The 60,948-nt window shown below is 46.0% G+C and overlaps 1 protein-coding gene across 1 annotated transcript; it reads right to left on the bottom strand.

The window, feature by feature from the left end:
• Window positions 1-411: 411 nt before the first annotated feature.
• On the bottom strand, window positions 412-45,921 carry LOC138537156 (zinc finger protein 721-like). Its single transcript, XM_069641431.1, has 2 exons — window positions 45,805-45,921; window positions 412-3,942 (listed from the first exon to the last, which is right to left on the bottom strand). Exon 2 carries the CDS (start codon window positions 3,868-3,870, stop codon window positions 565-567), a length of 3,306 nt encoding a protein of 1,101 aa, XP_069497532.1. The 5' UTR covers window positions 3,871-3,942; window positions 45,805-45,921; the 3' UTR covers window positions 412-564.
• Window positions 45,922-60,948: the final 15,027 nt, after the last annotated feature.

Genomic DNA, 60,948 nt, shown 5'->3' with positions numbered 1-60,948 from the left:
CCATTTACTCCACTTTTCCGGCAGTGAGAGGGGGGCATCAGTCTCTGTGTCCTTATCTGCACCTTCAAGAGGGTTCAGTTGAATTGAGGTTCTCCCTATTAAAACCAGGACATCTTCGGCATCCCTTTTAGGATCCAACTCCATGCGCTCTCGGTAACGGCCACTTCTTGGTGAGAGAGAAAATTCCTGCGTCCAGGCACATTCAATTCATGGGCATGTCTGCTGGGAATACCAAGTGGAGTGAAAGTGTAGTTTAGTTTCTGCCTGTTCAGTTCCCACCCCCCTGCAATACACCGTGTCCATTATGTTGCGATTGTCAGGAAACATGTCAAATTAAATCCTCAAGTATGAAATCACTCCCCTGCTGAGTAAAAAGTAACATTTTGCAAAAAAAACGACTATAAAAATAGATACAGAAGAATGTCAGATTTAATTGCAAAATACATGCCAGAACTTTCATACTCATGGTGAGCTGGCCAGGCCAAGTGCATGTGTGTGTTCCTCTCGGGCCAGTATATTAGTGTTTTGTAGCCTCAAGTTACATGTGGATCCGGCAGGGCTATCTCAGCTGGGCTGAGTCTGCGATGGCCGCCTTGAAGGAAGGAGATCTGCAAAGCTGGGACCCCAATGCACCTTCCTGTGGGTGAACAGAGAGGTGGAGCGTGCAAAGGTTCGATTGCAGTCAGGGCATGCGTAGGGCTTCTCTCCTGTGTGGACGCGCTCATGGCGGCGCACCATGGAGGCCTGGCAAAAGCTCTTATCACAGAAAGAGCATTTGTATGGCCTCTCACCGGTGTGGACCCTCTGGTGCACTGTAAAGTCAGACTTTCGCAGAAATGTCTTCCCACACTCCCCACACATCAAGGACCGTTTCTGGTGAATCCTTTGATGCTTCGCCAGATGGAAGGAATGAGAAAAGACCTTGTCACACTCAGCACAGGCAAAGATTGGGACAATGGCGGAATTTGTGTTGATGGAAGAACATTCAGTGGCCTGGTACTCGGATTTTATTTTAATACAATGCAAGTCATTAGCCTCAGTGGTACACATGGAGTGATGGTTGTCAGAATTTCTGTATATAAAAGTTGGGTCTTTGATGGGTGCTTTCCTCTTAAAGGGGCTTTGAGAGGGTTGGATTCCAGATATTCTGGAGGAGTAATCCGGGTAACTGGTAAACTTGTTCGTCTTTGAACTGCACACAGAGGGCTGGTTTTCTGATTTTATGGAGACTAAAGTGGAGTGATTGTTAAGCGCTTTGCTCTTAGAGTTGCCCAGAACAGCATTTCGCTCAGAGTTTATGTAGTGACAAGCCTGGTCATCGAGAAGTGTTTCGTTTTTTGAACGGCATGAAAATTCCTGGTTCTCCGATTTTATGGAAGCACAAATTGGATCACTCTCGGAGGGGCACAAAGGGGGGTGGCTTTCAGACTTTATATAAAGAAATGTTGGGTCACTGAGGATTGCTCTGCTGCTGGCAGTGAGTCTAGCGGAGGAGCGCTCAGATTTTGCGCTGACTAAAGTAGAGTCATCAGAGGCATCTATGCTGGTGGAAATAAGCCTAGAAGGATGGACAATGGAATCTGTGCAGGTACGCCGTGGGTCACATGCTGGGATGGTGGAGGTGAGCCCAAAAGGATGGTTCTTAAAATCTGCAGAGTCATTACCTTTGTCATCAGTGCATCCTGAACAGTTGGAAGAGGGGGGGACAAAAGGATGGACCTTTGGGGTTGAGGAACCTTTATGTTCATCCTCGGTGGGTGCTGAGCTTTTGGAGAGGAATACAGATGGATGTACCTTAGAATCTGAGCAGACATACTCTGCATCACAGGTGGGCTCTGGACTGTTAGGTAGAGAATGATGGACATCAGGGTCTATGCCGACCTCATTTGAACTTCTGGGAGATGCTGTGCTGTTGGATATGATTGAAGATGAACAGTCCTTAGAGTCTATGCCAACATCTTCTGCAATGTCGTCGGTTGCTGTGCTGTTGGAGTTGCTCACAGAAGACAGACTGTCAAATATAACACTCACCCTGTCAGAACGTTTTAACCCAAAATGCCTCTTTTGGTGCTGACGAAGCGTGGAAGGGTCTGAGAAAGTGTCTTTGCAGAAGGGGCACGAGTAAGGGCGATTTCCAGTGTGTGTGTTGTGGTGAATCAGTAATAGCGAGTGACGGGAGAATCGCTGATCACAAGCAGCACAGCGGAATGGTCTCCGGACTCCATGGGTGCGATAGTGGAGGTTGTACTCTGATTTTGTGAAGAAGGTCTGTCCGCACTTGTTGCAGGGGATGACTAGTTCAATGTGACTCTGCTGGAGCTGTATTGGAACTGAGCACGTGCTATTGGTCGTAGTGTCATCGTAGCAGGAGAGAGGTTGATCTTCAGTCTCTGTTTCTATGACACTTGGTGTTATTTCCGTGAGGACTTTCTCTGGCTCACCTGGCAAAATGGAGTACGTCACATCATTGGAATGACGTCTATACATTCTCCCAGTAATATGTGTTTTCTTGTGGCTCATCAGTGAAAAAGAGCGTGCAAAGGTCTTGTCACAATCGGGGCACTGGTAGGGCTTCTCCCCAGTGTGAATACGCTCATGGCGGCGCACCATGGAAGCCTGGTAGAAGCCCTTGCCGCAAAAGGAGCACTTATACGGCCTCTCACCCGTGTGAATTCGCTGGTGCACAGTAAAGTCAGATTTCCTCACAAAGTTTTTCCCACATTCACCGCAGATCATGGATGACAGCTCATGTATTTTCTGGTGTCTCTGTAGGCGAGAGTAATAGGCAAAGCTCTTGTGGCAATCTTTGCAGTTAAAAGGAGGCTCATCGGTTGGATGGCTGTGTTGGGTGGGTTTTATCCCTATGTGCCTCTTCTGGTGTTGCCGAAGCACTGCTGGCGTCGTGAAGGATTTTTTACATTGAGTACAGGAGTAAGGACGGTTGCCAGTGTGCACATTCTGATGAATCAAAAGCAAGGCTTGTCGGGAAAAGCATCTGTCACATTCTGTGCAGCGGTAGGGCTTACTGCCCACATGTCCCATATAATGTACATTGTAGTTGGACCGCCTGTTAAAAATCTTTCCACATTCATCGCAAGGGAAGACCTTCTCAATGTGGCTCTGTTCATGCCTCGTCAAAGCTGAGGAAGTTTTGAAAACCTTATCACAGTCAAGACAGGCCATGTTCGGGGCTTCTGAAGAAGATGCCAATTCTGCCGTGACTTCAGGGGACATTCCTTTCTTGTCTGGTGTAGAAACAGTATCTTTGCTGGAAAATAATCTGGCTGGCGTCTCCTGGGCATGTGTCATTTTATGCTTGACCAGTGATATGGAACGTGCAAAGGATTTGTCACAAATGGTGCACTGGTAGGGCTTCTGACCAGTATGCGTCCGCTCATGGCGGCGCATCATAGAAGCCTGACAAAAGCCCTTGCTGCAATATGTGCATTCATACGGTCTCTCCCCTGTGTGGATTCGCTGGTGTACTGTGAAGTCAGACTTCCGCATGAAAGTCTTCCCACACTCGCTGCAGACAAGGACTGCACCTTTAGTCAGCTCACGCTCTTCAATAGTTGAGGCACTCACATTCAATTTGGGGGATGGGTTTCTTACCAATGCTGAACCTGAAACAGTAGTTAATGAAGGCTCCCCACGGCAATCGTCCAAGATGGCATCCACTTCTGGGAAAGAGTAATCTGGCTCTTCATTCTGAACCACACGCTCAGATTTCAGCAACGGCTCCTGCTTCATTCCAAGGCTCTTCGAGATTGACTGGCAATCTGGGAGGACGCCGACTTTGGAGCAATCATAGGCCTGTGTACGGTCTTCAATCTCCCCAATGCCAATTGTTTCTCGTTTTATCAGAGACATGACTGATGTCCTCCCCAGAGGGACTGCCCCGCCCAGCGTGACTAGAGTCCAGACCCTCTGAGGAGTCACTGCCTAGAAGAGATAATAAACAGCCAATCAGTAATTACTTTTCACTAACATTCGTTTCTTTAATTTAATCATTTCGGCCCATAAAACCATACTCTTTCTAGTTCACAGCATTTACTTCCCACACATAGCGGGGTTGGGCTTCAATTTTATTATCCAATAGTTCAGTCATCAGATCATTACATAACAGATTTTCATTTGGTTTTAGATCAAATGTAAAATAATGTTTCTACAAAGGAAGGGTATCAACTTCTGAAAATTCTCTTAATGACATGTTACCCTAGGGCAGTTTTGAAATATGTATTTGTCCACATTTGAATATGAAACGGTCTATAAAATTATAAAGAACCACAATGCTGAAGGAATATCTTGATATTTTACTATCCTATGGTACCCTGGGTTAAACTCACTGCCACGTGTGCCAGTTCACATAATTTACACGACAGGTGAAAACCAGTTGTTCAGTCGTTTTATGTGCGTTTTACAAACATACTTGTTGCTACATTCCACACCGTATATGGTTGTCATTTTGACTTAATTTATGCTGTGCTTATTACATTCACATGTGGTATTCTTTTCATATGAATGAATCTACACATCGCCACTAGGCCCAATTCTCTGGTTGTACACATGATGGGACAATGTTTGGCAGTATGTCACAGCTTGTGGTGGATTATGAGCAGAACATCTTGCACGATCAATGGAGACGACACCTTCTTAGACTATCAAATTGACTCATTGATCCAATGCCCCACAGGCTATGCAAGCACAGGCGGCATGCAAAGAATGTTTTTTGACCGTTTATTGCATTCGGTCACAACAAATGACTGCCATTTAAAACAAACTCATTACCGCAGATGATGCCCAACTCGTCTTCAAGATAACCTCAACCCAAGACCCAAGCAACACCCTTCAACAAATGCCTCGCGGACATACACCTGGATGACAAACAACAACCTCAAACTAAACCCGACCAAAATGCAAATAATGATCTCCCCACAGATGATAACGCAACAGAGACAACTAACTGGCCACCAGGAATGGGAACCCAACCTGAAGCATCCGCCGTGATAAAATACCTGAATACCCATGGCCAAGGGACTCTCACTAGAGTCACAAGTCAACACTATAGCAAATAAATGTATTTAATTAGAGGGATCCTACCCTACCTCTCCTTCCCACACAGAACCCTCGCAATCATTTCCTTAGTATTATCAAGAATCGACTAGGTGAACAGCCTGTACCTTGGAATGCCAGTCCAATGCATCAAAAATACTGCAGCAAGGATACTCCTGAGACTAAACAGAAGATGCCACATCACACCTGCCCCGAGAATCCTACACTGGCTCCCAGAAAACAAATAAAAAAAAAAAAAAAAAAACACACATTAACTTCAAAGCCCTCTGGATCAGCAACAAATCACTACATGGACAAGGAGCCAAATTCCTCCAAGCCAAAACCAACCACTACAAATCAGGAAGAAATCCAAGATCAAGTAACAACCTCCAAATTGAAATAAAACACTACGAAAAAAGAAATTCGGAGGAACGCACTCTCATGCCTAATAGCCAATTTATGGAACTCAATCACAAAGGAGTTAAGAATGACGGAAGACCCCCTCACCTTCCGAATACGACAGAAAACCTGGCTATTAAACTTGCCATGTTTAGCACAAAAAAAACAGGCACCTGCCACAATATCACCATGAACCTGAGACAAACAACTGACAGTACGGATCCTAGAACCAACAAAACAGCCAGACTGTACTAACCAATAACCACCCCTTCTCCTTGCTCCTCTCTAGCATACCCCACACAAACTAACGGGCCAGCCCTACCTCACACAAAAACACAACTCACACAGCCACCAAAAGACTAAGACTACTGCAAACAAACATTACAGACACTGGACGTTGCCCCTCCTGACACAATGACCTCAGTGCACACAATTCAAACCCACTCAGAAAGGAGACTAGCACAGACACCAATTTCTCCTGATTCTACAAGCACCAACAGAAGAGCAAAACCTCCTTCCTGTCCCTCTTCCCTCACTAACCTACCCAACCCACTTTCTTACAGAGCCATGTGAGCGCCTGGCGACTATGCAAATGGTAACGGTGCGTGGTACAAATTAACATAACATCAAAGAGGTGGTACCTCAGGTGCAGCCCCTTCCTTCACCTCAGGTGCCGCAACCCATGATACTGACGACACCTCCTCCAACGACACAAATGCCTCCTCAACCGCAAGCGCTTCAAACACTGGCTCCACTCTGACAGTCGCAAGAAAAGGATTTAACTCCCTCCAGCAGCACAAGGCCCCGAGACAATACTCCTGCAGAGCAGGATACTGACAATGCAGAGGAAAAGACTACTTCCTCAGCCAAGGCGTTTTCACGACCCCTTGGAAGGCCTAGCAGATTTTCTGGGAGTACAAGCACCTCAACATGCTCAGCCAGAAGGAAGCATTCTAGCAGAGGTCTTGTCGCTTAGGGTGGCTAGTCATTCTGGCATCGCTCTTAAAAAGACATCTTGTATGTTGTGGATTAAACTGCACTCTTCTCAGCCTATAAATAAGAGTCTGGATACTAGATTCAGACAGTTAGGTTAGATGGTGAAACTATTTTGTTGTCTTCACACCCTCAACCGCATTACTCTGTGGTGGCAGCAGCGTCTTTATATTTAAAGCCGTCTGCAACTTCCTCCGTAGCAACATCTGCAGTGGCTTGACTGTCCAAGGAGGACAAGCTTCTTGAATCCTTTGGGGAAAAAATGCAGGCCTGCAACTCAGATAAGTAAACGCAGATACATTGCTAGCTGTTGCACACCAACAACTTTGGAGAGAGATTGGGGACTTCCTCCCAGATTTGTCTGTAGATCGCCAAGCAAAGCAGGATTGGCAGAGGTAAAGATTATAGCACAAGATGTGCTAGAAAAATCAGTGTCTCACATTGATACTGCAAGCAGAGGGCTATGTGTGGGTGCAGACATGTGACACTCAGCCTGGATGCATGCCACCAGGTTTACATCTGACATCCAAGACAGAATATTGGATCTTCCCTTTGAAGGCACAGAGCGCTTTCATTCCTCCACCGATGAGGCGCATACTAAGAAATAAATGAGTACCCAAAAGGCTAAATCATTGGCCATACTTTTGAAAACTTACATCTAAAAGGTTTCTCACAAAGTCAGATCTGAATGGCACATTTGGAGGGTTCAGAAGGTTCCAGGAAAGGAGGGCCATACAACCAGAGCGTTCTCCCAGCACTCATTGCAGGAAACCGCAATGCTCTCACCCCCCCTCCTCACAAGCCTCAGAATCAAAAAAATAATGAGGCATGGGACTGGGTCCACAATACCCCAGTTGGGGGCTGGCTGCGCATGTGCTTCGTGGCATCATCTTTTTGAGGACCCATGACTATATCTGAAGCTTCAACATGTTTTCGACTTCGCCTCCCTTCAAATTCTCCTCCCCTCCTTCAAATTGGTTCTCCAGCACTTCTCAAAGAAATTATGTTTGTTAAAAACCAAGCTGTGGAACCAGTTCCCGTTCTACAGGGGCCAGGGCTTCTACTCGAGGATCTGTGTGATCCACAAGAAAAAACATGTGGTGGCCTGAAAGTAGTACTGGACTTATCATACCTCAATCTTTCCCCTCCTCTTGGAGAATGTACAAGATGGTAACGCCTGCACACATTACCAAAGCTCTGTTCAGGGAAGAATGAATGTGCTCCCTGGACCTGAAGGATCCTTACTTACATGTCCCCATATGGCAACCACGCAGACGGGTGTTATGTGCCATCATTTTCAGTCCAAGGGCCTTCCATTTGTCATAAACCTGGCCCCACCAGTTTTCACAAAGATTATGAATGCTGTGGCATCCCTGCTCAGACAGGAGTGACATCATATATATTAAACCTACTTGGACAACTGGATAATCAGATCCAACTCTCCGGAAGTGACAACGACAAGCCAGATGCTTTGGAATATACTGTTCAACCTGGGATTCTCCATAAATCAGAAGAAGTCAGAGCTTTCTCCCATTCAAAATCTTGTATTCCTAGGAATAGGTTGGGACACTCTTGCCGAGAGGATGTCTCCTACTCCGGAGAGACTTTGAGACATCCGAGCAGCGATCAAGCACTTTGTCTCCAGGCCGTCCACCTCAGCTTGTTTGTTTATTGTTTATTTTATTTCTATAGCGCTCCAGACCCGGGAGTAAAAGGGCATTTAGTACAAGTTACAAGGCACAGTACATGGTAAAAACAGCAATAGTAGGTCAACAGATATCTACATAATATACAGACAGTGGAGGTAATAGCAACCAAATCAAGATAAAATGAGACCCAAGCAATATGTACAATTTATAGCTAAGTCTAACTTAACGGTTGACTTTTTGTCAGAAGCCACCCAATGGCAAGTTTCCTGAACGACTGGAAGGATTTGGAGGACTTAATAGTCAGGCGAGGACAGTGAAGCTCGAGCCTCCGGCTCTTTTAGAGGTAAATCTAGGTACTGTAAAACATAAGGTATTGGACGATCTCGTGGTTCTGATGGAAGATTTCATGGTGAATTTATCTGTAAGGTAGGGGGGGACTAGATAGTTGAGAGCTTTGTAAGTAAGGCAGAGGGTTTTGAGATCAATTTTATGTTGGATAGTAAGCCATTTACATGTAGTTCTAGTGGCAGAGATGTGCTCACGCCTGGGAATGTTTAGCCAGGCATGAGTAGTACAAGCATACTACTGTGGTGGACACATGGATCCAGTGTAATATTGGGTACTCCTTTCCAGCCAGCCCCACATTCGGGGATGATTACAACAGATTCATCCATGGAAGGGTCGGGGACCACTCTTATTGAGTTCATGGCAAGTGGTCCAATGTGGAGAAACAGCATCACATAAATGATCTAGAGGTGTTAGTCATTGTTTTAGCTCCAAGATACTTCCAACCAATGTTACAGAACCAGATAGTGTTGGTTAGAACAGACAACTCCACTGCTATGCATTATATCAACAAGCAGGGAGGCACAAGGTCTCCGGCTCCAGGAAAACTACCAGTACAGATCTGGAATTGATCCGTTTCTCAGGGTATTCTCCTCAGGGCATTTCACCTACCAAGGGAGGACAACTCAGAGGCAGATGGAATGAGCAGGCTTGCAACCACTTCTTACGAGTCGGATTCAGGCATGAAGTACTGAACAAAATGTTCCTCAAGTGAGGGCATCCGTAGGTGGATCTTTTTGCCACAAAGGAAAACACCAAATGCCCTCTCTTTGCCTCTTGGACAGACCAGGACAGGAAATCCTTAGGGGATGCATTTCAGATACCATGAGACCATCTGTGGGGATTTGCATTCCTTCCAAACCCACTCATTCAAAGGGTTGTACACAAGATTAGGAATTCACAGAATTGCAGGCTTATTCTAATAGCACCTATTTGGTCATCAAGAGTGTGGTTCTCTGATATGCTCCATCTGTCACAGTCTGAGCCCATTCGGTTATGGACAGGGCAACTTCACCTGTTAACACAACAGAATGGTTTGGTAATTCATCCTGCTCCGGACAAGCTCTCTCTCTCAGGGTGGGTACTGAAGAGCTAACTTTAGGACATCTTGGACTTTCACAACAAAATGTGCAAATAATTCTAAAAGCTTGCAAGGACTCCACCAGAAATCCATACAGGAGCAAATGGGCTTGATTCTATTTCTGGGCTAAGGACAAGAACATCAAACCCCTCTCATGTTCACTGGATGATGGACTATCCTTTTCTGCTTACCTTGCTCATACAGGAGTGCAGGTGCCTGCCTGGCAGCGATCGGAGTATATCAAAACTCAGACAAATTACTATTATCCTCAGCTAATCCTGTGGTCAAGAAGCATCTCCAAGGTTTAGCGAGGATATACCCACCAATAACCAAACCTTATCAGGTTTGGGGCCCTTAACGTCGTTCTAGCGGCTCTGGCTCATAAGACTTTCGACCCAATGTCATCCCTAGATATTAAAAAGCAGTCTCTTCATTCCAACTAAATCAAACAATTGTGCTACCCACATTCTTTCCAGAGCTCACATCAGAGGCAGACAAGGTTCTACATTGTCTAGATGTATGTAGGACATCAATGTTCTACTTAAACGGGACCAAAGTGTTTAGGAAATTGGAAGCTTGTTTTGTCACCTTAGGAAGTTCCTCTCCAGGCTCCCACGCATTCAAAGCCTTGATAGCCAGGTGGATTGTCACAGCAATTACAGAAGCCTACAGAAGCCTATAAACATCCGAACAAGCCTCCTCCGGCGGAAATCCATGCGGTAAAAGCTAAAGCGACAGCCGTGGCATACCAGAGGTAAGTACCATGGGTTGTAATCAGCAAGGCAGCAACCTGGGCATCCCCATCTGCCTTCTGTAAACATTACTGCCTAGATACCAGTGCCAGGTCAGATGCCACATTTGGTCAGGCAGTGCTGAAAATCTGTGTGCTAATAGCTCATAATAACTTAGTTTTCAGCCCCCCTCCCAGCTTAAATGGAGCATTGTAATCGCCCATGCAGTATGGGGGCGGGACATAAGGAGTACTTCAGTCACTACTGCGAGTAACTTTTTATTTACCACCCATGTGTTCCCATTTACATTAGAGGTCACTCACATGGTCTTACCATTAATAACCTCTCATCGACTCCCATCTCCTGGTCTGACAAGCTCCTTATGACATTTCACCTTTGCTTTCCAAAGCCAATCAGAACCCCTAGCCCAGGCAGACAGCGTCCTTCCGGCCATGGTCCAACCTTTCGCCCACAACAATGATGCAGACATTTCTCTCCTTGACACGTTTTCTGATCATCTAAATGCCAATGAACTACGAGACAAACACATCTCTGCCCTCACTGGAACGTTCAACTGCCTTGTCCCATCCAGACCTGGATCCCAAAAGAGACGTTCCCATGTCCACAATAAATTGTTTTCTAACAAACTCATCCACATTTTTATTTGTATTTATGTATACAGCAGATTTGCCAAAGCGTTGTACAAGGTCAACAAATAATACAATAATACAGAGTAGCATATAAACAGAAGAAAACATATTACACTAGGCTCAAGAAGATAGTAGAAGGGAGTGCGGGAGAATTGAAAAGTGTGTGAGGAGCTAATAGAAAGAGGTAGGGGGTTACAGGGTTTGAGAGCTAGCAGGGAGAAGGAACGAGAGCAGGGCAGGGTACAAAATGGTGTATGGATGGCAAGAAGAAATTGCGACAGAGAGCACGGGGAGGAGAGCATAGGGTAACTAGGGAAGAGAGACAGTGCGGGGCCAAACCATGAATGCAATTAAAGACAATGGATAGGAAATGAAAAGGAAGATGTGACTCGAAGGAGAGCCAGGACAGAGAATTTGTGTGTAGAAATGAGGAATGGGGAGGAAGGCAGAAGAGTGCACGGATTGCAAAGTTAATGAAGAGGAGTGAAGAGGAGAAACCACCAAGCAGGCAGCCCTACTATCAGGGCAGAACAGTAGTTGATGAGGGAAAGGATAAAAGCAGAGATGACTAGATTTGAGGAGTAAGAAAAAAAATAGACAGATATTAACAATGCTAAACAAGTGAAAATGACATGACTGAAAAACAATACAAATGTGCAAATAAAAAAGGGAGAGAGACGGGTCAAAGAGCACTGCACGCTTATGTGCAGAAGTAGGAAAGGAGAGATGAGCAGGGGGAAAGGAGAAAAGGGTGGGAAGAGCAAATAGCATAGGAAAGGACAAACAGAACTTCTGTTTGGAGGCATGAAGATGAAAAAATGAGAATGCATCATGGATTGGATTTCCTGGAGGCAAGCAGAAAGAGAGGAGTGCAATAAGTGAAAAAAGACAGAGAATGACGCAAAGATCTGACAGTTATCGGCACAGAAGTGAAAGGGGAAGCTAATAGAGGAAATTGAGACGTGAAGAGCGAGAACAAGAGATATCAGAGAACAGGAACAAAAAAGGAGGGAGAATGGTTGCCAGCCAAAGAGACAGAACAAGTATAAGAATTAAACCATTGTAGGACAGAACCACAGAAACCCAAAGGAGAGAGTGTATCAAGCAGGGCACGGTGATCAAAAGTGTCAAAAGGTGGCAGAGAGATCAAGGAGGCTAAGAATGGGAGATAGTTTAGAGTGGTGTGCAGATAGAAGTGAGTTTGTGATGTAAATCAATGCAGTTTTAATGGAGTAAAAGGCCAAAACGCAGTTTGGGGTAGAGAGAGGTGAGAATAAAGATCGAGATAGGGAGAAACTTGAGAGTAGACAATGTGCTCGAGACCCTTAGAAAGAAATGGGAGGAGAGAAACAGGACGTAAGCTAGAAAGAGGTGAGGGGTCCAATGAAAGTTTTTTCAAGATAACATTATGGTTGAAATCAGTGTTTCAGGTGGATCTGGAAAGAGACAAACGGAAGAGAACATTCAAGAAGGGTATGATATGGGGAAGAGACAGTACGGCTAGTATGAGCATGAAAAAGTAGTGTCTGGATGAGATAAGAGAGAAGGATAAAGAATGGGAGCGTAGATTGGAGGGAGTAATGGGGAAGGATTGGAAGGGAACCAAGAGAATAGGAGAGCAAAAACTTGAACGTCCCTGGAGAAAGTCATGCTCCCAAGTTGACAAAATTGCTTGCCGCTTTCACCAGAGTCCTCAACTATCATCACAGCGAAAAAGGCTTTCTTTTCTCAGGCCATCGGCAATGCCTAAAAAGCACGGTTAAAAATGTACCATAGCATCAGAAAACCAAATTCTGTGAAGCTTTTAGTCCTATCGTTGCACAATATTTGCAAATAGCTCCTAGACTGCTTCATAGTCAATGCCCAGAAACCTTAAACTGAAACATCCACTTCCCCATGTTTAGGCTTCACCTGGTTATCTCCTGTCCATACCACCTTAAGCCAACTGGCCAGCCTAGGCCCTTGTCCCACTGATCACATCCTAAAAGCCATCAACACAGCAGATCACTTTGGGTAGCCTACTGACCCCTGCCTTCTTCTATCTTCATCATACTGCCCCATCTCTAAGCTTCACAGGATTGGAACAATCATGCCGAAACTAGCCATCAAACAGCTACAAGATTGGTTGTTTGGTGGAAGGCCAGCTTTTAGACTCCCACCGATCAGGTTTCCCACCCTCTCATGGAACTGAGACAGCTCTCCTACACATCAGGGAACATCTCTATGAAGAACTAGATTCCAACCAACGAGCCATTCTCCTCCGACACATCCAGGATTTGTTCAAAATAACAAAGTACTTGCTTGCCGTAGGTCCTTTCTCCCAAGAAGATCCCAGCAAACCAAACTTGCACTCTTCCTTTCTCTTCACTGCTACCTTGACTATAGCATCTCCCCCACCCCCCCTTGGACTCATCACTCTCCCCCTTCTTTTCTACACTTGGATGAGATAATTGACCAAAATAATCATATATTGTAAACTTAATTTTCAAATGTAAATGGACGACACCCAATTTACAGTGAAGGACAACTGCTCTTTGAATCCTGACCACTTCCTAGCCGTCCAAGTATTCAAACGCATTCACAGATGTCTACAAAGACGGATACATTTCAGCAAACTTCCCTCAGTTTTGCCAAATCAGAGATCTTAATCCTTGCTCCCCTTTACCCTATAGCTATCTTACTTGCCTGCCCCCATCAAATGGACAATTACCTGTCCCTCTACACCAGGCCAGAATGTAGGATTCTACTAGGATGACAATTCCCATGCTCTCCCAAATCAACTACCTAATTAAATCCAGAAATCTGCAATGCTAGCTAGTACGGAACATCACCCCCTTTGTCTACATCTTCCAAAGATGCTCCTTACTCAGAGCCATTATTCTATAGAGAATGGACTATGCTATGTCAGCTCTACTCTGGCCTTCCCCAAACCCCACTCTCAAAACGTCAACTGTTCCTAAACAAAGCCGCTCTGATGATCTCCAACCTTAACCCACACAACCACATGTCTCGTGTCATGTCCCAACTTCATTGGCTCACCTTTGCCTCTAAAATAAAGGTCATGCAGCTCTGCCAAGCCCCCAGGATCTTCCATGACCGGGCCTCAATACCTCAAAAGATTCCTCAAGCCATTCAGCCAAGGAAAAACCTCAGATCTTCAAATTCAACCTTCTTACATTTAGCAACATTTTTTAAACACCACATCTGTGGCTGACGCTTTGCATTCCTTGCTTCTACCCTCTGAAACTTACTACTCCTTAATCTTTTCAATGAAAACAACTGTGATTGATTCTGGCCATCCCTCAAGAACTTCCTTTTCTCTTAGGCTTTGAAAGTCCTCTCGCCTCCTCACTGGCTGCCCTTTTGGGATCACGCGCTCTGAAGTGATCCTCAGGTTGCATAAGCATTACAAAAAACCTAATAATAATAATAATAATAATAATAATAATATCTAGTTTTATATAGCGCTACAAACAGGCAGATATCTAAGCGCTGAAATAAAAGTTGATATTATTATCCCACGGTGTGGTACTCAATTTAACGACCTCGGAAGGATGAAAGGCTGAGTTGGCCCTACCAGGATTCGAACCTGCATCAGCAGGCTGCACACAGATGTCAGAACGAGCGCCCAGCTCACAGTGCCATCTGACCAACTAAAGAAAGAAGTGGATACTGGGACACATAACTCATAACCTAGTAAAAGATTGCTACAAACCCCAGAGAGACTTGAACTTTAAATGCATGCTGCATAATGGTAAGATAGCTCAGCGGGTTGAGCACTCGCTGCTGCGATCTGAGCATGATCTGCAAGTCGCAGGTTCGAATCCCGGCAAGGCCAACTCAGCCTTTCATCCTTCCGAGGTAGATAAATGAGTATCAATTTCGGTTGGGTGATATTGTATGTAAATATGTGCTCTGTAAAGCGCTTTGGATTAAGGCACTATATAAATAACACATCATTATCATTAACATCATTATCATAATGAAACCCAATACCCCAATCCAAGGCAAACATATTACTAAAGAGAGTTAATGGACATTGGTACATGCAGATCAAAATCTAGCGAGTACACCCTAGAGAAACAATCAGAGAGACTTGAACCTTTATTGCACAATGGTTAATAATGTACAGGTCTAAAAGTAATAAAGAGAGAGAAAGTTGATGTATGATGTGACACACCAACCATACTCAATCAGATTGTATGAGAGTAACAGAGCGGCTTGGATGTTGATTGAATACTGGATAATGACGTTAGATTCCCCAAGCCCCAAGTAATTACTTCAAACTTTCATCTAAACTAAAGAATTCAGTGAAAGAATTAGAAGTAATAACTTTGTGGTAAAGTACCACAAAGTAATTACTGTCAGCAAAAGAACATTGAACCAGATTAATAGAGGGCTGTGCATGCTGGAATGCACAGGTTAGAATCCAGTTGAGAATGAATGAAAGAGAACACATGGTAAAGCAAATGTATATTTGGAAGCAAAGTCTTATCCAAGAACAGAGTCAAAGGGATAAAGGCATCAAAATGTTCCATAGCTATTTAACTAATGCTAGCAGCATGGGTGAGCCTAGACAGCTTAATATCAACAACTACTAGCAGCTACCTCTGACTGCCCAGGCCAAGTGACGGCATGTAAACATGTCTGAGTGATATTACCTCTATATGCCTTGGGACACAACTGGAAGATATTTATATCCTTCCTTCCCTCTTTTCCCCCCTTCTTCCCTCTTCTTCGCTTCCCGGCGAGAGTCTCATTGTTAGGTGTACATTTGCTAGAGCTTCCCTCTAAACTAGTGAAAAGACAGATCTTGAAGTGAGGAGGTGTGCTGTGTTTTTTTATGGTTAAATGTTGGAGGAGTTCAGCAGTGATAGAGGCATCAAACAAGGTTCAGGATTGGTCTGGCATTTGGAGACTTATACTGAGTTAACCAACAAAAACACCCACGAACAGAGGGTGGGTCTATACTCCACTGTGCATACCACTACAACAATGATTCTGTGTTCTAAAGACATACAGTTCTAGGGTATCTTGGGGTATTCTTGCTGCATGAACTACCAACAACAGGCTCAAAGGCCCCAACAAGACTGACACCGAGCAGTAAATAAGAAATGTTTTTGGTCTGTCCACTGCGCATATCCCTCACTTCTTTTACTGGAAAAGGATTTTTCTTATCAAATTGTTAACGTAATCTACGAATTACTAAGTAACCACTAACTGGTATGAATTAAACACTTTTGAAATGGCCTTTGTCATTGGCACAAGGTCCAGAAACGGTTCAGGAAGGTCTAATGAGAAGTGATATATTCATGGTCATTGACATAAAGTCGATTATTGGTTCAAGAGAGGCGGTTTAATCTGCACTCCGGTCCGAAGAGAGTGGATATATTCAATACTAGAACACTATTGGAGGTGTTTGGGCTAAAAAGATAGTGACATGTATAAGGGTGATTCACCAGCCCTGATGAAGACCTATGCATTGTGAGGTCGAAACACGTGTTGGCAGGAGCATGAAAATCACCATAATGGAATAAATACTAAACTAAGAACAAAGGACATTTCAAAAGTGTTTAATTGATACCAACTAGGCCAGCCATTTCAGAAAGCATCTCATGGCACTTTCTATAGGGAAGGAAAAGCAAGCAGACCACGTGGCAACGTGCCCCTATAATTCTGGCATAGAAATTCACATTCACATAAATTCAATGATATTTTTACAGCCTGTTTCTCCTCATTTTCGGGTTTTGTCAGGTGTTTTTGTTGGATTATTTCCACGAAACCCATTTGGATGTCTTGGGTCTTCAAGAGCACCGATTTCTTTAACAGTGTGAGGAACACTAGAAGAAAAGGAACACATGTCCATGACCCATTGGAGACACTGTTCAGTTGTGCGACTGATCAGAGCCAACAAGATCCATGCACTTTTGAAAGCAATTCAAATGGGAAGCCAGTCCTGAAGAAAACAGTACCACATTCAGGGGAAATGTTGAAACTAGGAAGAAGGGGAAAGTAAAACAGCCTTCAGAAGAGCTCAGTAAGATATCAGAAGACAATTCTATCTTAATACATAATTGTCTCGCCTAGTAGATGGTGGCTTGATTCAAATAGGTCATATCTACGTATATGTTTGTCCACCTAGGTGGTTCAGCAATTGGGGGCGATCGTATTTTTTTGCAAATTAGGTTTTAGGACCATTGTTTGGGATGCTGACATTTACGGCACTTTTTGCTCACTGCACTTTATGAGGCTTGTTTGTATGTATGGGATTGTTTTTACATGCGTTATTGTGTCCACAATGTTTTGCTATCAAATCATGAGCCAGTGGAGGCAGCTTTTAAATATGGAATATGTCTAAAGACATATGTTTCTATTGGTATTGTATGCTCATTCCGCCACTGTTTTTGAGTTTAGAGATATTAGCCCTGAGAATTAGATATTAGGGGTTCTACTACCAGTTTGTTTTTCAATAGAAATTTGCATAACATTTTATGTAGACACAGCACCACATCACAACACATGTCTCAGTCAAACTCAACCCGCAAGCCAATATTCGTGCCAGGATCCCAGGAACTCATTGATAAAGAGAAATGCAGCCCAATCGCCGCACACAGCACACTATTACCAAAAGGTGAAAAACGAGTTCCTGAATTCTGCTCACCGACCGCTCTTCTCTTCACCACCTGATGACCATGCTAAAGCCGCAACTCTCCCAAGGTGGCACTAGAGCACCAGCTTTTAATCAACCCCTCTCTTTTGCTCAGTCGACATCAGTCCCCAAAAACAAAAGTATTTCCTTTTAATGAGGTCATGACGCTCAGTGCTCGTCGATGGGTCCTCACTTCAGAGCTGACAAACTCTCGGTAGAACGAAGAGCTGCTGCAATGTAGTGGGCAAACATTGCACAAGTCCTCGCCAGGTCCATTCTGACATAACCACTCCAGTCCTGGATGCGGATCTGAGAAGAGCTCCAGCCAACCAACAACCAAAACAGCCCTCCCTGGGAGCAGTGACATCCAGCCATGCAGAACACTAAGCCACTTCTCTCCCCCCCCCCCCCGCATAACGGTGCAACGTAATATCTTAAAGGACACCATGTGAGCCATTTCAGACGGTGCTTTTACTTAGAGCATTTACAACTTTGCTAGTGTCCAAGCTGGGCAGACTGCAGCTCTCCAGTAGCCATCTCTGTCCTTGGGTACTATGCTGACATATGCTAGAGCAGGGGCACAACAAGGGGGTATCCTGAGAAGCCAACCCCCACATAAACTGTCCTGGAGCTACAGCAGGCCCTTCTTCATTAGCCCTGGGTGACAGCATCTTAGCCCTGGGTGGAGAGCCTCTAGCTCTGGGGGCACTGGGTCCCTCATACTTTCTCCTGCACCCCCTCCCCCCCTCCCCCCCCCGCAGCAGGTAACACTTGTCAATGTGCTCATTTTCAGCTCCAGCTCTCTCCTTGGGTCCAGTTTCTGACCAGCTCGTCACCACTGTTGCAAAGTAATGTTCCAGGAGGCAGCAGGTAGTCACACTGGTTCCATTATTTAATATGGCACACATAGATGGCTCGGTTATGGGGCAGAGCCCCGGAGGGGACCCACTGGCAGTCCCCACCCAGGCTAGCTCTCACCAACTGACTGAGTTGGAACCCTTATTCACAAGCAAACATTCCAGGCACTCAGGAGCATTCTCGCCATGGCATCATTCACTCCAGCAACCCAGACCTCAAATCATAAGAATAACATTCAGAAAAAGTACCAGGAACTGTACCTAAACTACAGAATTCATTATGAGAGACCAAAAGTAACAATCTATTCCAGAAAATTAATACTAATACAGGGAAAAATCCCACACCCTGTGAATCATATGGTTTTTTTTATATGGTTTGTTTATTTTACTGTTGATTTGCACCACGCCCTATGGCAAAACATGTTGCTTCAAAGGGCAGGTGTTTGAGGATGGTTATGGGGGAAACAAGTACGTCAAATGTAGTGGGGGTAGCACACTGTACATTTGTCGGACAGATGCTTTCCTGGCATACAGTTCAATTATTTGGGATACATTATTATTCCTCAAGAGTCTGAAGGTTGGAAATTGGGGTTAATAATCTGCAGGAAGAGGCCAATGTTGAGAGCATGGCACATGCGGTCACTGACGACGATACATTATTACCGAGTTTTGGTATTGTACACTCAATGCATAGCATTAGGGAAAGCTTAGTTTTAGAGTCTGTCCTGAAGGGTTTTTGTGCAATTGTCCGGTCAAAAGTCTTTAGGTGGTATTTCAAAGATTGGGTGCTGGAGCAGGGAAAGAGACCTCCACCTCCCCCCCATCTGTTTGTTACGTGTGTAGTTTGCTGGCATGAGCTAATTTCCGACAGATCTCATGGGTCTCCCTACTACGTAAGCTTTCAGGTAGGGATTAATGGGTATTTAAGCATGTGGAAAAATATCAATGCTCAATTCATTTAGAAGCAATATAGATTAACTGCATAAATGAATGTATTTAGATGTAGCCACACAGAGAAATTATTTCAACCAGATTTAAACCAATTTTACATATAGGCCATGAATGTTTCATTCAGAATTGGCAAAACGGATTGCCGACCAAAGAGATAAGACATATCTTCGATCATGCAGGACTTTCAGGAAACTGGTGCTAATTGATCACTGGATGCAGAGAAACTGATTAATCCGTTAAAGTAATCTTTCTTTCATAAAATACTACAAACCGTGGGGTTTGGGTGAAGATTACAAGGAATAGATCACAACAAAATTCAAAAACTCCACATTTCGGGGATTGAAGCTGGCCTAGGCCCAAGATGGCTTCACCTAACCTTTGCTCCCTTCAGAAACGCCTCCCTGGTGCCTCCCAGTGTGACCCGAGCCTGGCGAGAATTCCAAAGCAGAGGCATTTAGCATGGAATGTCTAGCAAGACCAGTGGAGTGAATTGTTGATTTGTGGCAGACTTGGAATTGAAGTGGGCCGCCTTCCCCTGTGCAACCCGCTGTGTGTGCCTCTCGGGGGTGGCAACAGCAGAGCAAACTGTGTGGCGTTAGTGGTAGGGTGAGCCTCAAGGGGTGACACAGGACTAGTAGGGATCTTTCTGCCATACTGTTTGTCTGAGGTTGATACAAGGCAGTCTGCTTATGTTTTATTCCACATATCTTAAATAATCCTAAAACAAACCTCCAACAAATGGTCAGCCATTATCGATCAAATTGGTTTGGGGCAATCCTTCTGTTTCGAAAATACTCTGCAGAAATTCAACTATACACTGGGATGACACCTCCCTCATGACTATAAACTCAGTCCACCTGGAAAATAAATGAATTACCACCACAACAAATCTTCCACGTCCACTTCCTAAATCCATGGGACCTAGAATATACATAGTTAGATCACACCACACACCCACAGGTGCATTCACTTTAATCAATGGTTGGCGTTTAGCACAAACATTCTTAGCAGACACCTCACACTCGACACATGGCCCTACCACCCTCTCTACTTCACGGTCGAAACCAGGCCACCAATAGTCTCCCTTGAGAAGCTCTTTCATCTTGAAGATCCCAATATGACCTTCATGACTAATCTCAATAAGTCTCCTGCGCAGTTTTCCTGGAACCACCAGGCGATCCCAACAACATAATAAACCATTCCTTGCACTCAATTCTGCTCTTACCTCCCACATTGCTCTCTCCTCCCCATTCAACAGTCTCTTTTCTGGCCATCCTTGTTGAACAAATTCCATAACACGTCTCCACACATCATTCAAATGCAATGCACTCTCCCACTCTTCCCGAGTAATTACCCCATCATGGGTAACATACACCATATCCGTAATAACATCTTCTGACATATTTTGACTCCCCTCAAAATCCTCATCCCGCAATCTAGATACGTGATCAGCTTGTACATTTTCCTTACCAGCAATCACCTCAATGTCAAATGTGTGGCACTGTAGCCTTGCCACCCAGCACGCAACTCTTCTGTACACTTTATCCAACCCTTTATTCTCGAATATAGCTTTCAAGAGTTTGGGATCCGTCCGTAATGTAAATTCTGACCCCCAAACAGAATTCTTATACATTTCAATTCCCCAATGGCACGCCAAAGCCTCTTTTTCGAAAACTGAGTAATTTAACTCAGCACCTCTCAGCATCCTTGATGCATGAGTCACTACCTCTTCGCTTCCATTTGCTCCAACTTGAGATAACACACCACCAATCCCTGCTTCACTGGCGTCAACTGAAATAACACATTTTCTTTTAGTTTCGAACATAGCTAATGCCTTGGCAATACCAATTTTCCTTTTTATCTCGCAAAATACTACCTCACACTCATTGTCCCATCTGAATTCAACACCCTTCTTCAACAGCCCCCTCATCCTGTTAACCCCATCTGCAAAATTATCCACCAACCTGTGATCAAATTCTATCATGCCCAAAAAGATTGCAGTTCTGCCTTGTCCCCGAGAGTGCTTATTTTCTGAATACCTTCTACCAAATCCTTCTTTGGTCTAAGGCCATCCTCAGAGGTTTCGTGGCCCAGATACTCCTCAACTCTACTCCCAAAGACATTTCTCTGCCCTAAGCGTTATCACCTTCTTACTTAAGACATCAACTACTTTCCTTAGATTCCTCTCGAACATGTCTTCACTTTCCCCACATCATCCTGGAAACACCATACACCGTCCATCCCTCCCAACAGTTTGTCCATCAACTTCTGGAATACGGATGACGGTGAAAACAACCCAAAGGGCATCCTGCGAAATTGGTACACGCCATCATGCGTTATAAAACACTGCCAGTTTCCTAGACTGCTGATAGAGTTGAATCTGGTGGTACGCACTGGCCATATTGAGTTTTTTAAAATACTTGGCTCTCCCAAACCTGCTCAGCATCACAGACATATTAGGAAGGGGATGCCTTTTCCGCAACCAAACATTGGTTTACCTCTCTCAAGTCTACACACACTCAACTCAGCACTAGACTTAAGAACAACCAGTGGTGAAATCCACTGGACACCCTTTGCCGGTTCGATGATCCCTGCACTCTTTAATCTCTCAAGCTCCTCATGCACACCATTGCAAAGTGCCAGGGGAATGGGGAGAAGTTTGGCACTTACAGGCTTAATCCCCTCCCTCATCACAATTTTGTGCACCATCCCTCCGATGCACCCCACCTTCTTCGAAAACACCTCAGGATATCTTTCAATTATGTCCCATTTCTCTCCCACGTTGAGAACCTGTTCCTCCGTGTTGGGGTCTAGCCTTATCCGCAACCCTTTCTGTTCCCTCCACCCTAATAGGGTCTCCCCACTTCTGGTCACGTCTCTCTTCCTTTGAATTCAAATGTAGCAACGCAAAACCCAATCACGTCAATCCTCCCACAATTGTATCCTCCTGGCCTCTTATCAGACGGCATTAGATCGTCAACCTTCCCGCCCACTACATTTTTGTACAGTCCTTGTGACATGAGAGTTATTTTAGCATCCGAGTCAGCCATCATATACACCTTCTTACCATTCACAGGGATGTCAGCAAATGGATGTTCACACTCATCCTCATCATTACACTTAACCATATTGACAGTGACTACTTCCACTCCCTCATCCTCGTCTTCACCTGAGGATTGTTGCGTTTCTTCCCCCACGTACAACACCTTCCTCCCATCACCTATGGAGTCGTTTTTGCAACAATTATCAAAATGTCCCCACCGTTTACACCTGCCACACAAAGCTTTCCTGCCTGGACATATTGGTGAGTTTGCAAAGTGTCTGGCACTTGCACATCGGAAGCACAATCTATCCTCTTTTCACTTCCCTTCACACCCATATTTTTCTTACTCCCTATATCAGGACCCTTATCTCTTGTCTTCTTCCCAATGCTTTTGTGAAAATCCTTCCTCTGTTCACCCACCTACCCTTAATATCTCATTAGTGGGTGTTTTATCTCCTTATGGGACAGCTTTGCCACACTGTAAGATATGCTCCTCCCTTTTAGCAACCGCAACCACCTAATCGAGCCCTGGCTCATCTTTTAACCGAATTTCCTCACAAATGTTATCATTGGAACAATGCAACATAAATTGGTGCTCATCCAGCTTGTCCCCAAATTTACAATTCAAAGACAGGTGGCGTAAAGGCGTAACATATTCCTTGACACTTTCCCACTCATCTTGTTCTCTCATACCAAAGTGATATCTTCCCAAAACTGTACTAACACGAGTCTCAAAGTGTTGGTCCAACTTCAATAAGGCAAAATCAAATTCATTCCTGCTACCTTTAGATCTAATTCTCCAATGTCAGGCAAGGTATCAAAAATCCTTTGACCCTCATAACCAATGAAGTGCATTAACATGGAGACTTTGCGTTCAGATGAAATGCTGTTACCTCAAACAGCCTTAACGTAATGGAGAAAGCCTTTTTCCCCCCCAAGCCATCAACTTAATTTTAGTTGGGCCTGGACTGGGCATAAACATAGGTGGACCCAGCACTCCTGCCATGGCCATGCTTATGCTCCCCTGTTTACTGCGAGAAAGTTACCTGGAAATGCCTTTGCTCATCACAGTTTTAGATGTATCAAGGAAAAGTTGTGTCAACTTAATACTATGCCAAACAACAAGATCCGTCAATGTCCTTTGTGGATATCCAAACCCACAGCTCAGCAGCCACACGTAAGCCAATTAAAATATATATATTTTTTAAATAACCTCATCTGGGACGTGCACACCTCCCCAATAGGGCCCAGAGCGCACACGCCACGGTGGACGAGTTCGAATCCAACGTGTTCCCTCGGCCGGCAGCGGTCCTTCTCCCTTCACTTCCTGATCAGACGTCACAATATGAGAGGCAACGCACATGCGTATCGAGACGCAGCGTTGCTAGGATACGAACAACAATGCTAATAGAACCGCTTGCTTCACCCTTCGCTTCCTGATCAGACGTCACAGTACATGAGGCAACGCGCATGCGTGGTAGGACGTTTCGTCGCTAGGATACAAATAAACAATGCTCCTGATAGGGCCGCTTGCTTCGCATGTTCCAAAGCAGAAGGTGGTGAACGTATGGGCGTGCAGATGCGACCGTCGTTTAAAAGACATGCATTTAAAATGCACTGTCGACATCTCCACAGGCCGCTAAATTAAATGTCAAATATGCAAAGCAGCCTTCAGTACCTCTCACGGTTCAATGTGTCTCACCAGCTGGTAGACACCATGCACATTCCGCGTAACGGCTTCTAGATGTCACCCAGGTCCACGGCTGCAGTTCCCTTGCGGCAGTGGCCTGGTCAATATTCACAGACAGCACGTTCTACCATGTCGCTCGAACCCTCTCCAAATCTGCTCCAGCAACGTCTGTGGCCCGCAATCCAACTTTCTTGTCCTCCTAGCCACCAGGAAATTCTGAGGTTCAGAGTACCTCACGGTCAGGGGTCTTAGTAGGTCCGCTCTCATCCATCCTCATCCCCATTGTAAAAAGGATGAGCCGCCACACTTAACAGGGTAATATTGAAGGTTTATTACTAAGTTTTGTACAATAACAAAGACCCCCAACCTTCCTCTGGCAGCCCTCTTCTCCAACTGCCGTTCTTTAGTCACTATGTATTCCGTTACAGAAATACATTACCCAACAGTACCCTTGCACAGCTCCTACACTTATTCTTACTCATTATCCATTAACAATCTAGTACAAAGCACATACTTGGGAGAATATTAGCAAAACTGCTACTTATCTTACAAATGGCATCAGCTATTGCCATCCCTCCTCCCCAAGAGCCACCACCATCACTAGCAGCTGGAGGACCTACAAAAAAAAAAACCACAGTACTTACAAAGACAATGAAGAGGACCAAGAAGATGAGGTAGGGGGCGTGCCTATCTCTAGCAACCAAGAGAATCATGGGTGTGGCAGTTCTTTACCACTGTTGGGACTGTACCAAAGCCTAAAGCTACATACTCAGTCACGCACTACCTGGACATTACTCCTAAAGGACCACCTCCATGCGCCGCCACACCAAATCCAACCACCGCAATGCTCTCAGAAAGTTTTCTTTTTTTTTTTTGTTTAAAAATCAAGGTTTATTTATTCCACAGACTCAAACAGAGAACAAAAATTCAACCAATGGCTAGAGCATTATTTTACGAACATTACCTCTTTATATTCCCTTTACTTAGCTCTGTTGGGTCCATGGGTAGAAAGGTTGTACCTTTCTTAGCAAGTAGTAGGCTGTCTTACTCCACATCATCTTCCTCAACCAATACTGTAACCACACAGCCTACTTCTGTGGGACACAAAATCTCACCAGCTACCTTGAAAGCAATAAAAGAGGCCGTTGATCCAAATCTTTCGAAGGCAACAGTCCTCTGTATATACTGCAACAGACCACTCTGCAGAGGGAAGCAATTTCGAGGTGCTTTTGAAGCTGTAATCAAGGAGTATGAGAAACACTGTCCACCTGCACCTCCATTTTAGTGCTTGGTGCCTCTTCCCTCATTTACCTCCCCACCTTCTAACCTCTCCTGCAAAAAAATACATTAAAAAAACAACAAAAGAAAGGTTCCTTTAGGAACCACCTTTTACAGTTAAAAAAAAATAGAACTAAAAATAAATAAATAAATAAATTAAAAAATCTTATTGGGCCTAATTACGAGTTCTGTGGTAGCCGTGCTGGTAAAACTGACAGGCTGCCACTGGACTTGTGTATTTTTCTGGTGCCTGGCTTCAAGGAAACACTGGGGGACTACGGCCCTGGTGTTCCTGGAAGCCTGGAAGCCAAGCGCCAGAAAAATGTTAATCCCTATTCCCATTAAAGGGAACGGGGATGACGGAAGCACCGGCACCGTTATTAATGGTGCCGGTGCTTCTGTGAAAGTCTGCGAGCGGCTGCCGTCCCGCCCGCCAGGTCAGACCTGGCAGGCCGGATGACAGCCGCCCGCAGACTCGGAGTGTGCCGGTTCGGTAACAACAGTGACCGTAGGCTTACCGGCACCGTTGTTACTGGACCGGCACACTCGTAATGAGGCCCATAGACTCCATCTACTTTACATTTCTCAGTAAAGTACATAAACTCAATAAGATTTCCCAACATTTCCATTAGCATTTTGTGTTAGGCTAATGGGAATAATGTGGCGTTCATCCCCCGTTCCAGGAACTGGAACTGCGATAACGGCCCGGCAGCCCAAGTTAGCGGCCCAAGCACAGTGTGTCTGTCTGCGCCCTGAAGCATATAGGCTTCGGTGCGATATGTATAAATAATTAAATAAATAAAAAGGGCTCCGGACCGTTATCCCCCATTCCAGCCCCTGCAATGGGGGGGGGGGGGGTGAAGGCCATTAGCACCCCTGGTTCCCAAAGGGGAAACCCGGGTGTTAAAGAAAGGATTTTTCTTCCTACACCGGCGTCCCGTTGTAGGAAGGAGAATCTTTTTCCAAGATGGCCACCATGGAAAGGGAAGGCGGGGCTCCATACAGAGCATGGCAGCTTCAGAAGGCGAAGAGAGAACCTTATGCCATGACCCGGACAATTTGGCCACTGCCCATGGCCACAGGCTATACCCCAGTCACCAAAAGGTATATCACTATTTTTTGTACATACTCCATGCTTTAAGGTCCCTCCTTACACAAGTTTGCTTGAAATCCGCCTATGTTTTATTTTTTTATTTTTTCAAAAGTGTTAAAATGTATGAACATGAAAATACAATAGTCCTATAACTTAACTCCCACTTAACCCCCACTTAAAATCCATTCAGACTTTACACAAACATTCAAGGTTTGGTCTATAATCTTTATGAAAACGTGTGTCCACATTCGTCAAATGGCAACAAAGTTATAAGCCATCTAAAAATGTTGAGACCCCCCCCTCTAATTTAGCCCCCGCTTGATAAAATCCCACCAAACTTTACAAAAGCATGTATATCTAGATTTATAATCGTTTTGCAAACTTGTGTGCAGATTCCTCAAATGGCACCACATTTATAAGCCCTAACATTATTTTGGGATCCCCCTCTAATTTTGTTACCTCTTGATAAAACCGCTCCCCACTTTACTAAACCATTCAGAATCAGGTCTACAATATAATTCCAAAATTTCATACAGTTTCATTGAGTGCCGCCAATGTTATAAGCCATCCAAAAACTGCTTTTCACCAACCCTGTAATGCAGAAATAGGCATAGACGTCCCCGAACATCTGAAGTGTTTGCGAACATCACAGTACTGTCCATGAACATCTGGACTGTTTGCGGACTTGGGGATGAAAAACACCAATTTGGCTCTTTAAAGCCATATCCCATCCCCATCACTCTTCATCTCCCCATAGATTGTTTGATAATTTTGACAAGTGCAATGTTGTGTTTTTTTTATGTTTTTACATCGATGTTCGCGGACACCGGCCGCTGTCATGGTGGGTGTTTCCAAGAATCTGACGCACTTCATGCTTTTCACCATCTAATCAGTGGGCATGTCCACTGACATCACGTCACCCTCTAGGCCAATCGGATGCCCGTCCGCGGACCAAACAGAGAAGTGAATCCGCGGACCGAACGCAGATATCACTAATTTGTTTTGACTTACTTTTGGAACATTTTTTTTTTTTAAATTACTGGACGGATTTACCACAAATATACAAAAGTACGCTTTTGGGAACAAGCCACCGCTCCTCCCGCCTATTTGGTGAAAATCCATCAAGCGGTTTGGGCTTTAGACGTGAGCAACATTTATTTTCCATTGCGTCTATGGAAAAAAAGGAAGTTTTGGGACCACCCCCACCCCCTACTACTTTGCCTCCCCCTTGACGAAACCTCACCAAACATGCCAGAAAAATTTAGAAGGGCCATATACTTTTTTTGCAGAGTTTGGTAAGGATTCGTCCAGGGGTAGCAAAGTTAAAAGCCAGCCAAAAAGTGCTCCTCCTATTGGTTGAGCAACCTAACCATAAGTACACGGCTGCTAGCGCAGGCCCTGTAATCTAGAACTACAATGAAATCCCATGCCAATTGAATAAACAGAACAATAAACAGATATTTTGACATCTACAAACATAGCCATATATGCCCTTCTGGATATACAAATATGAGTTTAGAGGGTGCAGATAAACTGTTCATTGTAGCTTTCCTGTACACGAAGCAAGTACTTGACGGAGATTCATCCTTTCATTTACAGGGTTGGCGAGAGTAACAATGGATGCACGTTATCAAACAGACATAATGAAACCAGCGCCCAACCGATCCTGCTAATCCCATGTGCAATATGTCATCTTGCAGGTGCAGGAATTTCAGGAACCAATCTACCCCTTCTGGATGTGCATGCTCTAACCTACTTAAAAATAAGGGATCCCTACTAGGCTATTCCTTCCAGTAATGCTGTATTTGGGATACAGTGAATTTAGGGTCCAACGTGATTGTTTCTTTAAGATATGCAAGATTTCAGATGCACAATATTTTGCAGAGCTTTACGGAAATAAGAAACAAACATTGGCAATGCCAAGTTGGGCTTTTGTGCAGGCATGGGAAAGGCACTTTCCAGGCGGTGCCATAGTGGTATTAACTGGCCATTGATGGTAGGAGGTGCAAAATGGTCCGAGTACCTGGGCATCTACCAGCAGTGCCTGGAAAAGGCCTACTGCTTTTACACAAGCCAAAACTGTTGGCTTTTCCATTGCTTGTTGTTAACAGGACTTCAGTCAAGGACACACAGAGTTACAATTCAAGTGGCTGAAGGCGGACCTGGTACAGACATGTCTATTACATTAGTAGCATGCTTACAACTTCAATTAAGTAATTTACTCTGAGAAGACTGCTTTGAAAATTCGAGGGCATAGTTTGATGGTAAGGTTTGAATTAATGTAAGCTCAAAGAGTTTCCATGAGGTGGTGCTTTTAGTGAGTAGGGGCAGGGACTGGGTGGAACAGCCACAAGGGTTAGAATGGCGACGTGCAGTGAATGGGTTGGGGAAATTACCAAACAACACCTTCGAGCTTTGTAATTTCTCCCGCTTTGTACTCCAATAGTTTCGGCTTCTAGGTGGCTATACCACCTAATAGCCAAGACTAAAAAAAAAAAATAAAAAAAAAGTCCTCAGGCTTAATGGGGGAAATAGACAAACTTGGATGGCCTTTTTAAATGCAGGTCGATCGGAAATGTCTCTTATGTGTGCTGGCAAGTAGATCCAGACTTCAGGTATTAAGTGTTGAAAAGGAGACCCCTCCCATACGTTTTCGGTGTAAACAGCATTACAAGGTTATGTGTGAAGATGATTTAAGAGCCCTGGAGGAGGAACCACTAATTTATTCTCTACTAGCTGATATACCCAGCGTTCCTCGGGATTTCATTCTCTCAGAGGCACTTTGTGTTAGAAGTAGTTTACACTTTTTGGGAAGGCTCAATAAGAATTTGTGAAAAGAAAAATCCACTACATTTTTCAATTATTTATTATTTTAAAAAGGTTTTCTTATATAAAGACGACACACCACCATTTTTTGTTCTTAAAAACTCATTCTGAAACTCATAACTGTACGTGAGAACATGGAAATTCCTGAGCAGCATGATAGGTGACAGGATGCTAACAGTGCCAACAAATATGGACCTAAAGTTCAATATTACCAAAATACATGTGCATTGTATGGCTTGTTTATAAACAAAATTTTTTGTTTTTTCCGGTTGGAGCAAAGATATACAACTGATTCGGGGAATCCACTCTAGAACACGTGACATTTAACTGCCCGCGGGAGAAACCCAGATTCCAAGTTGATAAGAGTGCACTTGCTTAAATGGCCAATTGCACTGTTGATCGCGATACTGAATGCCAGCCTGACTGGGAACTGTAGGCGCGTGAAAATGAACGGCATGTCTGTTGGAATTAGTGTAATGCAGGGGATGAATACAGCTTCTCCTTCTCCCTTCCCAGTCAACACAGTTGCTTCAATTACGTTGGGCATCAATTTTGTAACGGTCCATTTGCCTCCCATACGCATAGGCTTTGCCTGCCATTCGTTTCCCATATGTCTTCGCCTCCCATATGCCAACGCTTCGCCAATCCACAAACCTACAAACAAATTTTGACTTTTATAAATATAGAAATTAATGATGGTCCTAGCCCATGTATGGCTATTAATGTAAAACAGAGTACCTTAAAGGTCACACTGTGCCTCATTGGGAACAGCGCAAAGAGCTCAATGCAGGAGTTATGTGGTCTCTGCCTCCAGCGTCGTGCTTCAGCCCTGCGGACTTCAGAGCACACTCAGAAATGGAGGAGGGCTGGGAAAGGTAAGTGGAGAGAACATGTGTACTTGGGGGGAGATGGGCAGGGAAGGGTGTTGCAGGGACCTGGACCCTGAGATCTTAGCCTAGAAGATATGCCTTCTTAAGATGAAAAAGAAGATGATGCAGAAAGGAATTGTGGTAATGACTGACTTCACAGTTCGGCAACATGTGGATATTCAAGAGACTAGCTACATCTTTGCTCCGGAAAGTGCAGCCAGAGATTTCCTGAATGTCCTTGGAGAGATCACTTGAAAAGCTAGTTTGAAGGGAACTGGCGTTTTTGGGAACGATTCTCGCAGAGACTGAATGAAGTGGAAACCAGAGTCTGGGGCTTGCATGTATTGGGGCCTTCCAGAGTGGGCTGTTCATAGAGATTGGCAACACATACTAACAGCTTTGACTTTGTTTTTTCCAAGTCTGTCTAATAAATGAAACAAAAAAATATAGATTTTACACAGGAAATGGAAGCAGCGGATTTCGGAGAGTGGATTAATGGGTGGTGTTGCACCACGATAGGTGGCATGTTCCAGAAACAGACCCCGGCTGGTCATTAACCTCATCAGGCAAATGCCCCTTTGGCCGGCTCAATAAAAACCCTGTGGGCTAGTAGCCTGCATATTAAGGGCTCCAAAACGATAATTTTTTCCTGGGGCATTCTATCTAGGCAGTAGGGTCATCCCAGTACACCCCGTCAAGAAAGAGGACTCCTTTAAAAGACTTTGATCAATGCAAGTAGATGACTTACTGGGAACTGGAGGGGTGTAGGTGTTGCCAGATAAAAGACTGAGGGATGAAGCCAGATGCTAGGAAAGGTGCATATTGCTCTTTGACGCCTTTTGAAAAACAGGATTCAGAGTGAGAAGAGCACCAAAATCCTACATCTGATATATGCACAACACTGTTGCCAACAAAACGTAGACCTATCAGACTACAACAAAGTATAGAAATTGGAGCATAACTGGGGGATAAAGAGTGTCAAAAGCTACGGATCACCGCAGGTGGCACACTTAGAAATGTACAGGGAAAACCAGATCCACCGCTCTTGACCAGCTAGATGCAGAAAATGTAGATAGGTGTTGGAGATGGTAGAGGGGCGACAGAATGAACTGTTGCCCTTAGCCCAATTTGGGTCCATCTAGCGAGGGCAACATACTTGTCCATTGAGGGAAGTTAATACACAAATACCTGGACGCCACAGTGGGATAGAGGTTTATCTCTTGGTTATGTTATGTGTTGTGTTTACTTAGTGTGGGGTAAAATAAGGCCCCTGAATGTCAGAAATAAAGAGACCAGGCCAGTATTTAAGAGTGAAGCAGACTGGTGCTACCCATTGGAAAATGCAGGCCAGCCCCAAAACACTTCCGTTTATGACTTAATGCTAAGTGACATGGAAAGAAATGGGCCTAGTTACACTCTATTAAAATGGACAAGTGCACAAGTGGAGAAAGGCCTACTTGGGGCATTGCGATACTCATGTTATTTCAACAGTTATATTAAAGAAAGACATTACACATGGACAGATTAAAAACTGCGCCAGAACACATGGGAGGAAAATAAATAGAGGTTAAATTGGAAGCTAAACAAGGAGAAACAATGCATTTGCAATCCAGAAATAAAGTGAAGGACAGATTACATTAATCTGCAAGGAAGAGACCTGGTTTCATCATATATAATGATAGCATGGACAAAGAAAGGCCCATTTTGTTTGGTGTATATTTGAATGCTGATCTCTGATGTAACTATGGCCTGTCTGTGGGGATCGAGTGAACACATTTCTGTTCATATTATATAAAGAAAAGACTGGATGCATGAACATCAGGCCTAAATGTAACATGTGATAAATGCAGTGCGAGGGAAAAATGTTATTCCTTTAGGACCATGCAGGTAACTGGCTGCTATTTTCCTCCACTGAGCTGCAGGGTATCTGGAATTGTGACCCGACCTTTGGGGACTGGGTTCACCAATGCCACCGGCCTGTATGTTTAATAAAATAGAAAGAAATACAAAGCTAGAGAGCAAATTTGTGGTGAATTGTTGATAAAACAGTCAACAGACACGATCTTTAAGGTCATGTTCCCCATAAAAAGTGCATTTAACTCTGAACAAAGACCCTTTGAAATCTGAACTGCAGGGTTTTTGGAGATGGGCCTACCAAGAAGAATGTCTGGTTGTCAATTAGTTGCTGATAGCATGTCCTGCAGAAGTAACCCTGAGGTCAAGCTTCCCATAATACTGTACATTAAGAACTGAGCAAGGCATTGAAGCCGAGCAGAAGGACATGTTAAGATAAACACAGATAAACCAGATGGCTGGTCACATGACTTGAGAGAAATTAAACCGTTATGCCCTGCCACTGATTAAACATTGAATACGTTTTTTCCTTAATAAAAAGGAGCAGCGTGTGTCCTAGAGAGCCCACCCCGGGTTCAAATTAAACAGGAGAAAAGCCCAATGGGACCTTGTAAAAACGGAATTTTGTGATACACATAATTTAAGTTATGTGGAAAAGTATAATTTATGCCATTTAAATGTGCCTGAGCAATGGGTGAGTTGGCACATTATGAAAGTGAGGTTTAAATGGGGAACTGTCCCAATTTTAGCTATTATTTCGGCACAGCAGAAAACCACGAAAAACTGTAGCTCTGTTCAGGAAGGCCATACCGAAGTAAAATTAGTATGGGCTGATTCGCCGTAAAATATAGAACTCATATGCATATATCATCATGGGGTTATTTGAAAGACCTAGGGAGTTATTACCATGAGATTTTTCAGAACAAAAGATGCACAAATCTTTGTCAATTTGAAATGATGTATCTATTCTGCTCCCTCGGCCTACATAAAACATCTGCCTCAACTCCTGGTCCTATCAGGAGGCAGGGGGTGTGGTGGGGGCAGGTGAATGGAGCAAACTAGACAATCCTGACAGCAGGAATTACGACCATATTGCAGTGTCATCCCTGCTATAAAAGGGCAAGTTTGCATCAGAACTCTGCTTTTTGTGAATTATTACGGGAGACAGCTGCTGCTGGACTCTTGCGAGGAACAACTAGCAGAGAGGCCTCACTCCTTGCATTGGAGACAGTCAATGGGAAAGAGAGAAACTAGCTGGGACTCAAACGAGAGGAGCAGAAGGAGTCTGGGTGCAGGAGGAAATCCTTGACCAGACCTGTGCTGTCCTCAGAGGAGCCCTGCTGTTTTCCCTGACCAAAGCCTCCCATGTCCCAAAATCATCAATTGTGAGGGGATCCACCTGCCTTTATCCCTTTCCATTAGTGGGTCAAGGGGGGGGGAGGGGTGAAGCTGGATAGGCCCTTCACCCAATTTATTAAATCTCACTCAAACGTATTTCCCTATAGAAAACCACCCTGAAATTGCACTGTGTTGGGGGAAGCTAGCCTTAATCCTTTCCATTAAAGTGTGGGGGTGTGGGGTTGGGGGAAGCTGTGTAGATCCTTAGGACATTTGATTAAAGTAAATCAATTAATGCCCATATAGACAATCATGGGCTGAGTGTTGTTAGAATTTGAAACTAACAAAGCTCACTCACAGTGTGTTATAGCCGGCATAGTCCATAAACACTTGGTTGACTGTTTCTGAAATCCTTTCCTTCCACATAGAAAGGGGAGGGTCCATAATCCCACATAGAAAGGGGGTGGAGGTCCATAATCCAAAAAATAATTAATCCACAAAACACCACCTTTAAAATCTGTGTGGAGGATGCAAAAACGAAATTCCCCATTCATTTTAAACCAGAATTACAAAGTATTGCATATCATCTGTACATGTGTTGCAAAACGAAATGTTTCTGTTTTAATTTTTCTCTGACCTCAAATAACCAACTCCAGCCTGTTATTTTCATTTGAGTTCCTTTTTCCCCCACCTCTCCTTTTAGAAATACATTTGTAAAACAATTTTCCCCATTGTATTCCTTCCCTAATATTGCATTTCCAGTAACAAGCCCAATCCCATTTAATTGCTTTCCCAAATAGCGCCTTTTAAAATTAGCAAAAAAATGACTTTCCATTGTGTCCTCACTCCCTGCACCTTCCCTTTGAAACAAAGGGGTCATATTAAATTGAGGCCTGGAGGTTGGGGGTTGCTGGGAGAAAAGTATTGATTTAAATTAAGTCAATCCTGTGGACTCTGTATGGTATTGTGAAGGTTTTCATTGGTTACATCGAAATTAAATCTGTTGTAAATTGTGATTGCAGGTTTAATAATTTCACCTGGGTTGCTTGAAGAATAGACTTATTGTTGTGATATTGGGTGTTCCCACAGCAAAGGTGGCAGATGTTAGTCTGTTTGTCAAAACTTGATTAAATAAATAAATATTCTTACTATACATCGGCCTGGTTCCTAATACGAGGCGGGTTGGAGGCCTCACCAAATGGAATCTGAAATAAAAGTGCTTTATTGTGCGCCACCTTGCTTAAGGGGAAAGGAACTCCCTGAGCGGAGTGTGACTGCATAATAAACTGTGACATTACCTGGAATGTTATTATTTTGGACTGAACGATCTAACCCACCATACGGTATGGGGCTCCCACAAAAAGAGCAATGCTCCGCCGGGCCGGTGGCAGCAAACTTGGCGCCCCACTTGGGCAAGTGGTGCCACCAGGAACAACAACAAGGAGTGGAATGCACGCTCCGATTACTGCACCCTCCCACACCTTCCCAGGCATGGGTCCGCTCTTCACAGAAATTAAGGGGCCCTCCTTCCTGAGCCCTGTGACAGGGCGGTGCCCCACGTGGTGGAAGGGGCACAACAAATAAAACTAAACAGTAGCTAGGACGGGCCAGCCCTGGGGAAAACCAGCAAGTAAGGGCTAGCCCCATCCCATAACATCATAAGTGAAAGGTACTGTAAAAGGGGGTGACTGGCTGTGGCAGTATATATTGTACATAGTTTCAAATGTATATAGGTAGGTGTTTATTGATGCAAATATGTTTATTTATATATACGTGGGTATTTGTTTAAGTGTATATCTACCTTTAGTTGTTTATACAGAAAGGGGGGGTCATAGTTGAGAGGATGTTGGTGTCACAAAAGGGGAGAATAGTTAATTAGCGCGTGTGAGGTAGGAATGGGAACTGGCTTGGAAAAGGGCGCCAATGGGACAGCACCGCCCACTGGGATCCTCTCTGTGCCCCTCCTCCACAATGGGTGGTGTTAGTGGAGTAGAAAGGGGGTCTGTTCTGTCAGTTCTGCCCTAAGGGTCTCGCCTTCACTCCCCTCTGGGAGGGTGGGAGGAGGTCATGCTACAGTATGCAAGGGAAAAGAATAGTCATGCTCTGCTGGTTAAAGGTGACAAGTTTCAGTTAATATTGTGATAGGTTTAAAATATCAAAGGGGTCCCCGTTGGGAGTACTTTAAAATCCACCTTGGTGTCTATGATCCATTGGAGGGGCATCAGCGGTAAGGTAAGAACTCCGGGGGTAGCCCATTTCCTGTTACAGGAAGAGTTTGACTCCCATTTTAGATTTGCAGGATGCCTAGCATCCCTCCGCTTGCAGCTTGTCTGCTGGGTGGTGCTGGTCCCTCCCTTGCCTGAGGTAAAGGAACGGGTGCTCTGCCAGGTCAGGGCAAAAAACACCAGCGCTACATGACCTTCTGCATACGCTGTACACGCTGTAGATGTAGTTATGGCTGCCTCCCAGGGGCCAGCATCATGCGATACTGGCCATTTCACATAAACTTAACTTTTCCCTGTGACCCCCAAAATGGAAAATTACTTCACAGGTGCTACTAGGTGGTCAACAGGTGGCACGAACCCTGTGCCCCATTGAAAGATGGTTGGATAGGAAGGATATGGAATTGGTTGGCTGAGAAAAGGTTCTTTTTTTTATTTCATGAAAAAAAACACCTAGTACATTTACAGAAATGTTTAAGGAGCTGACAACTTATCTGCTTGCTAAATTTTGGAAAGTAACATGCTCCCCCACACTTGATGCTTGCAGCGGACCCCAAGCTTATAGCAGAAGGGAAGGAAGACAGAGTCTATAAGCAATGGTTTCTTGCCTCATAACAGAAGCTTGAGAAATACAGATGTGGTTTCGGGTCAATGCTTCATAGGAGGGAGGAGAAAGCAAGCAAGAAGGAGGGCACAAGCGAGGGATGGTGGGAGGAGTTGCACAATGGAAACCACATATGGGCTTAGGGTGTCCTTGAATATTGTTATTTTGTACTTTTTTTACATCGACTGTAAACAATAAAACGACTTCAGAAACATACATCCTTCTGTTAAAGTTTCGGGCACATATTGCTCTTTTCCCCAAATGTAATGAATCACGTCCATCCAGGAGAGCAAAAGTACTAAATAAAAACTTATTTTGGCACATGCTAGAAAATGTCAGGCGCTATTTTGGGGGACACTAGTTTTATTGTGGCAGGCAATAGCTGCGTTCAATGCTTGACTTGTGCATTCCTTGCAGCGTTGACCATCTTCTGGTTGGACTTTAAGCCAGGCACCAATAGCATTCACAACCAAGCATTTTTGCGTTACATTTTAAAATGGATGTTGTGCAGTCTTTCTGATTTGAACAACCTTAACGTCTGTACTTCACCACTTCGTAATAGAAATAAAATGTTCAACTCACCTACCATCAAAAAGGTGAGGCATTTGGGATGCTGGTGAAATTCTGTTTTTCCAGTGAGGCCCACTAAACCCAACTTCGGGTCTAGCCTTTGCCTGCCAGATGTTTCCCACTACAGCTGCCATAAGCCCAAGCCTGCACAGTCAATGATGACGTTTCATGGGAGTTGCAGCCCAAAACATCTGGAAAGCCACATATGGCAGACCCCTCCCCATACTCCTATTTTTAGCGGGACAGATACTATTGCAGTGGCCAAAGAGAGACTTTGGAATCCTGGGCCAAAACACGACTGTTGGTCATCTGCACGGTAGTGGGAACATACCCAGAGCCCAACCGACCTGCCTGCCTCCACCTTGCAAAAAAATGGGGGTTCAGAGACAACAGTCTGTCCGAAGAATACTACTGTAGCGTTGCAAGGAACCCGGACACCCTGGATCTCCAAGACATACATTATAGGTTATAGATCTCATGGAAGGATCCACTGAGGTAAATGGTCATGCTTCAAAGTATATGACGGTTGAAACAGCTACTGAAAATGGAACCCATTAGTTTCGCATCCAGGAATGTCTCTTTCTCTCCAATATAAGGCCAAAAGTCCCACCCTCTGTCTCGTTTGGACTGTGATATAGCCAGCCAGGTCAACGCATGGCCACCATGTATTCTCATACCGGTCGTAACCGTGTTATACTCCGGTCAATCCTATGTTTATCATTCTCCACTCTACCGTGTGCTCTTGCAGGATGTCAGATATACCTTACAGAACGTTCAGAAAGTGGCCCCTGGAGAGGTCTATGCGCTGTGCGAGATGTCTACACTTTCTGCACGGGCACAGAACACGTCTGGGTCTGCTTTGATGTGCTCCACCAAGACAGTCATCGTCTGCATGGCCATCCTCCTGCTCATCTGCTAGCGTGTTAATACACAGCCACACAAACATACACAACACAAATAAACGACCTCTTTATTAAGAAAAGGTCATTAAATGCACATGTAAAGGAGCAACATTAAACCCTCTCCGGGTCACGAATGTGTTGCCAGTGACTGGCACTACACATTATTTGGATGGGCGAGTGGGTACTACTTCTTTATGTATCCAATATTTAGCAATCTTCTTTGAACTTAGAGGTTCTTATTTTTCAGTCTGTGCGTGGGGTGCAGTCCACCAGTTAGTGGCGCCGTGTAAGGTACTGTGTATACGTGAGAAAGAGAGACCAAGGCTAAATAGCCTTTGGCTGGGCCGCACACCCTATTACCCGCCAGGGGTTGTAGTATAAGTCATCGAACTTTAATACATTTGATATGGTTGTAGTGATTCACTGAAGAACTTGTTGTTCGAGTTGATAGAAAATAAAAGATTGTATTTATTGCTGAATACAGTTATTAGCTAAATGCGAGTCTTGGCCTATGCATTTTGGATACTAAATCCTTCGTCAGGGCCTTTCTTTCTCGCCTGATCAGAATTGCCCGTATGAATGAATATGCGCGTACACACATTAGTGTCCATCAGAATAAGCATGAAATCCCATTCAGAGAGTAAATCAAAAACACATGTGCAACCATAGATACAGATAACCCTGTGTTCAGGTAATGGACACGATTATCAACAAATCATAAAATTATATATTATATATTTAAAAAAAAATAAAATAAAATAAAAAAAAAATCACAAATGATAATTATATGCAGGGCACCCACAAGACGTACATGAACATTTAACACAAGAGATAAGAAAAGCAATCATGAGTCAAGCAAACACTATATATGGGCTTAGTATGCTATACTTTGTTGATTAATTTAATCAAGGCAGGCAGTTAGAAACCTCTCTGGATAATTCATAGACATTACACATGATGTCACATCTATGTCATCATGAATGATTTCAACTATACCCCGACTGTATAGACTGACATCCCGTATGCCATCAAACCCTATACCAGAACGCAACCAGGCACGCAAATATTAAGCCCTACCAGGCCCACACAATGACATTACACATGCCATCATAGATTACCTTCAACGGGGCTGGGAGGGTAGCTCGAGGGCAATATGAAGTAATGGGGTTCGCCACTCACACACCACGCTGGAGTCAGGAGGTAAGTTTTTCCTGACTGTGAGTACAGGTAAGTAATAGGATAGGAAGGTAGATAGGAAGTACTGGGACATCCACCCTAGCCAGCACAGCAACTCCAACTGTTACTGTAGAATCCTTAGAACCCTGTCTCACCAACACTCCAGGTCCCTCACACCAACGCTCCAGGTTCCATATGACCTCACACTCTGCATCCACACACAACTGTTTACGTGACATCATCACCCTGCATCTACACCTGTCATCTAACCCAGATGAATTTATAACACTTCTCCCTCCCTACAAAACACACAAGGAGAAGATTCACAACCCTAACAATCACTTCTTACACAATCCACGTGTGGCCAGCACACAGACCAATTAAGACCAACAATACCACTCCCTGACTTGTGCATGCCAACCAAATCCACACCCCAATACCAAAAACCGTAAAAGTCACACACACACACACAAGAATGTTCACCCGGAAACCACAGCAGTGCCATGGCCATGATAGCAACAATCAAAACCAGGTAATGGAATGACTGAACAACAACCTAAACACCCCGAGCTCCATTAGAAAACACTGAAAACTGGAACTGGCATTAAAACCAAGACCATCACAAAGCAACCTGAAAACACACAAGCTCCGGGGAAAAATGGAACTGGTACGCCAAGATGAACCCACCAACAACAAAAGAAGTTCAAAACAAATGAGACCCAACTCAGCTCCAACCACTAAATGTTAACACATCCCAAACACCCCTCTGTGGAACAGACAACCCACCACTCCATTCTCTCCTTTGACATCCCAACACCAAACAATGCAATCACCATGCAACCCCTCAATGCGACTCCCAGTAAGCAGACACACAACGGATCAAGAAAAATTGCTAAGCTCACACAAGCCCAACACGTCCATGAACTGAGCCTGACGTCCGGCAAGAAGAAAAAAAATAAAATTTGCTTGGTGCCCATGCAGAGAAAAAAATAATTAAAAAAAAAATAAATAATAAAAAAAAAAAAACACCACAACCCGACAGCACCTCACTGCAGAAACACCAGCAGCACCTCACTGCAACCCCGCAGCACCTCACTGCAACAATATCCAAATACAGGACCCACCCAGCCATCCTGCACCACCTCACTGCAAACACCTAACACCAAGAATACCAAAAGCCCTGCAGCCCCTCACTGCAACCCTGCAGCACATCAATGCACAATCACAAAACTCCAAACACCAAACCAGCAGCCTTCCACTGTCAAACCACAACCCCAGAGCCCACCCGGCCACTCTGAACTCAGCAGCACCTCCCTGCCAACATCGCACTGCCAGAACCCACCCGGCTATCCTGAGAATGAGTAAAATCAACCAAGGGAACATCCCCTACGAATAACACAAAAAAAACATGACAAGAAGAACACATGCAACTATGTGATGTGCTAAACCCTAAACCTGGAACCGAAACTCAGAACAAGTTCCAGCAAAAGAGTCCAAGCGCTAACCCCGCATCCTCATGTCCAGATGAAAAAATGAACATTACAAAAATTGTCAAAACTGGCACCGGACCCATGCATCCCTGAACCCATGAGTCCACAAAACCCAAAACCATGTCCTTAACAGGAAAAAAGGCCACAAACATGAACACAGCATATTTCCAGTGACAGGCCTTAAACATTCTAACGAAAACCCACAGCCCAACCCACTGAGCAGGTACTATCACTGAGGCCACAACACTGAGAGACAAACAATATGCAAAAATAAAACAGGCCTCCTCACACACTACTCCTCATCTCCAACACTAAGACTCTTGAGTAGCATGTAAAAACCCCACAAATCAGGGTCAAACTCCTTAAGACTCCCTATGGAAGTTTTGCAAAGTGAACAAACCTGCCCCCCCGTGCAGCACCCTCGCCGCACAAACAACACACTTCTGACCTGTATCCACCAGACCCTCCACACGACGAGTTTTAGCTGTGTACGGACAGCCCATCTCAGGACAACTCCTCTTGCCCCTCAATGCCACCAACGACATACCTTCAGCAGAGCACCCAAACTTAAGGCCACCTTCTGTACCCATTGCAGCCTCCCATTTCCTGGTCAACAACACGCTCTGCGACTCCCTCCCGTGTCCCAAATACTCTTCCACTATGCCCGTAGCACGCTGACACCACCTCGGTAACTCCAAGCACCCTTTACACGCTGCACCACATCCTATGTGCAGCTCTTCGGAACACGTTCCAGAACCAGAGTCACAACAGCACGTCTCCCGATAGAAGCGTCGGCTGCATATGGCTGTTAATGCAGCAGCCGGCATCACCAGTAAGTCTCCCCTCACGGGCCCGGCCACACCTCCCAGCTCCTGCAAGTCCTCCTCGACCAGATGGGCCACTGGTGCACACAGCCTATCATCCAAAAACACTACGGTGACCACAGGACACTCCGTCACAACGCCCACCTGCCCTTTCACCTCCACTACTCGTCTCCTTTGTCGCACCCGCCACAGCCACCGCTTCGGTGTTCATCACCCTCAGAGTTTCAAATGACAGGAGGTGCCACCCAGCCATATCCCGGAGACGCCCGGAGCTGTACCTTAGTTGTAGCTGGTACTGGGTCTCTGCACCGACCTGTACACTCTGGCCCCCAGCAGCCGTATCCGCACCACCCGTCTCCCTCAAAAGATTCATTACCACCCGACACACACTCCTCCTGTACTGCCGGACTGCAGTACTGTGCACCTTCCTAGCCCCCAACTGCTTTAGCCTCTCCTGGCTCCTTGCTACACAGCCTCCCAGCTGCCTCCAGTCAGCCGGGCCAGACACTCTCTGCCTTAGCGCCACACTGCAACACCTTCTCTGCTGGCCCTGCACCCCTTCTCCTGGACTGACAGCCCTAACAGTCCTTCAAGGCCACCCCGAGTGGGCCTTGACACCGGATAGCTACTGCTCCTGCACCGCCCCGGCCTGCAGGATCCTCCAGACCAACTCCTTCTGGTCCAAAGAACTGGCACTTTTACTGGATGGACATCACCCCTGGAAGGCAGTACTTCATTCCCCGCTGCCCCTTCCTAGCAGCCAAGACATCCTCGTCGGCAGTGAAGTAATGGGGTTCGCCACTCACACAGGAGGTAAGTTTATTCCTGACTGTGAGTACGGGTAAGTAATATGATAGGAAGGTAGATAGGAAGTACTGGGACATCCACCCCAGCAACTCCAACTGTCACTGTAGAATCCTTAGAACCCTGTCTCACCAACACTCCAGGTCCCTCACACCAACACTCCAGGTTCCATATAACCACACACTCTGCATCCACACACAGCTTTCCACGTGACATCTCCCTGCATCTATACCTGTCATCTAACCTAGATGACATTATGCGTTTGTTTTGGAAGACAACGCAGAGCAACACAGGTTCGAATCCCGGCACTTCGCTTATAGACTGGTCGTGTTATAAAAGATGAATTCATAAACATATCATGGTTGATGCCATCACGCTACCGCTACCAATACGATAGACACAGAATGAGAAAGGTATCAGGGTCTACCATACCCATTCGCAGGCGTGCAGTGAGTGAATCGCACTGTGCAAGAATGCTTGTGTAGGTCCACGTGTAGTAATGCGTCAATAAGTAGCATGAGGTGAGTAATGTTTAAGTAGACCATGGGTACTGGTATCGTGACTTGATGGCCACTTTTGGACCGCTTCATTTGCGAATCATTGTGCCTATGTAGGATGTGGGCAGTTGCCATACATCTCTGCCCGCCACCCTCCAAGGGGTGCCACAGTAAATCATATAGACTGCAATGCAAAAATAGCATTATGACTGAGAAATGACATCCATACACAAAAAGCAAGCAACGTGACGAATTAAAACAGTTATTGAACTTAATCCTTCTGTGTCAGGGTCTTCATCGCTAAATACCTACTTGGGGTTATTGGGATGTGGGGGTGTTTAACGATTGATTTATTTTATTAGTAATTATTGGTAGCGTCGAACGTGCAAATAAAGGAACTTTTGAGCACACTAACACGAGCATTCCACTATATTCGAAATTATCTGTCTTTTAAAAAAACACAGTGTATGTATGTGTTGCAGTTGAAAATAGGATTCTTCATATTGAAAATGTACCTCTATTCCTATAATGGAGCTGTGGGGCTGCATGCAGCCTGCCTACACCATATGCAAGGCAAAGTTACAGGGAGGCGCACTCCTGGTATAGGGCGTCTTCTCATGTAATATGGAGATACGGGCATTCCAATGGAACAACAGCCTCTATGACATGCATATGATACGCACAGATACATTGTATACAGAACTCTGCTTTATTACCAACAAGTCACATCAGCACTGCTATCGACATCATTGCCCCTTTAAAAAAAAAAGTGAAACATTCTAACACCTGGTTCTCTCCTGAACTAAAGAACTTCTAACCGAAAAACTCAAATCCTTGAACAAATGGCAAAATGCCCCTAGCGCTACTACGCTATCCTCCTACAAAACAGCTGCCACGCTTTATAAAAAAGCAATAATCGCAGCTAAATCTGCAGCTAAATCCTGCTACGACAGAATCTCCAATGCCACCTCAGAATCCAAAGAACTATTTCTATCTTCAGAGAGCTGTCCATCACAGCCACTAAATCACTAGACATCATCAAAGATAAAAAATGGTGCAACACAATACAAACTGCCTTACTAAATAAAATTGAACTCCTACCAAAGAAAATTCAGACACACCACATGAATCTCGCACAGCATATCAAAAATAATTCCGACACAGAGCAGACACTCACCCCGATCACCCCTGACCCACCTAGCGCTAAGAAACTGGTAGACAAAAACCCAATAACCCCTTTCAAATTCTGAAAAATCACAGAACTCGAAGTAATAAGACATCATGAAAAAAATTAAGCCCTCCAACTGCAAAGGAGATGCCTGCCCAGCCCAGTTAGTAAAAGACTGTGCAGAAACACTAGCTCCGTTTCTAAAGTCCTTCATCAACGCTTCTTTCAATGCTAATACCGTCCCAGACACCCTCAAAGAAGCCTGGCGTATCCCCTTCTTAAAAAAAAAAAAAAAAACTATCTGGACCCAGAAATGGCTAGGAATTACAGGCCCATCACCACTGTCCCCTTCTTGCTCAAGATACTAGATAAAGTGGCATACACGCAAATCCAGCAATATTTAGAAGAAAACCACATCCTAGGAAAAAGACAATCTGGTTTCCGCCCAGGACATGGAACTGAGTCTGCCCTACTCGACCTTAAAATACCATGATGGTGGTGACATCATGGATAAAGGCAAGCCGGCACTTCTTCTCCTTCTCCTGGACATGTCCGCTGCCTTCAAACTTGTCGACCATGATATCCTAGGCATGCACCTAAAAAACGAGGCCCATTTTTCACCAGAGGCAATTGCCTGCGTGGCATCATTCCTAAACGGCATGCTTATGAAAGTATTCTCCGACTCTGCATGCGTCTCCCCCCCACGATACCCTGCAGCGTCCCACAGGGCTCATGCACTGCCTGCATGCTGTACAATATTTTCACTCTCCTGCTCTTTAACGACCTGGACTGCTACGACATAGCCTATACCAATTACGCTGACGACACTCAGGTACTACTCCCTCTAACAGGCGCATACGAACACGACGCAGCTGCACTAACCAAGATCTACTCAACCATCCAGAAATGGATGGCGGCCAAGGGTCTCTGCTTAAAAAGGGACATAACAGATCCTCATAGTAGGTTCAACAGACACCCTCAACAAGCTCCCACCCCAATATAAATCATTCACCATTGACAAGTCCATCATCACCTCTCAGCAGCAGTCAAGACCCTGTGAGTTTACCTTGAGTCATCCCTCTCCATGTCACGCCAGGTCAACGCCATAGCGTCCTCCACCGCACTCACCACTAAAGTGGTCAATGCGGTCAAGCCCTTCCTCTCCAGCAAAAACTGCCTATTCATAGCTAGAGCCACAGTAGGTACCAAACTAGACTACTGCAATACACTATTCCTAGGCACCTCTGCCAAAAATATCAGAAAACTTCAAATTACACAGAACAACACCCTCAGGGCTGCCCTGAGTATTCCCAAAAGGGAACACATCTCACAGGCCAGAAAAAATGCACACTGGTTGCCGGTACAAGAACGCACAGGTGCCTCTCCTCTGATGCCCTACCCTACCTATCTGAAATAATCACCCGAAACACCTCCAACAGACCCATCAGATCACACCTAACCAATCAGATCTATGTTACAGCCTTCAAGAGAACCAAAGCTGGAGGGTCTAGCTTCCAACACCTTGCTCCCAAAAACTGGAACGCACTGCCCACAACCCTAAAAAATGAGACATCTTACACTGTATTCCGCAAAATGTTTAAAACCTCACTATTTTTTTAGCTCCTAACCAAGCTATGCCTCCACTTTCTCCTAACTGTAGTGCCTCACTTCTGTTTTGTTAAGTTCCAATTCTCTGTAACAGCGTCACAATGCCTCAGGGCTGCTGCTCCGCTTTATAAATGTAAATAAATATAGAAAAAGAAGTGAGGGACAAAGACACAACTTAAAAATGCATGCGGTGTACGGCTGCCGCAGCCTTCCAGGTGGGCTACACCGAGTGAATATGCGGCTGCAGTTACATCCCAGTCATGCCGAAGCACGCAGTCCCGTTCCAGCAAGATACACGGAGCGCCAGTCATGCTACGCCCAAACAGAGCTCCCACATATGCTGCAAACAGTGAGGTGCGGACATGCTCGCGATCCGGGCTGCCCTGGGCTTAGCCAGCCTCTCACACACAGGATACCACGGGTCAAATGATGCAGCCGTCCCCTGAAGGACCTGCACTGCAGCTGAGAGCTAAACCCCAAGTAACCATAGCCTGTTCAGGTACAAATACTTCCTATTCACACTAAAGAGGGATTTCTGCAAAGCTTTGCATGACTGCCTCTCTGCCCCTGTCCCCAAACTCTGCCACAAACCTCCGCCTGGCAAGCCTTGTGCAGGGCGCCCCGGGTGGTGCCTCTGCTCCTCTGATGGTGACAGGCAGGATAGCCCTTTCTTGCATACACACACACACACAGATCTACTGCGCTCCCAGGAAGGGGCCTGTCCTTCACAGGACCCCGGGCTCGCGATGACACGGGGCTGCCCGGGAGATTGCCTGTTTGGCAGAGCGGGACTTGGCACGAGCGCTATAGAGGAGCAGGAGAGCAGTGAACAGGGGACAGGAGCAGTAGCAGCAAAGGAAAGCGCTGTTTAGATGGGAAAGGCTGCGGGTGGGTGTGATGCTTTGCCACCAGTTAAATGTACGCTAAAAAGAAAAGTGTGCTCATACGGTTTCCGGCCTCTTGTTCGTAGCTGTGACAAGTCATATGGTACTGCAGTACTTTAGTGTACAGCCAACCATCGACTACAAGAAAGATATTTAAATATAAAATCAACATAAGTCAATGCACATTTCAGCCTTACGGGCATTCTGAAGAAAATACAGGATTCGTACATATTAATTTATTAAATCATCCTTATCACAAGACTTCGATATATGTTGAAACAATAAAAAATAGGTATTCTCCACATGCCATTAGTGTTAGAAAACAAAAAATATAATTCCCAATCTGTTACTGATAATGTGCTGCTAAACATGGCATGATAGTGACAACTACTGGCAAAGAGCAGTAATGTCACTTTACATTTTTCGTTTTTTACGTAGCTAGGAAATCAGATCGAGGAAGTCAATTTGGGGGGTCAAGCCCGTTGCCACTGCCTTCAAGATGTGTGATTTCTTTCTCTTTTTGTTGCTTGTGCTATAATGCGTACTCTGCTGCTTCCTTTTGAATGTTGGCATGTATGTCATAAGGTGGCAGGGGAGCACTGGCAACTTTTGGCCTGGCGGGCAATTTGTTTGTTTGTTTATTTTACTTATATAGCGCGCCTAACCCAAGGGTATCTGGGCGCATTACAGTTACATGGTTGTGTAATAACGTGGGTCGCAGGAGAAGCAGGTAAGTTCACAACAAGGTTTATTGTCCAAGCCAGTGTTATCTTCCGTAGTACAAACACAGGGATGGTAGGGTCCACAAGACAGGTTACACGGGAGGAACACCGGGATTGCCCCACACCCAAACAGCCACTCTCTGCTCTGCCAACCGTCCCTCTTAGAACACTCAGCACGCCACATTCCCCATAGGCTAACATCACAACCCTAGTTACATCACCGCCTACCAGCTAGATTACTACACTTCTCCCTCCCTAGAGAAACCACAAAAGAAGAAGAACATCGCCACATACCAAGAGAACACCACTGCAAACCACAATCTAAGGGAATATACTACACAGCGAAAGTAGATGGATAGCTGACCAGCACTAACCCACACTTCCCTGAAGACGAAATACTAAAAGCACCTAACTTCTAATACACAGTGGCTGTCCATGATCAGGAGCTCAGCACCCAGACACATAAGGTACCATTACAGGCCAACCGGCCCCGTACAATATTGCCAAACCAGGTCACCCAAAAACCAAACGCCCCAACTTGAACAATCGCGGGCTAAATCCGTCTCGGCAGAACCCTCAAGGACTGAAAATAACAAACAGCATTCCACCAGTTCCGAGCTGCCCCTCAGAACAATAAGCCTGCCACACCTATAACTACCCTATGTCCGGAGACAAAACCTAATTACTAACACCCCTGACCAACATCGCGCTAACTCCTTATGCTCTGGGCTGCCCCCCAGAACCTCAGCACTGCCACCGCTGAGCACTACCCCGCTCTATCAAGAGCAACACCAAATGCCCAACACCTGCCGAGAAACCCTTAATTTGATGAAATAAAAATACAATGCCACCACTCTACCCTATACCGCATGACAATAGTCAACATTACTTCCAAAACCTCACCTAATATTAGCAAATTGCACCCCACACGCAGTCAACTACACCTATCATCAGACAGGTATTGATCTAACTCAACCATCAACTACACCTATCATCACACAGGTATTGATCTAGCTCAACCATCAACTACACCTATCATCAGACAGGTATTGATCTAATTCAACCATCAACTACACCTATCATCAGACAGGTATTGATCTAACTCAACACAGTGGTAATACCATTCCCTAACCACTATGAACCATAAACGGATGCTCAACTCCAACAAGGAGCTCCCCAAACTCCTGCACCTTATTGTGTACAACTTGCTATATGCACACTCAGGATAAACCAACTTCACAAACACGGTGAAACATAATAACCAGCCCTTGATTTAAACAACGCCAATCAAGGGCAACCATATTAATGTTCAAATCAACAACTAGAACAAGCCCTTGCACTAAAATCGCACAAGACAGAACCAGTGCACTAGTTACTACAGACCCACTCGGCATCTGTACTAGCAACCACATACAAACCACACAGCTGCGCTAGATACCACAGACCCACCCAGCATCTGTACTAGCACAACACGCCAACTGCACGACTACCCTAGTTATTACAGACCCACCCGGCATCTGTACTAGCACAACACACCCTGCTCCAAAACTGCCAACCACATTGCTTAGTCACTACAATACTCACAAAGCATCGGTCAACAGAACAGACTCCACCGTGCCGACAGTTGTCTGACAACGCACAAAGCCTAAGAATTACACCATCCAAGACGCCAACTGAAATGATTTACACAGACCCACCGGGCATCTGCATGCATTCATACACCTTACACCCCACAGAAACCAATACCTCTTAAGGTGAACACCACAAACACCCCGTGCCCACACTGGCCCGTTACGTCAAGGCCAGATAACAGAGGTAAAGGAAATACGCACTATTCACTCTCCACACACACCATATCCACAGCACATGGTAGAATACTTTCACCCACCTAAGCGCTCGGTATCACTCAACGTTCACATTAGTGATGTGTGGTGAAAAAGTCAATGTCCACAAATGCAGAAAAACATCTCCCCCTAAGAAATAAGCTTATCATGCGGTGTTGGTCCGCCAACACCTTTATGTATGTCCACCCCTCCCACATGTCCGAGAAAGGAGAAAAAAAATACAGTTATCATGTACCCAGGAAGCTTACACCCAAAAGGCCACGACGTAACACAAGACAGGAAAGACAACGGCCTTTAACAACATAAACCCACACTAACCCAGGGAACCAAACGGACCTAGACCCCTAACAACAGGACACAACATTAACACAACAAAAGAAAACAGGCCCAAGACAACTCACCTAATGAATAGAGTCTCTACCCTGGGTCTCGTCCTGCTGGCTCACGAAAGCTTCTCAGACCAGCATCTGGAAACGCACACACTTCTGCTCCATCTGCCTTTACAAACATCTCCTGACTTCCCGCTATCTGTGAAACATACTCTGGAAGTCTTTTGCACAACACTTCCTCTTGAAGGCGTTGTACAGTAACATCATGTCCCATCTGGGAACCTCGGATGGCACCCCAGTCGTCGCTTTTCACTCCTAACGACCTTCCGCCGGACTTCACGTAATGACTTGCCATGCTCCATGTGACTTCCACACTGGCGTGGGCTGGGCATCTCCCGCAGGTACCCCCACGACCGGTCACGTGACCCGGCACAGTTGCAACCCGCCGCACCAACGTCATTACATTGCTGGGAGAAGCGGTCCCTGCCAGATCTTGCCGATACCCAGCATCAGCACCTGCGGCCCCACGGGCAACAACCCCATGTGTCCTCGTGGAAGGCACCGGATGGGTCTTGGGCACCCATGGTTGCCGGCGTCTTATGCTCAGACCAGTTGGATGGTGCATCTGGTGCGTCTCCCCAGGTCCTGCACACCGCTGTTTTTGCTTGCAATCACCCGCTTGGAACTCTGCCTCCGTTTTTGGGCACTCAACATGCACCAAGTCCATGGGAGACTCCGAAACAACAGCCTCCGGCCCACCAGCGACGGCCACACTCCTCACCCTCAAGTCGGAGAGCTCACTTTTTGTAGGCACCATCACCCGCTGGTGCTCTGACATGTGGCCGCTTGGGCAACGCTCACCATCCGGACCTGGACCACAACGCAGAAATGACTCATCTATCATCCTACGGTGCCGCAGTCACCGCGCTTTGCCAATGGGAACACGGCGCCAGCCACCAATAGGAACGAGCTGCCAAAGTCACTACAACGGACAATTACAGCAACGCCCGGATATCAAATTAAACTTTGCAAACCAGCATAAATGGCGTCCTACGCACTTGAACTCCTCAGGCCTCCCTCGCAGCCATGACGGGCTGCAACCGGGAAACTCCTGGGTGTGGGGCAGGTCGGCGGGAGTGGTGTCCTCAGCTTACTGCACCCCCCCAGCAGCACCACATGACATCAGTGAGACCACCTACCATCACATCCTCGTCGCCAGTGTAATAACGTGGGTCGCAGGAGAAGCAGGTCAATTCAACAAGGTTTATTGTCCAAGCCAGTGTTATCTTCCGTAGTACAAACACAGGGATGGTAGGGTCCACAAGACAGGTTACACGGGAGGAACACCGGGATTGCCCCACACCCAAACAGCCACTCTCACTCTCTGCTCTGCCAACCGTCCCTCTTAGAACACTTAGCATGCCACATTCCACATAGGCTAACATCACAGCCCTAGTTACATCACAGCCTACCAGCTAGATTACTACAGGTCGCTTAGGCATTTTATATGTGAGCAGGTTACATAGGTATTTTAAAGAATTCCGAATGTTACACATAGAAGAAAGGTATCTACAGGTATACACTTGGTATACACTTGGATCAGAATATATACAATCTCGGTAGCTGTGGAGACTAAATTATGCAATTCTATAAGCAGACATTTCTTAGTGATCTAGTGAGAATAGCTATATTTTCGTTTCTTTGCTGAAGCTGTAGTGTGAAGACGCGGATCTTAAGGCAACATGCAAGGAGTTCCAAAGTTGTGCAGCCAGTACTGGGAAGCTACTTTCCCCTGCTTTCTTTAGTTGAAGTTGGTAACCTTGAGGTGGTTAGTATAAATAGATCGGATAGGACGAAGTGTGCTTAGTGAATTTGTCCACCAAGTATTTAGGGGCCTGGTTGGAGAGGCATTTGAATGTTAAGTTAAGGGCTTTGAGGCTGACTCTGTGTCTTTAATGTCCAGCCATTTAGTAGATCGTCTGGCATTAGAGATGTGCTGCATTCTGGGGAAGCTTATCGCAGTTCTAAGGGCGTTATTTTGGTACAGTGCATTACAATAGTCAAGTTTAAGACCGCTGGCTAGTGTAATACAGCTGTCGGTAGAGAAAAATGGTTTGCATGCGTTGATCAGTTTGCAAGTGTAGTTGGTAGCTGATGCGGTAGCGTTCACTTGTCTTTTCAAGTTCAGTGCTGAGTGAGTTTTTATTTCTTTGGATACATTAATGTTTAAGCCATCAATGCTGAAGGTCGTGAATTGGTTGCTCAGTTTGCTAAGTTTGGTTGGTGAGCCGACGACCAAGAGCTCCGTCTTCTCGTCGTTAAGGCATAGCCCATGAGTGGCCATCCAGGCTGCAATGACGAGGTAGATTGTGTTAATCCTGGCTAATTATAATTTTCTGGTCCATAGTGCAGTGGCCCGGTAGGGTGGTCAACTGTTCTGTATTTTTCGGGACTGTCCCGTTAAGGAGGACTGTGCCCCATGCAGAACGGGCAAATGCCCCACCTCCTTTCATTTTGCGGCGTGGCAGCCTAGCCAGCAGGTGGCAGTGCCCTGCGCCAGCCTGGTGTCGTGTCAGGCTGCTGTTTTCAGTGCAGCTGTGCCGTGGGGCTTAGGAGAAGAAAGGGCGTGGGCGGGACTACCGTAATGTGGCTGGGCAAGCCGGGGGAGGAGCTGTGCTGGGGGCTGCTCAGTAATGAGAGGGGAAGGGGTTTGAGAGGTAGGGGCTGTGGGGAAGAGAAAGGGAGAGTAAAAAGGGGGGGGGGGGGGTTGCACGGTGTTGAGTTCTGTAGGTAGGGGGTAAAGGTAGGAGTTTTCTGCGGGCGTGGGGGTGTAGCACCGGGCACCATGTCTGAGGAGTGAGAGGATGCACGGGCCCTGCAGGAGGCACTGAGCCTCATAAGCAGGGTGACAAGAGCTAGTTGGAGGAGGCAGGGCAGGAGGTCACTGTCCGCCAGCAGGTACGGAGGCAGTCAGGGACAAGGAGAGCATGAAAAGGGTTAGGAGAAGCAGGGAGGACATGCCGAGGATGGTGGGTAGGGGCCTCCCACAGGTAGAGGTGCCGTGGGTCAGGAGGAGCAAAGTGTGGGGTGGAGGAGAGGAAGGGGGTTTACGGGAGAATCTTGGAGGGGAGAGGGGGTAGGAGAACAGGGATGGGAAAGAGGGGCAGAACGGGCTGGCAGCAAAAAGGGCCAGGTGAAGAAGTTCCTGAAAAAGAGTGCAGGGCGGAGAGAGGTAGGGGCCCTCCCCAGTGACTAATGGAAGTGGTAAAGGGACCAGGATGGGTTTTCCAGGCAGTGGAGAAGAGCAGCAGAGAGAGCGCTTATGGCCCCTAACACAGCAGAGGGAGGGGCAGAGGACGGTACGCCTCTGCCAGCAAGAGGGACGTAGGAAGTGGTTGGAATGTCCCCTCCAAGAAGAGGGCAAAGCAGCATTGGGGTGGACGCTCCTTGCTGGCGAGAGGAGGAGCTACCTGGCCCAAGTGGGATCAACGAACAAGAATGGTATATGGCGGTTGAGAAGGATGGCGGGGAAGAAGATGGGATGGTCTGAGAAGAAAGGGGTCATAGTGATTGGGGGATGAGAAGAGTATTGCGGGGTGTGCAGTTGGGGAAGGAGGATGGGAGGGAAAGGTTAGAGGCATGGCAGGAGTGAGAGAGAGGTGGTCCATGGGTGGACAGAATGGTCGGTCTAACAGGCTGTTTTTTGTCCCCACAGCAGGTGTCCCTTCAGGAAAGGAGGAGGAAATGGAGTTGGAGTGGCCAAGATGGCGTGAATGGATGGCATGGACAGACCCCTTAAAGGTGAGCAAGTCAGAGAATGGTCTGCTGTGTGGGTTAGATTGGGGGTGTGGTGGGGGTCGCACAGGAGAGGGAACAGGGAGCAGATTTTGGAGGGGTGGGGGTGTGGAAGGTGCTGGGGAGTTGGTGATAGCAGAGGTGCTGAGTATGAGCACAGCAGAGGTGCAAATGGACAAGGTGTCGGACACATAGGTCCAGGTGGTGGTAGGAGCAAGAGGTGCAGGGGGGCGGTAAGAGCGAGGAGAAGTTAAAGAAATTACCATGTATGGGTATCACAAAGCCACTAGGGATACATTTGATGGCAGCCACAAAAGAGAAGATTTGGGCAGGGGAATTTGTGGATGTTTCTAAGTTTTTGCATAGGGAAGTGAGGATGAAGGAAGGGTCATGCCAGCATTAGCGAACAAGTGGGGCCTGAAGCTAATGTCGGTGGGTCCACTGCAGTGACATTAACATCTGTAAATGCCCCCACAGCGCTGCTGACTGGGCATTTACAGATTTTGGGTGGGCCTTGCCCGCTCAGGTCCTACCCTGTCTACGCCTATGACCAAAGTCCCAGTAATTGGACGTCAGCCTTTTTTATATAGGGCAGCGTGTATTGTGAGAAATGCCGGAGAGGAGTGTGGCATTGTTGAAATATATGGACATCATAAGGAAGGCGTTTGTGAGCTTCAGTGATTTCACGTGGTCATGGTATGATTAAGAGTTGGGGCAAAGATGGGCGAGGAACAATGCAGCGGATTGTGGTGAGTAAGACATAGATTTGTTGTTACAGTGGATGGCGCTGAGGCGGCCGGCACCCACTTTGCATACAGCAAGCAGCTTGCCTGTGCCTTACCAGCTCTTTCATGGTTGCCCTGCCTTAGACGGGGTGGGGGGAGAAGGCAGAGGGCAGCCATCTGCAGCATGTTGGTCATTTTACAAGGAAGCACACTACAGGGCAGTTTGTAAGTTTAAGCATGACTGTAGCAGGTGCACGGGACGGCACCCTGTCACAAAATGTTTTGCAGCAGGATATAGGGGAATGGGTAGAGGCGCAGGGAGAGGGATTATGGGGCAAGGCTTGTACTCCAATTAAGCTGGAGAGGTTGGCGGAATGGCTGAGCTTCTACCATGATAGGGCAGCAGCAAAGATTTTGGGGGATGGGTTTTGAGAGGGTTTCAAGTTGGGATATCAAGGGCCTAGAATAATGAGGTGGGCGGAGAACTCGAAGTCGGAAAAGGAGAGGTCGGACATTGTAAGCAAGAAGCTGGCAAAGGAAGACACAGAGGGGAGGGTGGTGGGACCGTTTGTGGAGTTGCTGGGGGATCTGGTGGAGTCCCCGTTCAGGGTTGTGCCTAAGAAGGTGGACGGGGGGAGTGGGGTGCAGGCTGATCCACCGTTTGTCTTGGCCAGAGGGTTTGCCAGTGAATGATTTCAATGCTGAGGATTGTGTGGTGTCTTACGCGAGCGTGGTTCAGGCGCTGGAACTGGTAAGGGAGAATGTGAAGGGGGCATTTATGGCCAAGTGCAACATCAAATCAGCATTCAAATTGCTAACGGTGGATCTGGAGGATTTTTGGTTGCTAGAGATGCAGTTCAAGGATCAGATTTCTTTTGATAAGGCACTGCCCATGGGATGTGCAGTCTCCTGTGCTCTGTTCGAGCGATTTAGCTCTTTCCTTCAGTGGTGTTTCACTTGCAGAGCAGGAGCACTTCTTAAATGATTTCATATTCATCAGCGGGGCAGGAAGAGAGTAAGAGTGTCAGGAGATGCTGGGGGTCTTTCAGGGGTTGATGGCGGAGTTGGGGGCTCCTTTGATGGAGGACAAGGCAGAGGGACCAGCATTGCTCCTGACTTTTCTGGGCATAGATTTGTATTCCGTGCTGATTACCTCATGCCTGTCAGAGGATAAGGTGTGCAAATTGGTTCAGTTGTTTCGTGATGGCGGTAGGGGCGCACAAGAGGGCGCTTTCAGACATGCAGAAGTTGTTGGGGCACTTGAATTTTGCATGCATAGTAGTGGCCCTGGGGTGTACATTTTGCAGAAACATGGCACAGTCCATCGCTGGGGTGAAGCAACCACACCACAGAATAAGGGTGTTGGGCACCCTTAGGGATTACTGCAGGATATGGTTGTGTTTTCTTGAAGAGTTTAACAGAGTGTTCATGTGGCTGCTGGGGGACCCTGTGTCGTGAAGTATTTGCTGATGCATCAGGGTTAGGAGATTTTCGGGTGTACTGGAGGGGGAGATGGTGTGCTGAGAGATGGCCACTGCATTGGCGAAAGGGATGGAGGGGCATTGTGTTTTTGAATTCTCTCCTTTGGTGGTGATGTTGGCATTGTGGGGCAAGAAGCTGGAGAACAAAAATGTGAACTTTAATGTGGACAACACAGCTGTGGTAAACCTGGTGAACAGACAATATGCCAAGGATCAGAGGATGTCCAGGCTTTTGAGGAGTTTGTGGTGCCGGAGGTGGAATATTGTGTTTGAGGCATGTGCTGGGGAAGGATAACGGCATCGCTGATGCTTTATCTCGTTTTCAGTGGCATAGATTCCATGGACTGGGACTGGAAGCAGGGCTGGAAGGGTACCAGAGCCTAGAGGAGCTATGGCAGATAAGAGAGTGAAACCACTTCAGTAATTGGAGGGTTCGCTGGCTGCTGGTTCCAGGGTGGTGTACAGGAGAGCATGGTTAGAGTTCCGGAAGGTGGACACACAGAGCTGGAGAGGGAGATGCAGTGCGGAAGAGAGAAGGAGGGAGGATGTGGTGAACTTTACACTGGATTGCATGGATAAGGGATGGTCTAGGTCGATGATATTAGGGAAGTTGGCGGGGAGTGCTTTCTAGGGTCAGTGGTTTTGGGGTTTCCAGCCTAGTGGGGGCAAGATGGCGAGCAGGATGCTGGAAGGTTGGACTCGGAAGAAGGGACAGGTGAAAGACAAGAGTAGGGCGGTATCAGCGGAACTATTGGGGAGGTTGTGTCAAGCCATTGGTGGGATATGTTGGTCACAGTGGGAGAGGAACATGTTTAGGACATGCTTGGTTGTTTTTTGGGGTGTTCTGAGTATTGGAGCTGGTGTCAAGGGTGGGGGGGGGGTGGTGGTTTGAGGTGGGAGGATGTGTTCCTGCCAGAGGACTCTATAGATATTAGAATCAATAAATCAAAAACAGATCAGAAGGGCAAGGGGCTATGGGTTCATTTGGACAAGGAGGGCAGGAGCTGTGCACAGTCAGTGTGGGTTTAACATGGCAAAGATGTGCAGTCAGTGCTGGTTTGGTTTTTTTGCATGAGAACAGGGTAGGGGTGATGGTGGGCAGGTTCTGGGGATGATGAGGAAAGGGTTGATGGTGATAGGTGAGCAGGCTGGGCCATTTGGGACTTATTCTTTCAGGATAGGAGCGGCTTCAGAAGGGATGAAATTATGTTTGACTGAGATAGGAATTAAGAGATTAGGGTGTTGAAGTCGTCAAAACTCAAGGCGTATATCAGCCTGGGGGAGGGGAGTGTTTAGGGTAGGGGTTAAGGGCTGGGGGGGTTTCTGGCACTGGGATCTAATTGGAGCAGAGAGGTCCCCCAGATCTGGATCTGGGGTCACTGCATGGTGAAAGGGGTGGGGAGGCAGGCCTCAAAGAGGGTTTTTGGTACCCATCTGGGGTGCAGTTAAGCGGATATATTTGTCATGATGCATACCCCCCGGGCATCCAGACCATGTCCATCAGTCTCGGGAGCAGGCATCATGTCGCCTTGAGAAAACCCAGCAACCCCTGCTAGGGGCTGTCTGGGTTCAGTCCTGGCGCCTATGGCGCCAGGCTCATATGGGACATCAGTCCTGGCGCCATAGGCGGCAGGCTCATAGGTGCACACTTACCTGATGCAGACCATGCTGCAAGAAGATCCAAGCCCATGTGAGGCCTGGAAGGGACTACTTTACCTTAGGGACTATTTTGCTACTCGGGTGTGGTCGGGGAGGAATACCTACCTGGGACTACTTTGGAGGCTATTTCGCGTTATTCTGCATCCAGCAGCGTAACGCTCACCGTGCTAGCAGCAGCATCCAGCCTTCTGCCACGCCCGCCTCGAACCTGGAGCACCTAGAAAGAAGGAAAGAAGCAAAGTTCAGAACAAGAGTATTACCTGATTTCTTACCTTACGATTCCGGATTCATCGCATCTTCAAACCAGACGAAAGACTTTGTTTTAAACGCGTCGCATCGCCAGCAGCAGCGCCGCGCCATACTCACCGTTCCATGCAGCATCTCCTCGATCCGGCGCTGTCCCCATCTTTACATCGCCGAATCCCGGCACCTAAGGGGGACAAGAAACAACAAGGTGAGCAGAGAGAACAGACAGAGACAATCCCTTTAGCCGCCATATGCTTACCTGATTTTACTGCCGGAGGTATAATTCATCAGCACGCCACATCTTCTTATGCCGCACCTGTAAGATAAGGAGAAAGCAGCAAGTTTAACCCTGGGCATTATTTACCGGACAGTGTTGGGTAACACAGACTTTTACCAGAGCGCTTTCAGCTGTCAATCTTCTTATTGGGTCAAAGCTGCAAGATAAAAGAGGAATTGGACAGGAGTGAATTCCAGACATTTTGAACTTTACGAACTATATACTTACGGGTCTTCGCCAGGACCTTTTGGAGTCAGGATTCGTCTACAACTCTTCCAATATCTTCAGGCCAGTGAAGTAACTGGTCATCAACGCGCCCCTGCATGCTTCGCAGGATGGAGGGCTCATCCTTCAAGAATATAAGGTGAGATTACTGAGAGGGCGCTTTAGAGATGATTAGTGGGGAGGAGAGTGGGGGTGCTATCACTTGAATCCACAAGTGGCTAAATCCATCTCTCCACTTGTAGGAGAATATTTCTACGGGCCAAGCAGACAAGATTAGGAGGGCAGATCCAGTCAGTCATCGCTGCACCACGCATCACGTGGGTGGAGGCCGCAGCAGTCCGGGTCCGACCGACGCCCCTGTGGGAGCCAGGTGAGCGTAACAGAACGCGAAGCCTATCTACAAATCCCCACCCGGGCTTTATGGAAACCTTAGAAACCGACCAACTGACCCAACTATTGGGGGAATTTAGGGCAGAAGTGCACTCTGCTCGCCAAGAGACTAATGCTCTCAGAAGAGAACTAATTGTATCGAAGGAGCACACAGATGATCTCGCTAGACAACTGCTGCAAACTCAAGCTGGACAAGCACCCCTACCTGGTTCCGGGGGAAACCCAGCTCCTGTGTTATCGAGTAACCCTTTGCAAATAAACCTACCGGGAAATATTCCAATAGCTCCACCCGAACGCTTTGCCGGAGATCACAAAAGGTTTGCCGTGTTTATGAACCAATGCCGCTTGCACTTTTTATGCAGACCAGGAGCCTTCCTAAACGATCAAGCCAAGATAGCCTTTGTATTATCATATCTCAGCGGCAGTGCAGCCGATTGGTCAATTTCACTAGTTACTCAGGATGACCCAATTCTTCTGGATTTTCAGGGCTTTCAAACAAGCATGGAAAGACTATTTGCCTGGCACTCCCAAGGACAGGCCCTGGATAACAAACTTTTGTCCCTACGACAGGGTAACCAGGATCTGCTAACCTATATCGCAAACTTCAATAGATTGATAGTGGAAACCGGATGGCCTGAGGAAAAACGAATTACATTGTTTCATCGTGGACTTCGGGGACAACTTAAAAACATCTTGGCTCAAGTTGTGAACCCACCTCAGGATTGCGCAGAGTTTATAGACCTGGTGGTCCAGCTGGATCATCGACTCCAGAATAGAAAGGCTGATCGAGCTAAGTTCGAAAATCGGGTATTGGTTAAATCCAACGTTGCCCCCAAAGGAACAGATGCATCAGAACCTATGCAAATCGGGGGTGGGGGGGTCAAAGGACCCTTAACTCAAAAGGAAAGGGAAAGAAGAAGACAGATGCAATTGTGTTTGTACTGTGGAACCTCAGGACATTTTCTACGTGATTGCCCTATAAAACCACCCAAGAAGGTGGTAGGAGTTGCTGATAAAAGTCCAAAAGAGCCTGATTCAGAAAATGACCACACCCGACAAGCATAGAGGTCCGCTTGCCGAGCTTAAAGAAGGACATTCAGACCTCGCATCTGATCATACCAATGGTCCTAATTGATCCTAGACAACCCTCACGTATGCATGTAGTAAGGGCATACATTGATAGCGGGGCCGTAGGGAACTATATGGACCACGAATTGGCTTCCAGGATGAATCTATCTCTCTGCTGAAAAACCATCTCAGATGTCATCCCCACAGGCGATGAAACTGAAATAGCCTCTGGGCCTGTAACTCATTCCACCGCAGAGATGACACTATTGGGTCAGGATGGGCATCGAGAGACTATTGTGTTTGATCTTATCAAAGCCCCACAGTTCCAAATAATACTGGGGATACCTTGGTTGGAAACACATAATCCTTGTATTGATTGGCGAGAGAAGAGAGTAACCTTCCCGGATTGTGCACAAACCTGTTACCCAAAGATAAATCAGAACGCAGGCCTGGCCATAGTAACCACAGCAGTCATGCAACTACCTCCAGAATACCAAGAATTCCAGGATGTCTTCCAAAAGGAACAGGCAAACACCTTACCTCCTCACAGATCGTACGATTGTCAAATCGATCTCATACCCGGTGCACAACCCCCTTGTAGCAGGATCTATGCACTTAGGGAACCTGAGAACCTTCACCTACAACAATACTTAGACCAGTACCTTGCCAATGGCTTTATTCGCCCTTCCAAGTCTCCTGTATCCTCAGCTTTGTTCTTCGTGCCAAAAAGGGAAGGTGACCTTAGAACGTGCATAGACTACTGCGCACTAAACCAGATTACGGTAAAAAAACGGTACCCATTGCCTCTGATCCCCAAATTACTAGACCAAGTAAAGGATGCTTGTATCTACACTAAGTTAGATCTCCGAGGGGCATATCATCTGGTACGTGTAAAGAAAGGCGACGAATGGAAGACGGCCTTTCGCACCAAGTACGGTTTATTCGAGTATCAGGTGATGCCCTTCGGGTTGTGCAATGCACCAGCAGCCTTCCAGTATTTTATGAACGATGTCTTTAGTGAACCCATTGACGTCTGTGTTGTCGTATACATAGACGATATCCTTGTGTACTCCTCCTCAGAATCAGACCATGTTAAGCACGTACGTGCAGTCCTTGAGAAACTACGCCAGCACAAGTTATATGCAAAATTGGAAAAATGTGTTTTTCATGTTACGGAAGTTGAATTCCTTGGATTTATCTTGACTCCAAAAGGAGTCCGAATGGACTCAAGAAAGGTGGACTCAATTCTCAAGTGGCCATCACCTAGTTCAGTTAAAGGGGTGCAAAGCATGCCTGGATTTGCCAATTTCTACCGCAGATTCATTCCGGACTTCTCACATGTTGTACATCCCATCACAGCACTTTTGCGAAAGAACAAACGTTTCTTGTGGACCGAAGAGGCTGAAAAGGCCTTCCAAGAGCTGAAAGCAAAATTCACGTCTGCGCCTGTCTTAAAGCATCCACGCCCAGAGCTTCCATACATAGTGGAAACTGATGCATCCAGTTTAGCCATGGGAGCTGTCCTGTCCCAGAAGGATCCTGAAACTGGTCAACTTCACCCAGTGGCATTTTGGTCCAGAAAGTTCTCGGCACCCGAGTTAAACTATACGGTTACAGATAAAGAGTTATTAGCCATCAAATCTGCCTTTAAGGCTTGGCGACACTATCTTCTCGGTGCCAGGCATACCATTACTGTAATCACCGATCACCGGAACTTGCAGGATCTAAAAACAGCCAAAGCCCAATCATCGCACCAACTTCGATGGGCATTGTTCTTTGCCGAATTCGATTTTGTGATCACTTATCGACCAGGCTGTAAAAATGGCAAGGCAGATGCCTTATCCCAAATAGGAATGGAAGAAGCATATGCGAACCGGGAGCTGCTGCCTATAATTTCTGAACAAAGAATTCTTGGCATAACTACTTTACAGACACTAGAAGAAAATCATTTAAAAATCCAACAACTCTTCAATCCAGCAGCCCTGCAGGACTGGGTAAAGAAAGGCCTGGATTACTCAGTCATCAATGACCTACCCACCTATCAAGGACGACTATTTCTACCACACATGGAATTACAGGAACTTGTCATC

Source organism: Ambystoma mexicanum, chromosome 1q (assembly GCF_040938575.1).
Source record: "Ambystoma mexicanum isolate Mex_15411 chromosome 1q, UKY_AmexF1_1, whole genome shotgun sequence".
In the NCBI taxonomy this organism is placed as follows: domain Eukaryota; kingdom Metazoa; phylum Chordata; class Amphibia; order Caudata; family Ambystomatidae; genus Ambystoma; species Ambystoma mexicanum.
Note: the sequence above shows the minus strand (reverse complement) of the source record. Positions and strands in the feature narration are given on the sequence as shown.

What these genes read in the sequence shown, in the direction of transcription:
- LOC138537156 (XM_069641431.1), bottom strand. Translation starts at nt 3,870, where the DNA reads ATGTCTCTGATAAAACGAGAAACAATTGGCATTGGGGAGATTGAAGAC.